The sequence below is a fragment of the Rhinopithecus roxellana genome, chromosome 21 (genome assembly GCF_007565055.1).
Source record: "Rhinopithecus roxellana isolate Shanxi Qingling chromosome 21, ASM756505v1, whole genome shotgun sequence".
NCBI classification, from domain to species: Eukaryota; Metazoa; Chordata; class Mammalia; order Primates; family Cercopithecidae; genus Rhinopithecus; species Rhinopithecus roxellana.
The window spans coordinates 48,405,273-48,475,635 of record NC_044569.1 but is presented as its reverse complement, the minus strand read 5'-3'; the positions used below and the strand labels follow the sequence as shown (position 1 = coordinate 48,475,635).

At 44.9% G+C, this 70,363-nt stretch overlaps 2 protein-coding genes, 1 long non-coding RNA gene, 3 other non-coding genes and 2 pseudogenes across 8 annotated transcripts; 2 read left to right on the top strand and 6 right to left on the bottom strand.

The window, feature by feature from the left end:
• Positions 1 to 9,471: 9,471 nt before the first annotated feature.
• Positions 9,472 to 9,909, top strand: LOC104656842 (annotated as a pseudogene).
• Positions 9,910 to 21,104: 11,195 nt separating this feature from the next.
• C21H18orf32 (chromosome 21 C18orf32 homolog) lies at positions 21,105 to 29,126 on the bottom strand. Of its 3 annotated transcripts, none has more exons than XM_010356543.2 (3): positions 28,966 to 29,126; positions 23,862 to 24,049; positions 21,105 to 22,710 (listed from the first exon to the last, which is right to left on the bottom strand). In XM_010356543.2, the coding sequence occupies exons 2-3, from the start codon at positions 24,024 to 24,026 to the stop codon at positions 22,645 to 22,647; spliced, it is 231 nt and encodes a 76-aa protein (XP_010354845.1). In that variant the 5' UTR covers positions 24,027 to 24,049; positions 28,966 to 29,126; the 3' UTR covers positions 21,105 to 22,644. The 3 variants fall into 3 exon arrangements, with proteins under 3 accessions (XP_010354845.1, XP_010354846.1, XP_010354844.1); XM_010356544.2 differs by having other exon boundaries at positions 28,802 to 28,993; XM_010356542.2 differs by lacking the exon at positions 28,966 to 29,126 and adding an exon at positions 28,706 to 28,958.
• Positions 29,127 to 30,228: 1,102 nt separating this feature from the next.
• On the bottom strand, positions 30,229 to 36,130 carry RPL17 (ribosomal protein L17). Its single transcript, XM_010356540.2, has 7 exons — positions 36,041 to 36,130; positions 35,176 to 35,228; positions 35,047 to 35,087; positions 34,151 to 34,285; positions 33,808 to 33,906; positions 32,738 to 32,929; positions 30,229 to 30,311 (listed from the first exon to the last, which is right to left on the bottom strand). The coding sequence occupies exons 2-7, from the start codon at positions 35,213 to 35,215 to the stop codon at positions 30,264 to 30,266; spliced, it is 555 nt and encodes a 184-aa protein (XP_010354842.1). The 5' UTR covers positions 35,216 to 35,228; positions 36,041 to 36,130; the 3' UTR covers positions 30,229 to 30,263.
• Positions 32,624 to 32,687, bottom strand: LOC115895561. The gene has a single exon (XR_004055754.1). It is a non-coding gene; the product is annotated as a small nucleolar RNA SNORD58 (small nucleolar RNA).
• LOC115895560 lies at positions 34,925 to 34,989 on the bottom strand. Its single transcript, XR_004055753.1, has one exon. It is a non-coding gene; the product is annotated as a small nucleolar RNA SNORD58 (small nucleolar RNA).
• Positions 35,308 to 35,373, bottom strand: LOC115895562. Its single transcript, XR_004055755.1, has one exon. It is a non-coding gene; the product is annotated as a small nucleolar RNA SNORD58 (small nucleolar RNA).
• A 2,269-nt stretch (positions 36,131 to 38,399) lies between the features above and the next one.
• LOC104656843 lies at positions 38,400 to 41,142 on the bottom strand (annotated as a pseudogene).
• Positions 41,143 to 43,273: 2,131 nt separating this feature from the next.
• On the top strand, positions 43,274 to 45,711 carry LOC104656836. The gene is made up of 2 exons (XR_747189.1): positions 43,274 to 43,308; positions 43,590 to 45,711. It is a non-coding gene; the product is annotated as an uncharacterized LOC104656836 (long non-coding RNA).
• Positions 45,712 to 70,363: the final 24,652 nt, after the last annotated feature.

Genomic DNA, 70,363 nt, shown 5'->3' with positions numbered 1-70,363 from the left:
TTTTTGAGACGGAGTCTCGCTCTGTCGCCCAGGCTGGAGTGCAGTGGCCGGATCTCAGCTCACTGCAAGCTCCGCCTGCCGGGTTCACGCCATTCTCCTGCCTCAGCCTCCCGAGTAGCTGGGACTACAGGCGCCTGCCAGGTCGCCCAGCTAGTTTTTTGTATTTTTAGTAGAGACGGGGTTTCACCATGTTAGCCAGGATGGTCTTGATCTCCTGACCTCGTGATCCGCCCGTCTCGGCCTCCCAAAGTGCTGGAATTACAGGCTTGAGCCACCGCGCCCGGCCAAAAAAAAATTTTTTTAATTGATCAGACATAGTGGCATGCATCTGTAGTCCCAGCCACTCAGGAGGCCGAAGCAGAAGGATCACCTGAGCCCAGGATTTCGAGGCAACAGTGAGCTATGATCGCACCACTACACTCCAGCCTGGGCAATAGAGCAAGACCATCTCAAAAAATTAAAATTAAAATTAAAAAATGAAAGGGGGAAATTTGGAGACCAAAACATACACACAGGGGGAATGCCATGTGCTGATGAAGGCAGAAATGGGGGACATCCTCCTATAAGCCAAGGAATGCCAAAGAGTGCCATAGGCAAGAGTCATGGAACAGATTCTCTCTTAAAGCCCTCAGAAGGGGCCGGGCACGGTGACTCAAGCCTGTAATCGCAGCACTTTGGGAGGCCAAGACGGGCGGATCACAAGGTCAGGAGATCGAGACCATCCTGCCTAACCTGGTGAAACCCTGTCTCTACTAAAAAATACAAAAAACTAGCCGAGCGAGGTGGCGGGCGCCTGTAGTCCCAGCTACTCGGGAGGCTGAGGCAGGAGAATGGCGTAAACCCGGGAGGCGGAGCTTGCAGTGAGCTGAGATCCGGCCACTGCACTCCAGCCTGGGCGACAGAGCGAGACTCCGTCTCAAAAAAAAAAAAAAGCCTTCAGAAGGAACCAACCCTGCTAACGCCTGGATTTTGTACTTTTAGCCTCCTGAACTATGAGATGATAAATGTCTGTTGTTGAAGGCACTGTTCGTAGTACTTTGTCACAGCAGCTCTATCAAACAGATACAGCAGGTAATCAATCTCCCCTATTGCCCATGTAGACAAAACTGTATACTTGGCTAAAAAATATCACCAAAGTGCCTAAATGTTCAATAAGACGGGAATAATTAAATATGTTACAGCATACCCATCCAACAGAACACGGCAGCCTTTAAAAAGAATGTTGGCGCTAGGCATGGTTGCTGATGCCTATAATCCCAGCACTTAGGAAGGCCGAGGTGGGCAGATCACTCGAGGTCAGGAGTTTGAGACCAGCCTGGCCGACATGACGAAACTCTGTCTCTACTAAAAATACAAAAATTAGCTGGGCATAGTGGCACGCACTTGTAATCCCAGCTACTCAGGAAGCTGAGGCGGAGCTTGCAGTGAGCTGAGATCCGGCCACTGCACTCCAGCCTGGGCGACAAAGCGAGACTCCGTCTCAAAAAAAAAAAAAAAGAAAAAAAGAAAAAAAGAAAGCCAAACAGTGTATATTGTATGTTCCATTTGTCTAAAAAAATAAAGATAAAAGACCAGGCACAGTGGCTTATGTCTATAATCCCAGCATATTTCGGAGGCCAAGGTAGGAGAATCATGTAAGCCCAGGAGTTCAAGACCAGCCTGGACAACAATATCAGTAGCAATGGTGAGATCCCATCTCTATAAAAAAATTAAAAATTAGCTAGGCATGGTTGCACGTGCCTGTAGTCCAAGCTTCCTGGGAGGCTAAGGTGGGAGGATCACTTGAGCCCAGGATGTTGAAGGTGCAGTGAGCTATGTTCGCTCTACTGCACTCCAGTCTGGGCAACAGAGCAGGACCGGCTCAAAAATAATAAATATAAACAAATAAAAGTAAAGTTAAATCCATACAGATATATATATTTGCTTGTGCATAAGGGAAATATCTCTGGAAGATAAAGAAGAAAGAAATTTGTAATGTTGATTGGCTTCTAGGAGGGGGAACTGGGTGCCTGAGAACCAGAGTGGGAGGGAGAAGTCTGTGTGTGCACTACTGTGCCTTGTGAATTTTGTACCTAGTGAGCATATCACCTATTCAAAAAGTAAGTATAATTTAAAAATTTAGGCTGGGCATGGTGACTCCCACCTGTAATCCCAGCATTTTGGAAGGCCGAGGCGGGCAGATCACGAGGTCAGGAGTTTGAGACCACCCTGGCCAACATGGTGAATCCCCAACTCTACTAAAAATACAAAAATTAGCTGGGCATGGTGGCGGGCGCCTGTAATCCCAGCTACTAGAGAGGCTGAGGCAGAAGAATTGTTTGAACCCAGAAGGCGGAGGTTGCAGTGAGCCGAGATCGTGCCATTGCACTGCATCCTGGCGGACAAGAGTGAAACTCCATCTCAAAAAAAAAAAAAAGAAAAAAATTTAAATGCTAAAGACTGAAAACTGAAAGAACAATGGATAGACTGTGGTTCAAAGTTAAACAATCCTAGAAGGTATTAGATGACTTTGAACTCAGTAAGTATGTCAGGCAGCTAAAGAGTTTCCTTCTACACTGGAAACTTCAGCTTAGATATAGTAAAAGAGAAAGAGCAGGGATTATTCATTTGATAGTTTGCTTATGTACTCAGGGTGACTTGCACATGAAAATGCATGAAATACACAAAACTGTGACATTAAAAACAGGAGGAAAAGAGAAATGTGGATGTAAAGTCGAGCCAAGTATCCTTCAAGCCCTGGTAGGCTGAGGTTTCTATAACTACAAGTTTGCAAGGTCTGGACTGCAAACAGACTTCATGTGTCTTTAGAGCTGAAGGGGAACTGACTTTCTTTGTAGAAGCTAAAGGGCCAGAAAGGACCCATACCTAACAGAAGGACCCTCTGCAAGCGGGACCAAGACAGTCCCCAGATTATTGTCTTGAGGCTGTTCCAAGAACAGCACTCAGGCTTCTACTTTCCCAAGAAAGAAGAGCAGACTTTGGAGTCAGACAGTTCTGGGTTGAATTCTAGCTCCCCAATTTCTGAGCTAAACGATTTGGGGAAAGCTACTTAACATCTCTGAGCCTCAGTTTTCTCCTTATGAAGGTGCTGTGAGAATGAAATTAAGTAATGCATGTACGGCCGGGCGCGGTGGCTCACGCCTGTAATCCCAGCACTTTGGGAGGCCAAGGCGGGCGGATCACAAGGTCTGGAGATCAAGACCACGGTGAAATCCCGTCTCTACTAAAAATACAAAAAATTAGCCGGGCGCAGTGGCGGGTGCCTGTAGTCCCAGCTACTCAGGAGGCTGAGGGAGGAGAATGGCGTGAAACTGGGAGGCGGAGCTTGCAGTGAACCGAGATTGCACCACTGCACTCCAGCCTGGGGGACAGAGCAAGACTTCATCTCAAAAAAAAAAAAAAAAAAAGGTAATGCATGTAGCGTGTCATTTTCAATGTTAGTTCATCTGCCTAATCCAGATGATGGACAGCTCACATGTCTTAGTTGTCAGCCCCTAGCCACTCCTCCAAGGAGAGATGAAGATCAACCAGAACCTGTCCTGGGAAGGGCAGTCGGGATGGTGAAAGATCTGGAAATTACAGCCCATGTGGAAGGGCTGAAGGAACTGAGTATGAAGAACTAGACTAAGAGGAGACTTGTGATAAATGGAACCGCCCTCAGGGGGGCATGATTAGACTTATTTTTTGTTATGCCAATGAGCCAAATTAAGACCAAGTTTTCAAAGTTACAGAATGCAGATTTCAGCTCCATATAAGAGCTCTCTGAAAACAATATCAGCAGCAATAATTATCAATTCACATTATAGGTTGTTTTCTATGAGCTAGGCACTGTTATCTTATTTAAGTCTCCAAACAACCCTATGAGAAAGGGTGCAGTAGAAAGTTATTTAATGACTTAGGAAACACTTCACCATAGGGGGTTCAGTGAAATTAAGCTTACTAGTAGTGAAATGGTCTATCTGGAAGAGAAATGAGATCCCAATCACTGCATGTGTTCAAGCAGAGGCTGGCTGAACAGGTAGTAAAATAAAGTTACAACAGCGTAGGGAATGTTAGTGATTTGAGTTCTAGGGACATGAGAGGATTCTGACAGAGATACGCAGCCAGCGAGCTGCACAAACGACTGAGCAAGCTCCTGAACTAGCGTCCTCTAAGGCCTTCTGTGGTGCTATGGTAATGAATTCCTTCGAGGCCAGCTGTTAGCGGCAAGATTCAGATACTGCTGCAGAGAGTTCAAATGCTCCAAAGGCAGTGACTCCAGCATTCCTGGGTATTGCCTGCCTGATAAGGTAAGCAGCTACACAATTCGTTCACCAGTCCCTCCTGCATGCAGGAGAGCTTAGATGCACTCTACAGAGTCCCAATTCATTCTTCCTTTTCCTGAGCCCTTAGCCTAGCCTGGGGAAAGAGGTTGAGACAGCCCATTCTCTATGGGTCCTGATGGCTTTCAGGTCATCAGAAAAGATGTCAGAGGTGCAGTACTGATGGCAGAACTTAGGGAGGGGGCACAATACGGCTGTCACTGTCTCCTTCCTGTCTGGGACTAATTAGAAAGAGTCACAAACTACTAATAGTTAACATGGGAGCTAGGTACAGTGGTTCATGCCTGCAATTCCAACACTTTCAGAGGCTGAGAAGGGAGGATCACTTGAGGTCAGGGGTTCCAGTTCAGCCTGAGCAACATAGTGAGACCCCCATCTCTACCAAAAAACTAGCTAGGCGTAATGGTGCACACCTGTAGTCCTAGCTACTTGGGAGTCTGGAGCAGGAGGATTGCTTGAGCCCAGGAGATCACAGCTGCAGTGAGCCATGATCATGCCACTGCACTCCAACCTGGGCAACTGAGACCCTGTCTCTAAAAAAAAAAAACCAAACCAGGCCTAGGCGCGGTGGCTTACACCTGTAATCCCAGCGTTTTGGGAGGCCAAGGTGGGCAGATCACGAGGTCAAGAGATCGAGACCATCCTGGCCAACATGGTGAATCCCTGTCTCTAATAAAAATACAAAAATTAGCTGGGCATGGTGGCATGCGCCTGTAGTCCCAACTACTTGGGAAGCTGAGGCAGGAGAATGGCTTGAACCTGGGAGGCAGAGGTTGCAGTGAGCCGAGATCACATCACTGCACTCCAACCTGGCAACAGAGCGAGACTGTCTCACATACACACACAAAAAAGTGAATGATATATCAGAAATACTTACCAATGGCAGGCACTGCTCTAAAATTTTACAGCCAGGTGCATTGGCTCACATCTGTAATCCCAACACTTTGGGAGGCCAAGGTGAGTGGATTGTTTGAGCCCAGGAGTTTGAGACCAGCCTGGGCAACATAGGGAGACCCCATCTGTATTTTAAAATAAACAAACACATAAAATAACATAAACGAAAATGAAAAAAAGTTTATTAAACTCACTTAATGGTCATTAGGGACCTTCAGAATAAGTATTCTATGGTTTGAATGTATGTGTCCCTTCAAAATTCATATGTTGGAACTTAACCCCCAGGGTGATGGTGTTAAGAGGTGAGACCTGGCTGGGTGCAGTGACTCACTCCTATAATCCCAGCACTTTGGGAGGCCAAGACGGGCGGATCACCTGAGGTTGGGAGTTTGAGACCAGCCTGACCAACATGGTGAAACCCCATCTCCACTAAAAATACAAAAAATTAGCCGGGCGTGGTGGCTCATGCCTGTAATCCCAGCTACTTGGGAGGCCGAGGCAGGAGAATCACTTGAACCTGGGAGAAAGAGGTTATAGTGAGCCGAGATAGTGCCATTGCACTCCAACCTGGGCAACAAGAGTGAAACTCCGTCTCAAAAAAAAAAAAAAAAAAGGAGGCAAGGCCTTTGGGGAGGTGATTGAGTGGAATGATGGCTCCTTCCTCCTCTCTAGTGGGATCACTAGCCTTATTAAGAGGGCTCAAGGCCAGCCTGACCAACATGGTGAAACCCCATCTCTACTAAATACAAAAAATTAGCCAGGCATAGTGGTGCATGCCAGTAATCCCAGCTACCTGGGAGGCTGAGGCAGGGGAATTGCTTGAACCTGGGAGGTGGAGGTTGCAGTGAGTCGAGATTGCATCATTACACTCCAGCCTGGGCAGCGAGAACGAAAACTCCATCTCAAAAAAAAAGCGGGGAGGGCTTGAGAGAACTACCCAGGCCTTTTTTCCCCTTGCCCTTCCTCCATGTGAGGACATAGCAAGAATGCTCTCACCAGACACAAAATATGCTGGTGCCTTGATTTTGGACTTCCCAGCCTCATAACTGTGAGAAATAAATTTCTGCTCTTCTTTTTTTTTTTTTTTTGACGGAGTTTTTTGGCCAGGCTGGTCTCAAACTCCTGACCTCGTGATCTGCCTGCCTCAGCCTCCCAAAGTGCTGGGATTACAGGCATGAGCCACTGTGCCCGGCCAATTTTTGCTTTTTATAAATTACCCAGTCTGTGGTATTTTGTTATAGCAGCTCAGAAGGACTAAGATGAGGTACTTACTTATTGTCCCCCATTGTACAACCCCAACAAGTTAAATACACCTCCCAACATTGCAAAGCTAGCCATTGGAGGCTCACACACCAGCAGTCTGTCTGCACAGCCCACACTGTCACTCACTGGAAAGGGCTGTCTCAGAACTCTTTTTGCCAACACTGCCAGTGTTGGAAGACTCACACTTGACTTCCTCAGAGTTAGCTTGTGTTTCCAGCTAACATGGACTGTAATATCAGACTGTAATACCTGGGTGTATTGTTTTCCTAGGGTGCCATACCAAAGTAGCACAAACAGCAGACATTTATTGTCTCATAAGCCTGGAGGCCAGAAGTCCAAAATCAGGGCATTGTTGGTTCCTTCTGAGGGCTGCGAGGAAGAAACTGTTTCATGCCTCTCCCCTACCTTCTGCTGGTCTACTGACAATTGTTGGCATTCCTTGGCTTGTAGAAGGATCACCCTTATCTCCACCTTCATCTTCACATGGCCCTCTCCGTGTGTGTGTGTGTGTGTGTGTGTGTGTGTGTGTGTACATCAAAATGTCCTCTTTCTATAAGGACGCCAGTTGTACTGGGTTTGGGCCCACCCTCGTGACTTCATTATAACCTAATTCTGTCTACAGTGTACCTGTTTCCAAATAAAACCTGTTAAATAAAATTTATAGGAGGCTATTGGCTTGGACTGAGCTCCTGCACTAGGCCCAACCAAAATGAAGTCATTAATGCTAAGGTTCCATGTCACCAAATGGAATCTAAGTTGTTTATCTGACCCTCTGGGAAATGAAGAGAATGAGGGATATAGCCAAATCCCAAAGAAACCAGTTTTAGCCAGCATGATAAGGACGTCCCCTCTGCTTCAGCCTTAACAAGGAAGTAACTCTGAAACAACCCATCTACTTTTTGTTTTCTGCTCCTGCTTTCCTTAGCCTTTTTCTCTCCATTGAACCAACTCCTCTGCTCAGCTCTTGGGAACACCCATTTTATTTTATAGGATGAGGTGTTGCTTGATTCTAGAATTGTAAATAAAAGCAGTTAAGATATTTCAACTAAATTTGTTGTAATTTTGTCTTTTGTGTGTGTGTGTGTGTGTGAGATGGAGTCTCGCTCTGTTGTCCAGGCTGGAGTGCAGTGGTGCAATCTGGGCTCACTGCAACCTCTGCCTCCCAGGTTCAATCGATTCTCATGCCTCAGCCTCCCGAGTAGCTGGTATTACAGGAATGAGCTACCGCACCTGACCCTAATTTTGTCTTTTGACAGATCACATTCTGGGGTACTAGGGGCTAGCACTTGAATAAATGAATATTGGAGGGACACAATTCAACCCATGACACGAGGCGCCAACACTACACTCTAGGAGAGATTTGAAGAACTAGAACTGACCTCAGTGGCCAAGAACAGAAGCCAGTGGCTTCTGGGAGATTTACGACCTAGGCCAGGCATGTTGGCTCACACCTATAATCCCAGCACTTTGGGAGGCCAGGGTGGGAGGATCACTTGAGCCCAGGAGTTCAAGACCAGCCTGGGCAACACAGCAAGATCCCGTCTTTACAAAAACAACAACAACAACAACAACAACAACAACAAAAACACTTATGACCTACTCTGCACTGCCCATGGTTTTGCAGAGGATGGGGGTCAGGATGTTGAGAGGAAAGAGTTCTAAATGGCAATGACTCAAACTTCCAAGCCCTCTCCTAGGTCACCAGGTGACTTAGCTGTTTGACAAGATCACTGAAATTGCCCTTTCTAGAGCTAATAAAGTGTCAGAGGAAGAGATTCGAGTCATGTGTTGATTTAGCATTATGGTACTTTCTAATTGTACTGTGTTTTTTTTTTTCTGTTTAGTTCCAAACGTTTAGCAAATGTACCCTCCAAGGCACTGTGGAAAGTGGCAAGATAAAGACAGCACTGTCTACAAGGAGCTCACCATCCTGTGAAAGACACAGCAGGTAGCCAGCTACCTGTAGTGCAAGATCACCTGGATAAGAAGTGTTGTACAGAGCTTGCAGAAACAAGGGCAAGAGAAGGGGAGGAAGGGAAGGCTTCCTAGAGGTGTGGTACTTCAATGGGGCCAACTCATCACAGGTTATTTTGCCTCCTACAGGTGGCAGTGAACCCCCAATAGCACACAGCCCTCTTCTGTTAAAGACCACCAGAATACACAACTTTTTTTTTTTTTGAGCTGGAGTCTCGCTCTGTCGCCCGGGCTGGATTGCAGTGGCCGGATCTCAGCTCACTGCAAGCTCCGCCTCCCGGGTTTACGCCATTCTCCTGCCTCAGCCTCCGGAGTAGCTGGGACTACAGGCGCCCGCCACCTCTCCCGGCTCGTTTTTTGTATTTTTTTAGTGGAGACGGGGTTTCACCGTGTTAGCCAGGATGGTCTCGATCTCCTGACCTCGTGATCCGCCTGTCTCGGCTTCCCAAAGTGCTGGGATTACAGGCTTGAGCCACCGCGCCCGGCCACAGCTTCTTAAAAAGGAAGAGCTAAATGAGAGATTCACCAAGGATAGAGGCTTTTCCCTTCACATAATCATCAGAATGGAGAGGGGGAGGGTAAGGAAGATCTTTTACCTTTTGCAATATACAGACACTTCTGAATTATCATTTTTTGAAAGAACATTTATTGTTCATTCCATAAATATTTAAGTATTGATTCTGAACCAGGCACTGCTATAGGTGCTGGGGATTCAACGTGTACTATTATTATAATAAAAATTACAATAGAAACACTGAGAATAGATGACAAATGATTAGGCTTTGAAACGGATTGCTTGAGTGTGTGACTGTCATTGATACTGATTTATTTTCCTTCAGATTGTTTAAAGTCTATCTTGAACGTCAACAGTTAAAACAGGCACCATTAAAAAATATCCAATGAGGGTCAGGAGGGATTTTTATACTATCTGTATTTTTGAAAATCTTCTACAGAGAACACACAGGTAGAACCTGGGCTTCTACAAGCCCAGGCAGTGGTGGAAAAGTGACAGGGCTGGAGGACACACCTAAACATGTGGAATCCCAATGCCAGGCAGCCAGGGCCAAATCCATATCCCCACAACGTCAGGTACCCTGGAGGTTCCAATCCTGCCCACCCACCACCTATCCATCTACCCTTTCCCCCAGGCCCCTTTCCTCCTACCCCAGGAGCTCCCCAGGGCAATCCAGCTTTCCTCCCAGGTGGACCCCCTCATCCTGTGCCACAGCCAGGGTATCCAACCCTCGGGTCCCTACCCTCCTCCATACTCACCGGCTGCCCCTGGAATGCCTCCTGCGAATCCCTTGGCTCCTGGCTTGGTTGGACCAGGAGTGACAGTGGACAAAAAGATGCAGAAAAAAATGAAGCTCATAAAAAGATGCACAAGCACCACAAGCGTGGCAAGCATTCCTCCTCCTCCTTTTCCTCTTCCTCTTCCAGCAGTGACTCTGGCTGAATACGGGCCCTGGACCCTTCCCTCAAGGCTCACCAGTTCTGCTCTCCCATCAAGCATCAGACACCACGTTGTACTGGGGGAAAGTAGCCCTTATGCTCCCCCCCGCTTCACCCCCACCTGAGCCTCACCCTGCTGTTGAGCCCTGAGTGGCTAGGGAAAATGGGAAGAGGATTGCCATGGCATGGCCATCTTCTTGCTGCTTGGACAGATCACACAGCTAATGAGTTTAGCAGGGGAGCCATTTTTTGAAGATGATGAACTAAATGTTGAAGACAAGTTAAAAAAAACCTTCTACAGTATGAATATATTAATGTATTACTTGCAGAATAAAATTTAGGAAAGATGTGTTAAGTTTTAGAGAGCTGATTATGCTGCTGTTGTTTCTTTTTATAATTGTGAAACATACCATAAATGAAAACAAATATATAACAGATGCATGATTAATTTTTTTAATTTCGATAGTTTTGGGGTTCAGGTGGTTTGGGGATACATGGATAAGTTCTTTAGTGATGATTTCTGAGATTTTAGTGCACCCATCACCTGAGTGTACCCTGCGCCCAATAGATAGTTTTTTATTCCTCACCCCCCTCCCAACCTTCCCCGCCAAGTCCCCAAAGTCCATTATATCATTCTTAGGCCTTTACAGCCTCCTAGCTTAGCTCCCACTTAAAAGTGAGAACATATGATATTTGTTTTTCCATTCCTGAGTTACTTCACTTAGAATAATGGCCTCCACCTCCATCCATGTTGCTACAAAAGACATTATTTCATTCCTTTTCATGGCTGAGTAGTATTCCATGGTGTATATATACCATGTTTTATGTACTCATTGGTTGATGGGCACATAAGTTGGTTCCATATCTTTGCAATTGTGAATTGTGCTGCAATAAACGTGGGTGTGCATGTCAGACACACAGTTTAAAGGATAATACCTTCTAACATTCTGAGGCTAAAAGCAATTACCCAACTAAGAAATAAAATAGGAACAATATCCTAGAAGCCCCCTCTGTGTTGATCCTGTGATCTTCTCTCTCTTCCCAGAGATAACCACCATCTTGACTTCTCTAATAACTCTCTAGATTTTTAGAAATTATTTTGCTACCTTTCTATATATCTCTAAATAATGTATTATTTAGCTTTGTCTGTTTTTGAACTATGTGAAAACAGAATCGTTCAGTATGTATTATTCTATGACTTTTCCTCTCAAAATTATTTTTGAGATTCACCCATGTGGATGCATGCATGCATCTAAGAATTCACTTTTTAAATTAATTTACATTTGTATTGACTTGCTTTGGTAAGCTGATGAATGTTAAGGGTATATCTAACATTTGTATGTATTTATTTGTGTAACCACCGTTGACATCAAGATAGAGAACATTTTTAGCACCCTAGAAAGCTTGCTTGTTCTTTCCAATTACTATCCCACCATTCATACTGAAGCAACAAATAACCACCATTCATACCTAAGCAACAAACATTGGTTTTGAGTTTTTTCATTTTTCACTGCTGCATAGTATTCCAGTATATGCATATTTTATATATGCATATATATATATATATATATATATTTTTTTTTTTTTTTTTTTTTTTTTTTTTTTCCTAAGCCAGAGTCTTGCTCTGTCACCCAGGCTGGAGTGCGGTGGCACAATCATGGCTCACTGCAGCCTTGAACTCCGGGGCTCAAGTGATCTCCCACCTCAGCCTTCTGAGTAGCTAGGACTCCAGGCACATACTTCCATTCCTGGCTATATTTTGTAAATTTGGATATAAAGTGATTCCTGATTGGCTCTTGGATCTCTGGATGAGGTTAGCTAAGCAAGCTTGCCCCCATTATTTTATTAACCTAAAATGACATGAGTCTACAGTTTACACATGGTATTTTTTGAAACTCACTTAAAACATCATAACAGAGATTTATTACACCAGTTTATTTAATCCTTCCTACTTTAGAAGGACTTTTTTGGGGATTTTTTTGGGGGGGGCTAACACAAACTGCTTCCAAGAATATTCTTCCAGCTGTCTCCAGGTACACAGGTATACCTCCAGGTATACAGGTACACTATTTTCACTGGGATCTACACTCTAGGAAGGAGTAGCTGGATCGCAGTGTGTGAGCATGTTTTTGTTTTTGTCTTTGAGACGAAGTCTTCCTCTGTCACCGAGACTGGAGTGCAGTGGCACTGTCTCAGCTCACTGCAATCTCTGCCTCCTTGGTTCAAGTGATTCTCCTGCCTCAGCATCCTAAGTAGCTGGGATTACAGGCACCTGCCACCACGCCTGGCTAATTTTTGTATTTTTAGTAGAGATGTGGTTTCAACATGCGGGCCAGGCTGGTCCTGAACTCCTGACCTCAATTGATTCACCCACCTCAGCCTCCCAAAGTGCTGGGATTATAGGCATGAGCCACTGCGCCCAGCCGTGCATGTTTAACTTTACCAGATAATGCTGACAAAGCAGTTGTACCAATTTGCACTCCCACCAGCAGTACACAAGAACTGCCTCTGCTCTTCATCCTCCCAACCTTTGATATTTAATTTTAACGATTCTGGTGGTTTCTCATTAGGGTTCTAATTTGCATTTTTCTGATGAAACCTGTGTCTTCATATTTATGCACCTGTCTTTTTTCCTCTCCTATGTGAAATACACTATTTCTTTAACTGTCTTCCTCATGCCCCCTCCATCTGAAATGATTTCTAGCCATCCGATTTAGGGTCAGAAAAGACTACACTGAGTGGCTCTCTAAATGACAAGATAATAAACTCTCCATAGTTTAAAGTCAATAAAGCCTAGGGGCATTAATAGACGGGAACTATGAGATTCCAATCCTCAGCGGGTTCCCAAGTAAATGAAGGACTGGAATAGTTTGTCAGGAAAGGGGCCAAATTTGGTGGGCAGACTTCTATGATAGGCCCCTAGATTCCTGGACAGTGAAGTACAGGCACTTTCTCCCAAACATCAATCAAATACTCATCTAGGCTGGGCACACTGGCTCATGCCTGTAATCCCAGCACTTTGGAAGGACAAGGCAGGTGGATCACCTGAGGTTGAGAGTTTGAGACCAGCCTGGCAAACATGGTAAAGCCCCGTCTTTACAAAAAATACAAAATTAGCAGGGCATGGTGGGGCATACCTGTAGTCCCAGCTACTCAGGAGGCTGAGGCAAGAGAATCGCTTGAACCAGGAGGCAGAGGTTGCAGTGAGCCGAGATCTTGCAACTGCACTTCAGTCTGGGTGACAGAGCAGGACTCTGTCTCAAATAAATAATTAAATAAAATAAAAAATAAAAATACAAAAATCAGTCAGGCATGGTGGCACGTGCCTGTAGTCCCAGCTACTTGGGAGGCTGAGGCAGGAGAATCACCTGAACCTGGGAGGTGGAGGTTGCAGTGAACTGAGATTGTGCCACTGCACTCAAGCCTGGGTGACAGGCTGGACAGACTCTGTCTCAGGAAAAAAAAAAAAAAAGAAGAAGAATGAAAATACTCACGTGGTCGCTGCTGTGAAGCGATTCTGCAGATACTGTATAATTAAGGTCCCAAATTAGTTGACCTTGGGAGGTTATCCAGTCACGCCTAATTTAATCACCCAGTCACGCCTAATTTAATCACCCAGTCACGCCTAATTTAATCACTCTGCCCTTTAAAAGCAGAGAATTTTCTAGCTGGTCCCAGAAGATTAGAAGGCAGAGAGATGTACTCCAGATGAGTTGGAAGAAAGGGAACATCGATGTGGGGAGCTGACCTTGGGGGACATGTGCTAAGGAACTGCGAGCAGCTTCTGGGAGCTAAGAGCAGGCCCTGGCTGACTAGGAGGAAAACAGGATTACAAGGAAATGAATTCTGCTGACAACCAGTGAGCCTGGAGGAGGAACCTGAGCCCAGATGAGAACTGTGGACCTGGACCGCATCCTGGTTTTAGCCTGGTGAAACCCTGAGCAGAGAATCCAACTAGACCATACCAGGACATCTGACCCCCCAAAATGGGAGGTAATAGATTTGGGTTGCCTTAAGGCCTTACATTTGTGGCAATTTGTTATGCAGCTATAGGAAACCAATGCACCAAGGAATTCTGGAACTAGACCTGCTGAATTATCAAGCCAGGAACAGGACCCTTGTGTAAAGTATAGACCTAGAGGAATCTTTGACATTGTTGTCAATGTGTACGGTGCCTTCTGAAATTGGGCAGCGCATGCTTAGCCCAACTGTATACAGCACCCTTGCAGGAAACTTGACTCTGCCCTGTTAGAGCATCTGGGCTACCGCTTTTAACCTTTTTAGCCCTTAGTAAAAATGAGAGGATTGGTTTGAACATACCCTAAGGTCCAGATCAGCTCAACGTTTGGAGCATTTGGTATATTTTGTGAATCGCCTACCATACGCCGGCCCTTCACAGTTTATCTATAGTTGTTACTTTCTCAATTTCACCCTCTTCCTTCACTTGAAAAATCTTAAATTTATTTACATCTTCAATTTAAACTTACCGATATTCAACTCTCTGCTCACATGCCTTCTGCTGTTTTTCTTAAAATCTTCCATGTTGTCAGTTCATAAGAACAAGTTTGCCTGTTGCCTTATTCTGTTTTCTGTTATTATAACAGTATCTGAAACTGGGTAGTTTATAAATCAAATTTATTTCTTAGAATTACAGAAGCTCAGAAGTCCCAGGTCGAGGGGCTACATCTGGTGAGGGCCCTCTTGCCGGTAAGGACCCTGCAGAGTCCCGAGGCAGTGCAGGACATCACATGGCCAAGTGTGCTAGCTCGGATATTTTCCTATTCTGTCACTCAGGCTGGACAAGAGTGCCACAATCACAGGTCATTGTAGCCTCAAACTCCTAGGCTCAAGCGATCCTCCTACTTCAGTCTCCTGAGTAGCTGGGATTACAGAAGGGTCCCACTACACCTAGATTATTTATTTATTTATTTATTTATTTATTTATTTGAGATGGAGTTTTGCTCTTGTCGGCCAGGCTGGAGTGCAATGGCGTGATCTTGGTTCACCACAGTCTCCTGAGTAGCTGGGATTACAGAAGGGTCCCACTACACCTAGATTATTTATTTATTTATTTATTTATTTATTTATTTATTTATTTATTTATTTGAGATGGAGTTTTGCTCTTGTCGGCCAGGCTGGAGTGCAATGGCGTGATCTTGGTTCACCACAACCTCCGCCTCCCTGGTTCAAGTAATTATCCTGCCTCAGCCTCTCGAGTAGCTGGGATTACAGGCATGCGCCACCACACCCAGCTAGTTTTGTATTTTTAGTAGAGACGGGTTTTTCCATGTTGCTCAGGCTAGTCTTGAACTCCCAACCGCAGGTGATCTGCTCGCCTTGGCCTCTCAAAGTGCTGGGATTACAGGCATGAGCCACCGTGCCTGGCGATAATTTATCCTTCATTTTTTGTAGAGACATGTTTTTTTGTTTGTGTTTTGAGAAGGAGTCTCACTCTATCGCCAGGCTGGAATGCAGTGGTGTGATCTCGGCTTACTGCAACCTCTGCCTCCCCAGTTCAAGCGATTCTCCTGCCTCAGCCTCCTGAGTAGCTGGGACTATAGGCGCATGCCACCACATCCAGCTAATTTTTTGTATTTTTAATACAGACGGGGTTTCACTGTGTTGGTCAGGATGGTTTCGATCTCCTGACCTCATGATCCGCCTGCCTCAGCCTCCCAAAGTGCTGGAATTACAGGTGTGAGCCACCATGCCCAGCCAAGACAGGGTCTTTTAATTTTTATATATTTTATTATTATTATTCTGAGACAGGGTTTCCCTCTGTTACCCAGGCTGAAGTGCAGTGGCGTAATCATAGCTCACTGTAGCCTCAAATTCTCAGGTTCCAGTGATCCCCCTGCCTCAGCCTTTCAAGTAGCTAGGACCACAGGCATGCACCATTATGCCAGGTTAATTGTTTCATTTTTACTTTTTGTACAGATGAGGGTCTCACTACGTTGCCCAGGCTGGTTTCAAACTCCTGGCCTCAAGCAATCCTCCTACCTTGGCCTCCCAAAGGGCTTTAATTATAGGCGTGAGCCACAGTGCCCAGCCTTTTCCTTTTTTTTTTTTTTTTTTTGAGACAGTGTTTCACTCTGTCGCCTAGGCTGGACTGTAATGGCACGATCTGGGCTCACTGCAACCTCCGCCTCCCAGGTTCAAGCAATTCTCCGGCTTCAGCCTCCCAAGTAGCTGGGACTACAGGTGCATGCCACCACGCTTGGCTAATTTTTTGTTGTTGTTGTTGTTGTTGTAGTATTTTAGTAGAGATGTGGTTTCACCGTGTTGCCCAGGCTAGTCTCGAACTCCTGAGCTCAGGCAATCCTCCTGCCTCGGCCTCCCAAAGTGCTGGGATTACAGGCGTGAGCCACCATGCCTGGCACCTTTTCCTCTTCCTATAAAAGCTTCCAGTTCCACTCCTATGATAATCTGTTAATCTGTTAACCCACTAATCCATGAATGAATTAATCTATTCATGAGGGCAGGGCTCTCATGACCCAATTATCTCTTGAAGGCTCTACCTCTCAATACTCCTACATTGGGGATTAAGTTTCAACGTGAGTTTTGGAGGGGACATCCAAACCAAAGAACCTATAGTCTTTGCTTCTTTATTAAGGAATGGTTGCCATGTCAATAAATTTAGCTTTGAGGTTAGAACAAGCAAGTAGCTCCCTGTGGAAGAAACCATAAGAAAACTTTCCTCCATTTCCTCTTTGATTGTGAGTGAACTAGGCTTAAGATCAGTCCCTCAGGCTGGGCGCAGTGGCTCACGCCTGTAATCCCAGCACTTTGGGAGGCCGAGGTGGGCGGATCACAAGGTCAGGAGATCGAGATCATCCTGGCTAACACAGTGAAACCCCGTCTCTACTAAAAATACAAAAAATTAGCCGGGCACGGTGGCGGGCGCCTGTAGTCCCAGCTACTCAGGAGGCTGAGGCACGAGAATGGCGTGAACCCGGGGGACGGAGCTTGCAGTGAGCCGAGATCGCGCCACTGCACTCCAGCCTGGGGGACAGAGCAAGACTCCGTCTCAATAAAAAAAAAAAAAAAAAAAAAAGATCAGTCCCTGGGCAGGGCGCAGTGGTTCATGCCTGTAGTCCCAGCTACTCAGGAGGCTGAGATCAGGAGGCTGAGACAAGAGGATCACTTCAGCCCAGGAGTTTGAGCCTGCAGTGAGCTATCATCGCGCCACTGCACTCCAGCCCCAGCAACAGAGTGAGACACTGTCTCCAAAAAGTAATAATGAAAAGATCAGCAGTTGGAGTTTCTTTTTAATCCAGTTATTCTGTCAACATGCCAGTTCTGAATGGTCACTTTGAGGAAGTGCTGAGTCACCTATGTTTCCTAAGAAGGCAGCCTAGTAATGAAAAAAAAAGTGACAAAACCCAAGAGTTTTAGCCTTAAACAGTTACCTGAGAAAATGAGTCTAACTCATAAAAGAGACAGGAAAAGCAGTTAACATTCACAAAGCAAAAATAAGTTGTTGAAAAGTAGGTAAATTAAAAAGTCATAATACAAGGTTAGCAAAATTAACTTTATTATATATTTTTTTGAGACAGGGTCTTGCTCTATTGCCCTGGCTGGAGTACAGTGGCATGATCTTGGCTCACTGCAACTTCCGCCTCCTGGGCTTAAGCAATCCTCTCACCTCAGCCTCCAGAAACTTTAAAACAAGTTCACAAATATTGATTAGTCTAAACTCACCCTCTCCATTTCTGCCTAATTATTCCCAATAAGGTATTACTAACAATTAAGATATTAGTAGCTGTGGCGGCCGGGTCCAGTGGCTCACACCTGTGATCCCAGCACTTTGGGAGGCCAAGGCAGGTGGATCACCGGAGGTTGGGAGTTTGAGACCAGCCTGACTAACATGGTGAAACCCCGTCTCTACTACAAGTACAAAATTAGCTGGGTGTCGTGGCACGCGCCTGTAATCCCAGCTACTTGGGAGGCCGAGGCAGGAGAAACACTTGAACCTGGGAGGCAGAGGTTGCGGTGAGCCAAGATCGCACCATTGCACTCCAGCCTGGACAACAAGAGTGAAACTCCATCTCAAAAAAAAAAAGGCATTAGTAGTTGTGATGGCTCCTTAAATAGTGTAAAAGTATGACCTTGAAATCTTAGACTTGTCATTTACATATTTAAACTCCACTATTCTTTCTTTTTTTAAGACAGGGTCTTGCTCTGTGGTCCAGGCTAGAGTGCAGTGGCTTGATCACAGCTCACTGCAGCCTTTGACCTCCTGGGTTCAAGCAATCCTCCCACCTCAGCCTCCAGAGTAGCTGGGTCCACAGGTGTACACCACCATGCCTAGCTAAAGTTTTTTATTTTTGCTGGTGAGGTCTCCCTATGTTGCCCAGGCTGGGATGCTGTTTTTCTTTCTTTTTTTTTTTTTGAGACAGTCTTGCTCTGTTGCCTAAGCTGGAGTGCAGTGGTGCGATCTCAGCTCACTGCAACCTCTGCTTCCTGGTTTCAAACGATTCTCATGTCTCAGCCTCTGGAGTAGCTGGGATTACAGGTGTGCACCACTACGCCCAACTAATTTATATATTTTTAGTAGAGACAGGGTTTCACCATGTTGGCCAGGCTGGTCTTGAACTCCTGGCCTCAAGTGATCTGCCTGCCTTGGCCTCCCAAAGTGCTGGGATTACAGGTGTGAGTCACCACCTCTGGCGGATCCTGTTTTCTTGACTATATTTCATGTTTATACAGATCAGTTAGGTTCGTGTGTGTGAAACACCCCTGCACAGTGCAGGCACAATGTGTTTAACAAATGGTAACTCTTACTAAAAAGGCAGCCCTGACCTTCACACAGACAGATGTTGATGTTTTAGGGCAAAGAAACAGTGGTATCAGACAGTGGCTACCAACTCCAGCCCATGGATAACTGATAAAAGCTTTTACCAATCAGCCTTTAAAATAAGAAAAATATGAACAAAATAATGAATTTTTCATAAAATTAACACTTTTCATAAGCTTATTCAAACTAATGGCTATTTTTATCCACTATTCCCATGTTCTTTTGGTATCAAACTGTCTTCTATGAAATACTGGTAATAAATTGTAGCTTTTTGATATACTCCTGCTTGGAAAAATCAAAAGTTGGCAATTACATACTAGCCACCCCAATCCTGCTTTTAAAATGCTGCTAGTATGAAAACTACGACTGGGAACCAGTTTTCTAGTGAGCGAGACTTGTTAGAAATGAGAAAGGCCTTAGGAGACCCGTAGCTCTCTGGAAAACGGGCTTAAATAAATTGGAATCATCCTGGGGACACTCCAAAATTATCCATACTCAACCTCCTAAAAGTATTGAATTAGAAAACTGCTGTGCTACAGAAAAAAATGAGGGATAAACCAAGAAGGAAGAGGATAGGGAATCCAGAAACAAGGCATCCAACACAGGAGGGTGGCAACAGCAAGTCTCTAGGACTGCAGTGTGCACCAGGTCTAGGCAACAGCTAGGCAAGAGAGGTGTATGGGGAGAAGGTAAACTGGTCACTCCAGAAAGACACCACCTGTATATGAAAAGGGATGCAATCACAGTGCATTAACCTGTGCAGTGAGCAATAGTGCATGCTCATTCTCCCAGGCAGTGTCCCAGCAAGCCAGATAGCACTCTTGAGAGGGAGCAGTAGCCCAGAACCAGTAACAGAAATACCACCACCCCTGGGCCCAAAAGGGCAGGATGAAGGACAGGTTAGGAAAAAGAAAGGAGTTATGAGGAGTTGGCTGCCTCGAGTGTTCCTTGAGGTGCACTGTCTTCTGGCTGAGGAACAGTTGGCTTGAAGTGACCTTGCAGAGAGAGGGCCAAGGGAATAAACATTCTGCCTTCATTCTCCTCCCTCCCTCCCTCTATATCCTGCTATGGATCCCTATTGACCAAACCCAGCAGAACCCAGAGGCATGGTAAGCCTGTTGTCTATACAGTTTCCTTGGGCTGAAAAGCAGGATGAGGGGAGCAGAGACTTGGAGGGGCAAATGAAAGACACCTGGCACACTCATGCTATGAACACTGATGACGTAAGCAAAATTTATAAAAGCACATTGGGAGGATGTGCGGGAGAAGCAGAGACAGTGTAAGATAGCTGTATCTCAACCATGACAGAAAACAATGTCTAAAGTTGATGGCTCAAAAACCAACAGTATAGCCAGGCAGTGGCTCATGCCTGTAATCCTAGCACTTTGGGAGGGTGAGGCAAGAGGATCACTTTGAGGCCAGAAGTTTGAGACTAGCTTGGGCAACAGGGCAAGACCCCATCTCTACAAAAAACACAAAAATTAGCCAGACATCGTGGCACACACCTTAGTTCTAGCAACTCAGGAGGCTGAGGTGGGAGGATTTTGAGCCCAGGAGTTGGAGGCTGTAGTGAGCTATGATCATGCCACTGCACTCCAGCCAGCCTGGGTGAGAGACCCCGTCTCAAAAAATGAAATGTTTATATGTGTTATTTATAAATATGTAGATAAATTTTAAAAATCCACAGCTCAATACGTAAAATCTCTGGGGAGCAAAGAAGTAGGGACAATTAGAAATGTTGTAATATTAATTTTTAAAAAATGATGTGTGGGGCCGGGCGCAGTGGCTCACGCCTGTAATCCCAGCACTCTGGGAGGCCAAGGTGGGCAGATCACAAGGTCAGGAGATCGAGACCATCCTGGCTAACACGCTGACACCCCATCTCTACTAAAAATACAAATGAGCCGGGCGTGGTGGCGGGCGCCTGTAGTCCCAGCTGCTCAGGAGGCTGAGGCAGGAGAATGGTGTGACGTGAACCCGAGAGGCAGAGCTTGCAGTGAGCTGAGATCACACCACTGTACTCCAGCCTGGACAACAGAGCAAGATTTCAGCTCAACAAAAAAAAAAAAAAAAAAAAGATGATGTGTGGGCCAGGTGCAGTAGCTCACGCCTGTAATCCCAGCACTTTGGGAGGCCCAAGTGGAGGATCACTTGAGACCAGGAGTTCGAGATCAGTCCAGGCAGTATGACAAAACCCTGTCTCTACAAAATAATACAAAAAACATTAGCTGGGTGTGGTAGTGTGCCGCTGTAGTCCCAGCTACTTGAGAGGCTAAGGTGAGAAGATCACTTCAGGACCAGAGGTCGAGGCTGTAGGGAGCTGTGATCATGCTGTCGCGATCCAGCTTGAGTGACAGAGTGAGACCCTGTCTCAAAAATAAATAAATAAATAAAAATGTGTGTATTTAGGAACAAATTAATTTTCAAAAAGTTGTTAGAAGGTTACACACAAAACAAACTGAGGCAGACTCTGGACGCACTGCCTATGAGTTAGCCTTGCTCCACAAGGAGAAGCAGTGTTCAGAAAAAGGCTGCTAACAAAAACAAACCATACGACGAAAAAAAACAATTGATTACCTCTGTGGAGCTGGAATAAGGGAATGAGAGTTGAGAAAAAACATTCGCTTTTCATTTAGGATGCTCTTGCATTGTTTTACTATACATACCTGTTATTTTTATAATAGCATTTATACCTTAAAAAAGTGTATTTGCTAATGAGAAATATCTTATCCCTCAGATGGCTTTGGACATAAAAGCTAAGACCTGCTGATTTATATGATTTATATCAAATAAAGTCCAAGGTAAGTCAATGACTTGACCAGACACAGAACTTAACAGAGCCTGAGTTAGGACCCGGACTCCACTGGGGACCCAAGGGCAGGAGTCCCTTTTAATCTTTCCCAGCTTCAGAGGGAACAAAAAATATAGATAAGGATGCATCTCATCCTCTTTGAATATTTATAGGTCCCTACACTGAGTTTTCAAAGCCCAAGATAAAAATCACATAGCGCCCAGGTCCAGACCCAGGCCCAGCCAGCCATATGAGTGAGCCCAGAACAGCACAGAACTGCCCAGTCAAGTCACTGCTGCTGAAAACCACTGAATTTTGGAGTGTCTTCTTAGGCAACAATGGTAACTGTTGTCCCACCACTATACAGATGCCATCACAACATCCAAATTCTGCCTTCTGACATAGTGAAAAATTTCCCTTTTGAATATTTAAATAGACTTTAAAAGAAAAAGAACTACCAGTTAAACTGAATGTTTAATACATTTGTAGGAACAGAAGAAATGCAGTAAGGATTAACATTTTATAATTACATTAGACATTTATGTAAAAGATGTTCCGTTTTTCAGAGACGTTTCCCCTTTTCCCCTATCTTTTTTTATCTTCCTTAGAGCAATAAATAGTAATTACTACATTTGTGGACAAGCTGCTCCACTGTGTTGGACAGTAATTATTGTATCTTTATGTTTCACATCATTATTACCTCCCAAGATTCTACCTGCATTTCCCTGCAGTTTCACTGGACTATTTCACAGTAAAATTGTACTCCACTCAAATTAGAAGAGCCCAAAGAAAGTAGAGAAAACAGCAGTCAAATTCCCATGAATTAGATAGAGAACCAAGTATTTTAAAGTGCTGATTTAGTAACATAATGTCTACTGGCACAAACCTTCTATTTAATCATATTATTCAAATAGCAATAACAGAAATGAAAGCTACATTAATGAAAAAGGAACTTAGGAATGAGGTCATTAAATATAACTAACTACATTATAAATACAGATATCATGTATTTCCTTATTAGTATCAGGTAAATATCTAGACTCCTATCCTGAATTCCGGTCTCAGATAAAAGGTCAGAGACAGTTACAAGGAAGATGGTTCATATTATCAGGTCCATTTTTTAAATGATGAGGTCCTTTAGGAAAACTGCTTTAGTCTTTCTTTTTATCAGAGATTTCTGTTGGTCCTTTTGTTGGTATGCCATTCATGTCTGCACCCTAAAACAAAAAAACATTTTAGAAATCATTATAACAAGCCGGGTGTGGTGGCTTATGCCAGTAACCCCAGCACTTTGGGAGGCTGAGGCAGACGGATCACCAAGTCAGGAGATCGAGACCATCCTGGCCAACATGGTGAAACCCCGTCTCTACTAAAAATACAAAAATTAGCTGGGTGTGGTGGCACGTGCCTGTAATCCCAGCTACTCAGGAGGCTGAGGCAGGATAATCACTTGAACCTGGGAGGTGGAGGTTGTGGTGAGCCGAGATTGTGCCACTGCACTCTAGCCTGGTGACAGAGCGAGACTCCATCTCAAAAACAAAACAAAACAAAAAAAGAAATTATTACAACAAAAAGATATTAAGAGACATTCTCTTTTTTTTTTTTTTGAGATGGAGTTTCATTCTTGTCACCCAGCCTGGACTGCAGTGATGCGATCTCAGCTCACTGCAACCTCCGCTGCCCAGGTTCAAGCGATTCTCCCACCTAGCCTCCTGAGTAGCTGAGATTACAGGCGCCCGCCACCGCGCCTCACTAATTTTGGTATTTTTAGTAGAAATGGGATTTCACCATGTTGGTCAGGCTGGTCTTGAACTCCTGACCTCAGGTGATCAACCCATCTTGACCTCCCAAAGTGCTGGGATTACAGGTGTCAGCTACAGCGCCAGGCTGAAGAAACATTGTCTTTAAAGACAGACAACAAGCTCCAGAGTGAAAATATTTTGTTTCCAGAAATGGGCAGGGTGGCTAATCAGTGCAGCTGAGTACAAAGTTGAATCTAAAAAAGCACCAATTCTAAAGACAACAGAGTTGTCCACTCATTTAAAAAAAATTTTTTTTAAATCTCCATGATCCTTCTAATTAAATCTCTTACCAAAGTTATCAATCAGTGAAACTGGATTGTATTAGTATAATCTCTCCTCATCCATTAGATATTTTCCATTACACTTATCAGTCAGGAAATACTGGTTATCATTTTGGCCAAAGGACAAATGCATTAATCAGAGGCCTACTTTAAAACTTTAAGCCAAATGTTAGACAAACTCTTGAAGCTTCTGGTTCTAAAACTTGTCTTTCCAAAATCTAAGTGTTTCACCCAAGTACCACCCCTGTTCACTGCTCATAATTCAAGACATGTGAATGTTCTTACCTTACAGTCCACTTTGCCTTTGTTTGGATCGTTGGATTCTTGTATTGCTTTCTTAGGCCATATACGGCTAACGAAGGGGGAAATCAGAGGGTATATGTATGGCTCCAGGAATTTTTTGTAGATCCAGAGCAGAACTGGAATGACGATACAAGGAATGCACACCATTTTCCCGAGCTTGAGCTCCTCAACTGTTGATATATATGAAGAAAAAAATCAGTTCATCACAGATTAGTAACTGAAGGAATTTATCAAAATTAAGATATCTGAAAGGGGATAGATGTGGTGGCTCACGCCTGTAATCCCAGCACTTTGGGAGGCAAGAGGATAGCTTGAGCCCAGGAGTTCAAAACCAACTTGCACAACAGAGTGAGACCCTGCCTCTACAAGATCAAAAAATTAGCTGGCCATGGTGGCATACTCCTATGGTCCAGCTACATAAGTGCTAAATAAAAAGCTGCTATCTACAAGGTAAAGAAATGGGCCAGGTGCAGTGGCTCATGCCTGTAAACCCAGCACTTTGGGAGGCCGAGGCGGGCGGATCATGGGGTCAGGAGTTTGAGACCAGCCTGGCCAACACGGTGAAACCCTGTCTCTACTAACAATACAAAAATCAACCGGGCGTAGTGGCGTGCACCTGTAATCCCAGCTACACAAGAGGCTGAGGCAGGAGAATTGCTTGAACCTGGGAGGCAGAAGCTGCAGTGAGCCGAGATCCCGACTACACTCCAGCCTGGGTGACAGAGCAAGACTCCATCTCAAAATAAAGAAATAATAGGTGGTAGGCATGGAAATAATAATGAGGTGCCTGCTTCCAAACTTCCAATCACTGCTCTCTAATCATGAATTTGATGATAAAGGAAAGACAACAACGTTTAGTAGGTGCTAGGCAGTTTACATATATCAACTCATTTAATCCTCAAATCAGTGAGGTTGGGTGCCTTTGCTACTATCTCTATTTAGAGTTTTAAAAATGGGCCGGGCACGGCAGCTCACGCCTGCAATCCCAGCACTTTGGGAGGCTGAGGCGGCCAGATCACCTGAGGTCGGGAGTTTGAGACCAGCCTAACCAATATGGTAAAACCCCGTCTCTACTAAAAATACAAAATTAGCCAGGTGTGATGGTGCATGCCTGTAATCCCAGCTACTCAGGAGGCTGAGGCAGGAGAATCACTTGAACCCGGGAGGCAGAGGTTGCAGTGAGCCAAGATTGTGCCATCACACTCCAGCCTGGGCAACAAGAGTGAAACTCTATCTCAAAAACAAAAACAAACAAACAAAAAAAAAACATTAAATTCAGTATTATGACTTATATTCCATTTCAGTGTGGAGTGGACATTGCGTGAATTAACTCCCAAGTTCTAATCTTCGGGGACTGCCAATATCAATTAGCCAAACCTACAACGCTGATGGTAAATCCTGCAATACGAAACTTAACAAGACATTACTTTGCAAGACCTCTAGGCTGCAAATCAGCTGGCCTTTCCCAGGCAACAACTCTCCTTTGATATATTTTACTTTGATATATTTTGCTTTTATTTTTAAGAACACAATTTAAGGTGTATCAAGTAATAAAAAAATTTTTATTGACTGAGTGCAGTGGCTCATGCTTGTAGTCCCAGCAGTTTGGGAGGCTGAGGTGAGCGGATCATGATGTCAGGAGTTCAAGACCAGCCTGACTAACATAGTGAAACCCTGTCTCTACTAAAAATACAAAAATTAGCAGGGCGTGGTGGTGGGCACCTGTAGTCCCAGCTACTTGGGGGGCTGAGGCAGGAGAGAATCACTTGAACCCAGGAGTTGGAGGTTGCAATGAGCCGAGATCGCGCCACTGCACTCCAGCCTGGGCGACAAAGCGAGACTCCGTCTCAAACAAAACAAAACAAATTTATTTCGTATTATCATATGTTCTAAGTAAATTATCCATTTCCAAAAGACACCCATGCTGACCTTGTTGGTACATGGCTGTAATCCTAGCTACCTGAAAGACGAAGGTGGGAAGATTGCTTCTTTGTTGTTGTTTTTTTCAAGACCCTTCTCACTCTGTTGCCCAGGCTGGACTGCAGTGGCACCATTGTGGCTTACTGCAGCCTGGGCTCAAGTGATCCTCCCACCTCAGCCTCCCGAGTTTGTTGCTTTTAAGAAGTTCCAACATAATTTCTAATCATCAAGGAAATTAATGGTGTTAATTTGTTTTGAGACAAGGTCTTGCACTGTCACCCAGGCTGGAATGCAGTAGAACAATCATCACTGCAACCCTGAACTTCTGAGCCTAAGTAATTAGCCACAATGCCTGGCTAATTTTAGAAAATTCTTTTAGAGATGGGGTCTTACTGTGTTGCCAAGGCTGGTCTCAAACTCCTGGCCTCAAGCGATCCTCCTGCCTCAGTGCTCTGGGTTGCTCAGATTACAGGTGTAAGCCACCATGCCAGGCTCAGGAGGATCACTTGAACTCAGAAGTTCAAGGCTGCAGAGAGCTACAATCATGCCACTGCACTCCAGCCTGGGCAACAGTGCAAGACTTTGTCTCAAAACTAACTAACACCACGTATTTCCTTAATGATTAGAAATCGTGTGGGAGCTTCTCAAAATCAGCAATTTCTTGAAGAACTAATACTTGTTCCATAATATATTATTACACCAAATGATCTCTTAAATTTACAAGACTTTTTAATCTCCTAGAATAGGACGGAGGGTCTTAGAAAGAAAGAAGCTTTCGAACAGTGCATAAGGCTGATAATTTACTTTACCACGTTAAGATTTCTTATTTTCAGGCTAGGAGTGGTGGCTCACGTCTGTAATCCCAGCACTTTGGTTAGCCAAGGCAGGTGGATCACTTGAGGTCAGGAGTTCGAGACCAGACTGGCCAACATGGTGAAATCCCGTCTTTACTAAAAATACAAAAATTAGCCGGGCGAGGTGGTGGGTGCCTGTAATCCCAGATACTCGGGAGGCCTAGGTGAGAGAATTGCTTGAAACCAGGAGACGGAGGTTGCAGTGAGCCAAGATCGCGCCACTGCACTCCAGCCTGGGTGACAGAGCAAAACTCCGTCTCAAAAAAAAAAAAAAAAACAGATTTTCAAAATATTGCAAATTAAGTAGTATCTGCTGGCAAATGAGTCAGCACCATCACTATGCTAAGGCATTTTAAAATTATTCACAACACAGGTAAACAGTGGTATAGATAATCCAATCTGAATGTGTCTTTGAAATGAATTACAAACAAGAGCTATAAACAGGAATGTAAATTGAGGTTAGGTGCGGTGGCTCAGGCCTGTAATCCCAGCACCTCCGGAGGCTGAGGCGGGCAGATCACCTGAGGTCAGGAGTTCAAAACCAGCCTGGCCAACATGACGAAACCCCATCTCTACTAAAAATACAAAAATTAGCCGGGTGTGATGGTGGGCGCCTGCAATCCCAGCTACTGGGGAGGCTAAGGCAGGAGAATTGCTTAAACCTGGGAGGCGGAGGTTGCAGTCAGCTGAGATCGTGCCATTGCACTCCAGCCTGTGTGAGAAGAGCAAAACTCTTGTCTCAGAAAAAAAAAAAAAAAGGCCATTGATTTTTTTTTAAGACAGGGTCTTGCTCTGTTGCTCAGGCTAAAGTACAGTGGCTCAAACATACCACTTGTGTTCAGAGTTCACAGCAGCCTTGACTTCTCGGACTCAAGCCATCCCCCTTCCTCGGCCTCCTGAGTAGGTAGGACCACAGGCCCCCGCCACCATGCCCGACTAATTTTTTAATTTTTAGTAGAGATGAGGTCTCACTGTGTTGCATATGCTGATCTTCAAGTCCTGAGCTCAAGTGATCCTCCCACTTAGGCCTCCCAAAGTGCTGGGATTACCGGATCCCGGCCTAATTTTTTTTTTTTTAAATAATTAGCCAGGAGTGGTGGCACGCGCCTGCAGTCCCAGCTACTTGGGGAGCTGAGGGAGAACCGCTAGCGCCCGGGAAAGAAGAAGTTGCCGTGAGCTATGATGGCCCACTGCACTCCAGCCTGGGCCACAGAAGCAGACCCTGTCTCAAGATTGAAAAAAAAAGTTGTAACCTGTCCAAAGTTCTCACAGAGGGTAACTGGTAACTAGAGCTGGCTAAGACCGTTATTTCCAATTCTGGTTTTCCTCAATGCTCTTGCCTTTTCTTCTTCCAAAAACACAATGGTCTTGTTTTTACCAAACTTTCCAAACCAACTAAACCCCTTCAAAACAACTGGTAATGTTACCAGTACTGGTTTAGTGACCGACAGGCCCTCCATCAAAAAGATTCATTTTCACTTCTGCAATTGTGTTTTAAGTAAGTTCGCACACAGTATGGTGTACATAAACTCTCGAGAACAAATACTACTAATCACTTATTCCACAATTATTGCTTTTAAGAGACTTTTTAGCTCTCTTCAGAATGAAGCCTATTTGTATCTTATCTTTTAATCTTCATAATTCTTCGGTAAGATATTTTACTTCACACATGTGGAAACTGGGTCAGAAAAGTCTAGAAGGTGGCTAGGAGATATTATTACTTTAATTATTCGCTCCAAGCCAACGAAGCGAGCAAAATGGATTAAAGCTGTTGCAGAGGAATCTTCTTTCACTCGACTTAAGTTCAGACAATAGAGCAGACAGTTAAAGTCTGAGGCTCCATCCGAAATAGGTCAGGCATAACAGGGAAAGCCACCTTCCTCCAAATCATCCAGTAGAGCATGTAATCTTAGTGGAGACAGAGGGAGCGGGGACAGGTTGAGTCAATGACAATGACTGAAAAGAGAGAACAGAGGCCTAATGGTGAAGGTAACAGAAGGGATGTGAAACAGATACTTGGCCACGGAAAAGAACAAAATCAGTATAAATTACCGGAGAGGCAAATGGAAGCCCCGAGGACGCCCATGGTGGACAAGGACTACAGAGGGGAGGGGAGGGCGGAGGAGCGCGCGTGCGGAAGGAAGGTACCCTGAGAGAGAAGGTGGGCACCGCGGAGGCCGGCGGGCCGCGACCGCCGAGGAGGGAGGAGGCAGGAGGCCGCGCACCGGCTAGGACTCTGAGAGCGCGGCCCGTGCTGCGCCTCCGGAGCAGCTACAAAGCCCAACCCAGGCCGCTAGCCGGGACACACTCACCCGCGACCGCCGAATCGCAGCTGACAATATCCGCACTTCCGGAGGGAGGGACGAGCCGCAGCCGAGCCAATGGGCGCCCTCCAGGGGGACGACAAAGGCGCGCCTGCGTCAGCTCCGGGACGCACGGCACGCAGCAGTGTTGTCCATGGGGACGCGGCGGGGCTTCTGGCTCTGCGGCCTGCAGGTAACGCGCAAGTCCTGCGCTTCCCAGGTGCCCAACTGAAAGCTCCGCTCCGGGAAGAAAGCCTGACCTGACTGCTCTGTGACCCAGAACGCACGATTGAAATTAAGAACGCTGCCTCGGTAAAGGATGACGCCCGTGCAAATGGCGCGGCACCCACAGGGAAGGTGGCAGCTAGACCGTTCAGAGGCAACTGAATAAGCCATTAGTTTTGCTCGCTTTTTAAATTCAAGAGCAGAGCAAACGAACATTAACTAAGGCCAACTTTACAAACATCAGTTGCTTAAAAGCAGTTATATCACTTTATAAACGGAAGTACTGACACTCACTAGGATGTCAGTACGTGTCGGCAAGGATGCGTGGAAACTGGGACCCTCATAAACCGCTGGTGGAAATGTAACATGCAGCCTTTTTGTAAATATTTGCAAGTTCTTCAGATGTTTAGTCAGGGAGCCTTATCATCAATTCCACTCTAGTATATACTCGAGAAATGAAAACACAAAAATCTGCACACAAAGGTTCACAGTAGCATCGTTTAACAGTGAAAACAAAACCCTGAGCATCAACCTATAAAACGTCAAAACCAGAGCCTGAGTGCTGTCCTGACACTCAAAGGCAATGCTCAATGGAGCCACTTCCAACGGGATGAACAACTGGTATATTCACACACTGGATTATTCTATAAAGAAACCCATTGCAAATTCCTTTTGGGATGAAGAAACATTTTTGAGACAGGGTCTTGTTCTGTCTTACCCACGTTGGAGTGCAGCAGGGCTCACCGCAGCCTCCCACTTAGCTGGGACTACCTGGAAGTGACACACTTAATTTTTGTATTATTTTTTTAAGACAGGGTTCTTGTCATGTTGCCCCGGCTGGGCTTGAACTCCTGGGCTCAAGCAGCCAGCCTCCACCTCCCAAAGTGCTGGGATTATAGAAATGAGCCACTGTGCCCAACCATGAAAATGGTTTTTAATGGTGCAGGGTAAGCAATCTGTGTTTGTAATTCTAATCCTAAAAATTGTCATTTGATTCATCTTCTAAGACACCTGAAATACGTTCACTAATAAAGACAACCAACATTCTTTTCCTTTAAATTACATTTATTTTAATGCTGAATTTACTCCCGTGCCATAAGTTTTTGTTTCTTCAGTTTCTTCTGGGATATCTGGGGAAAGAAAAATAGAGTGTTATGTTTCTTAGAGAAACCCACAGTACATCTTGGAGGGCTTTGGCTTATTCTGGAGGCAGGAAACGTAGCTGTTAAGGACTAAGGGGGAAAAAATGGTAGAAATCAACAGAAGTTCATTAGGTATAAAGAGAAGTGTACAGAATCAATCAGGTTCTTGACTTAAAAGAACTGAATGTGATCTATTACTGAAAACAAGCTTCTTGGCCGGGCGCAGTGGCTCCCACCTGTAATCCCAATACTTTGGGAGGCTGAGGCAGGTGGATCACGTGGTCAGGAGATCGAGACCATCCTGGCTAACACGGTGAAACCTCGTCTCTACTAAAAATACAAAAAGCCGGGCGCGGTGGCTCAAGCCTGTAATCCCAGCACTTTGGGAGGCCGAGACGGGCGGATCACGAGGTCAGGAGATCGAGACCATCCTGGCTAACACGGTGAAACCCCGTCTCTACTAAAAAAAAATACAAAAAATTAGCCGGTCGAGATGGCGGGCGCCTGTAGTCCCAGCTACTCGGGAGGCTGAGGCGAGAGAATGGTGTAAACCCAGGAGGCGGAGCTTGCAGTGAGCTGAGGTCCGGCCACTGCACTCCAGCCTGGGCGACAGAGCGAGCCTCCATCTCAAAAAAAAAATACAAAAAATTAGCCAGGCGGCCGGGCGCGGTGGCTCAAGCCTGTAATCCTAGCACTTTGGGAGGCCGAGGCGGGCGGATCACAAGGTCAGGAGATCGAGACCATCCTGGCTAACACGGTGAAACCTCGTCTCTACTAAAAATACAAAAAGCCGGGCGCGGTGGCTCAAGCCTGTAATCCCAGCACTTTGGGAGGCCGAGACGGGCGGATCACGAGGTCAGGAGATCGAGACCATCCTGGCTAACACGGTGAAACCCCGTCTCTACTAAAAAAAAATACAAAAAATTAGCCGGGCGAGATGGCGGGCGCCTGTAGTCCCAGCTACTGGGGAGGCTGAGGCGAGAGAATGGCGTGAACCCGGGAGGCGGAGCTTGCAGTGAGCTGAGGTCCGGCCACTGCACTCCAGCCTGGGCGACAGAGCGAGCCTCCATCTCAAAAAAAAAATACAAAAAATTAGCCAGGCGGCCGGGCGCGGTGGCTCAAGCCTGTAATCCTAGCACTTTGGGAGGCCGAGGCGGGCGGATCACAAGGTCAGGAGATCGAGACCATCCTGGCTAACACGGTGAAACCTCGTCTCTACTAAAAATACAAAAAGCCGGGCGCGGTGGCTCAAGCCTGTAATCCCAGCACTTTGGGAGGCCGAGACGGGCGGATCACGAGGTCAGGAGATCGAGACCATCCTGGCTAACACGGTGAAACCCCGTCTCTACTAAAAAAAAATACAAAAAATTAGCCGGGCGAGATGGCGGGCGCCTGTAGTCCCAGCTACTCGGGAGGCTGAGGCGAGAGAATGGCGTGAACCCGGGAGGCGGAGCTTGCAGTGAGCTGAGGTCCGGCCACTGCACTCCAGCCTGGGCGACAGAGCGAGCCTCCATCTCAAAAAAAAAATACAAAAAATTAGCCAGGCGGCCGGGCGCGGTGGCTCAAGCCTGTAATCCTAGCACTTTGGGAGGCCGAGGCGGGCGGATCACAAGGTCAGGAGATCGAGACCATCCTGGCTAACACGGTGAAACCCCGTCTCTACTAAAAAATATAAAAAACTAGCCGGGTGGCCGGGCACGGTGGCTCAAGCCTGTAATCCCAGCACTTTGGGAGGCCGAGACGGGCGGATCACGAGGTCAGGAGATCGAGACCATCCTGGCTAACACGGTGAAACCCCGTCTCTACTAAAAATACAAAAAAAAAAAAACTAGCCGGGCGAGGTGGCGGGCGCCTGTAGTCCCAGCTACTCAGGAGGCTGAGGCAGGAGAATGGCGTAAACCCGGGAGGCAGAGCTTGCAGTGAGCTGAGATCTGGCCACTGCACTCCAGTCCGGGCGACAGAGCGAGACTCCGTCTCAAAAAAAAAAAAAAAAAAAAAAAAATTAGCCAGGCGTGGTACCTGTAGTCCCAGCTGCTCAGGAGGCTGAGGCAGGAGAGTGGCGTGAACCCGGGAGGCGGAGCTTGCAGTGAGCTGAGATTGCGCCACTGCACTCCAGCCTGGGGGACAGAGCAAGACTCCATCCAAAAAAAAAAAAAAAAAGAGGCTTTGAAGTGGCTATGTACATCTAAGTGGGGCCATCAGCAGATAATCATACAGGCCTGATGTACTGAATATAAAACTACCATTTATTACTAGTCAAGAAACAAACTCACAAAAGCCAAAATAAGATAGGTGAAAGGGTTGCTCAGAATAGTTTTCTTTCATAGTTATTCCAAAGGTGTCCTAAGATAGTCATCACAGCAACCACAAATCTTTCTACTATCACAAACAAAACTGAGCAACTACTAATTTACCTTTTTCTTCTGGGCAACCTCCTCTTCTGGTTTAGGAACAATCTGTTCCTTTTCAGTAAGGATCATCTCAATGTGGCAGGGAGAGCTCATGTATGGGTTAATCCGACCATGAGCTCTGTAGGTCCGTCGGCGCATTTTAGGTGCTTTGTTCACTTGGATATGCTCGATGACCAGAGAATCTACATCTAAACCCTGGGGAAGAAAGGAAGGAGAATGAAACCAGGAACATTCTTAATTAGTAAACCACCACAAACTATCTTTGGTAAATATGAATTCCCAGCCTTGTTCCAAAGTCCTGCCTCAATGAAATCATTTCTAAAAGGCAATCCTTTTATTCTTCAAACAGCATGTTTTTAAGCAACTGTCTGCCTTCACCTTTGTGTCTAAACTGCCACCAGACTCAGTGTGCTAAATACATTGTCTATGAGTGGCCTTCCCAGAGATCGTTAGACAGTGGAGAGCTGAGGGCTAAGGTAGAACCCAATTCAAAGTCTTGATGATAAACAGAATTTCTCAGCATGGCTTACAAGGTCTTGGAGCAATACAGACCTAAACTAATTTCAGTTCTGGCCCAGACCTTCAAATGCAAAAGGCTAATGGGTAATATACAAAATGGAGAAATTTGTGTTTTGTCAACACAAGTTTGTTAAACTTGTTGAAATTTTAAACAATTTCTTTCTGAAATGTAACATGGCTCTCCTTTATGAAGGTAGGTCACAAACCACATTAATCACTGCCAAGGCAATAACTTTGATAATTAACCATACTACCAAAAAGGTGTACGGCACAAAAAAGGGTTAAAAGCCTTTGGTAAAGTACCACCAGTGTAAAAAGACAGCAGAAAAATAGAAATACTAAATGTTAGGTTTAGAGAGACCACAGAGGCATGCTTCTGGATCTTCACAGAATTCTGCCATAAAGGAACTCAAAAAAAAAAAAAAAAAAAAAAAAGGAAATAATTTAGTTCCGTGGAAACTGGAGGTAGAAATTTTAAAATCAAGGACATAGATCTGAACAGCCAACATTAATTAAACGACCCAAGTTGCACAGGGTGTTAATGGTTTGGGTACCTTAAGTTCAGCATTACTCTCTGCGTTTTTAAGCATGTGCAGCAAAAATTCAGCACTCTTTTTGGGCCATCGACCTTGTGTCCAGCCCCACTGCTTGGCCTGAAAGAAAATGGAGATTAGTCATTTTCCTTGATTTAAATTAACATTACAGCCAAGATGAATGTATTTGATCCGACATCATGGTTTCTTAGAACATGGTTTATTTCACCATCAGTCCAAGGTGTCCTCTGTCATTACAGCAACCAGAAATAGGTTTATCGGCACAGATCTTAGCCATTCTTATCCTATCCCATCACTTTTCCATTAAAATTTGTCTCTTCAAATGGCAACTAAGAATTCTCACCTGGGCACACCTGCCAACTCCACCATTGTAACGTCGGAATGGTACGCACTGTTTCTGTAAAGTGACATCTTTCAGATACTTCGTGGCTTTTCGAATATGCATACCCTTGATGGCCTGGGCAGTTTCACGAGTGTTCTAAGAGTGAATAAAGTGTTGGTTAACTAGATCAAAGCATTGTTTAATTTTTAAAGAAAATGTGAAATTTTTGGCTTTTCAAAATATCAAGCTATTTCTATTCTTTGGGGGCAAGGCAATTAAAAACAACTTGTGACTAGGCCAGGCGTGGTGGCTCACGCCTGTAATCCCAGCACTTTGGGAGGCTGAGGTGGGTGAGGTCAGGAGTTCAAGACCAGCCTGACCAATATGGTGAAATCCTGTCTCTACTAAAAATACAAAAATTAGCCAGGCGTGGTGGTGCATGCCTAGAATCCCAGCTACTCAGGAGGCTGAGAAAGAACTGCATGAACTCAGGAGATGAAGATGCAGTGAGCCGAGATCTTACCACTGCACTCCAACCTGAGTAACAAAGCAAGACTCCATCTCAAAAACAAAAAACTAACAAAAAAAGCCCTTGTGATTAAAACCCAGGGAAACTTCGCCGAAGCTAGACAAAATTAACCCCCAAACTCCATTTATTCCATCATCATGTAGTACCATTAACATTTCCCATCGTGATCTGCACACTAGGTTTTCAAATGACTTTCTGGTACTTCTAGTCAATTTCACAAACCCTACATCCTTACACCCCGATGATCAATGCCTAAATATAAGGTGGCCGCTCAGAATTTATTAATTTTCATGGTAAATCCAAAGGTGTCCTAAGAAAGTCATCACTGCAGCTACCTTTTTTGAGTGGAACATGAGGAACTGTTGGATCACAGCTATGAATCGCATACCTTAAAGTGAACACGAAGATTGGAACCTCTTGATTTGCATGCTAGAAAATAAAAAACGTTTTGGTTAATTTTTGGCATCTTGTGCCAACCCCCAAGTAGAAAATAGGTATTTATCTCCTGTACACTTACATTTCGTGGGGTTCTCCGGGTCAAGTGAATAGCGAACCATTTTCACAGATTACCTGGAGTAAAGTACAGTGTAACTGTGTCAATACGCACTTACAGTAACTCGGTATAAGTAAGTATTAGACGATTCGAACAGCTGCTCAGAGAGTAGTTGTTTTCATGATTAATCCAAAGGTGTCCTAAGAAATGCCATCATCGCAGCCATCCTTTCCTCCACCCAGGGCTTTCTTTCCCTTTTATCTGCTAGTAACTACAGCACTGCTTCCACAAAAGCAGCCACACAGACCTCACCAATCCAGTCTACCCTTTGGAAGAAAATACAGCCTGTTTCAATACAATGCTGGATCTTCCTCTACCTCCTTCCTCCCGCTCTACAGAAACCCCTTTGCTGTCAGGGCTGCAAGTAGTACCGTCTCTCCCAACACCTTCGGGCTATGACCCACGTTAGGAGCCCTCCGGTACGCAGCACTCTTGTAGAAATGTGTAAAACCTCCACCCGACTTTATTTCCCCCAAAACTTTTCCTCGTTGCGGCCACAAATGTGACGCGTATTCGGCCATCACTCACCACTGGACACTGGATCTCCGGAGTCCGCACGCACCACAGGCGGCCCCACCAGTGGAGGAGCCCGGTCGCCCCATTCCCGCCCACCACGTCCCTCTGCGGACCTCAAAGACCGACCGGCCCCGGCTCCCAAAGTCGGGCCCTCCGCCACGTCCCCCCGCATAAGAAACCACCGCCTCCAGCGAGGATTTAGTAGCTCTGGGCGTTCTCCTCCCGGGGACCTGGAGGCCGGCGCCCCCGAGGCCAGGATGGCGGTGATGGCAGGAAGATTGAGGCCCGAGAGCAACATAGGAGAAACACTCACCTCAGGCCACTTAGGGAAAGAGGAAGAGTGGTGGCTTCTGGGAGAACTCATGAGAACTTGACTTCTCGCGAGATTCGTAGCCGAAGAAACGGGATCTGAGGAGGGAGGAGAGCAGAGGTGGAAGGGAGTGTGGAATATGTTTTAAAAACGTGTGAAAACGAATTGCCTCCTTAGGGACTGTCGCAAAGTTCTCTTTTTCGTATACAGAAATAAAAATTTCAGGCTTTAAATGTCAGTCAATTAAAAACAGGGTTGTAGTTCTAGGACATCTCCGTATTATTAGATATGAAAGAAACATTTTATTTATTCGTCGGCATTAGTTAGGTTTGATTATGTGGCCCTGTACCCCTGAAAGTGGTTTGTAAATGGTCAATTAAAAAGATGAAAGGATGAGACGTAATTATGGTAATCAGGAAATTCTCAGGACGGGAATGTCATCCAATCAATTTTATTATAACCTGTGTGAAAAATGCGCTAACTGAAGGCTTTGGTTCAATACCCTCATTGTTCCCTACTGCTTCTAGATCTTCATCTGGAGGAGAAAACCTGTTGGCATTTTCTTCCCTTTTTTCCTTCCCCAGGTCACCTCTCTGGTTATTCTCTCATAGTCAGTGATGCACTTAGCTTTTGTTAGGTCTTCTATTTCATGGCACCACCACTCTAGGCAGTTCAAACTCCAGGAGAGTAGATTCCAGGCTAGGCTCACCTGCTTCCTTGACCTCAGTGTCAGAGACCTCAGCCCCAAGTCTCTCCCCTCCACTCCACTTCCATTGCTGATGCTGGATTCCCTGATGTTTCCTAGGTAATTCCCTCCCCTCACATGAGCTTTCAACTGCATGCTAACTCCCGGATAATACCCCCGCCCCACATCTTTCTCCTGAGCTAGACCCTGACAGCGAACTACTCCCTGGACATCCTTTCTGGGAGGTCCCTGAAGACCTGAGGTTATTTGAAACCTAACATGCCCTTAAACAGAACTCTTTATCTTCGCCCCCCACCCCCCGCCCGAGTTCCTCTTTTATGTTGCATGGTGACAAGAGTAACAACAATGATTCTATAAGCTTACTAGATTCCAGGCAGTATTTTCAGTGTTTCTACATGCATTTCCTCAAGTAATCCTTAGGACAACCGTTTGTAAATGATGAAGTTGATCTGGCTGCTACAATGTGTTAAAAAGAAAAAAAAAAAAAAAAAGGAACTCCCCAGCAAACCCAAGGTGCTACAGCTGGGAGTGGCAGCCCTGGGATCCAAGGCAGGCTTCTGCGACCAAACTCTGCATCCCTAGGCGACGCTGCGTTTCTCCCTTCCTTGGTTGGTGACTTCCCCATACACCTAGGATCTTAAACCAGAAAGATGAGAGACTCCCCTCTTCTTGTCTTTGCACATACAATTATTTAACAAAATCTGGATTATTCTCTTAAGTGGTCTTCTTGCCCTATTTTTTTCTGCACTTTAATATATCCTCCATATTCCTGACAGTCATTTTTCTTTTCTTTCTTTCTCTCTTTTTTTTTTTTTTTGAGACAAGGTCTCACTCTGTGGCCCCAGGCTGGAGGGCAGTGGTGTGATTTAAGCTCACTGCAACCTCCGCCTCCAGGTTCAAGTGATTCTTGTGCCTCAGCCTCCCAAGCAGCTGGGATTACAGGCACCCACCATGACGCCCAGCTAATTTTTGTATTTTTAGCAGAGATGGGATTTTGTCATGTTGGCCAGTCTGGTCTTGAACTCCTGACCTCATGTGATCCGCCCACCTCAGCCTCCCAAAGTGCTGGGATTACAGACGTGAGCCACCACGCCTGGCCCTGACAGAGTCATTTTTCTAAAATGACTGTCAGAATGATCATGTCATTTTTTGGGGTTCCTTTTTTTTTTTTCCTGTGGCCTCTGTTCCAAATATTTGGGGATGATATAAGAGCCTTCCATGATCTGGCCTTTGCCTTCCTCATCTTTTATCCCTTCTTTCTCCTTCCCATATGGACTCCAACCCTATTTTCTCTGATTTAAGGGAGAAATCAAGCCTATAATTAAAAATAGTCACACCACATTTGATTCTGTCAGCCAGCATTGGATTAGATTAGAAGACATTTAAGCCTTGTGAGATCACTTCCTTTTGAGTGAATAGTTTGTCTTTTGAACCTTCAGTGATTTTCCTATAAAACTTAAATGAACTTTTTGTTTTAGATGGAATCTCTCTCTGTTGCCCAGGCTGGAGTGTGGTGGTTCATTCATAGCGCACTGCAGCGTCTTTTTTTTTTTTCTTCTTCTTCTTGGTGTGTTACCTTTATTACATTCCTAGACTAGTTTAAAATTATATTCCTGAGACTAGTTTAAAAAACAGCCTGCAGCAAGAATATTCTCATCACCAGCTACCTTTTCCACCTTTCTTCTTTTTCTGTTGCTGTTTCTTTTTTGTTGCTGGAGCCCCTGCAGGTTTCTGTATCTTGGGAGTATGATGTTACTTGTAGAGGCAGATAGTGTGGCTGCACTGCCAGGTCTTGGGGAGGTGGGTGGGCTGCTCACAGTTTTTCTGGCATCCAGTTCTGATGAAGCTCCTGCAGTTGCTCCCTGGGTCCCTTTTCCAATCTGATCCTTATTTTTACCCTTCTTTCTTCCCTCGTAATAAGAATGTTCTTGCATTGGTAGCCATCTTTCTGGATCTGGGGTAATTTTTGCGTCATAATTCTTAGGCAATTTTCTCGTCTTTTTCTCTTTTTCAAATTTTCCCACCCTCGCCCCTTTTGTTGACCGTCTCCAGTAACTTCTCCACCCTTCTTCCAAATGTATGTAGCACCAGGAGAATTTTCAAGAGCCTTGACATCTACTTTTAGAGACATGCTGTCTGATAATGACAAGTGTTCACAAAGAGCTCTGTCTTTCTCTGGATCTACAAGTGAGTAAGCAGAAATAAGCTGTGCCAGGGTGTAAAAATCTTTTGGATTTTGTTTCCATTGCTGTTCTAGGTCACTAATTGCCTCCTTCTTCCGTTTATATTTGAGTTTGAAGTTTGCAGCTTCTTTTATCAAGGACAAATGAGCAGGAGATTGGGCCAATGGTTTTGACACCACTGAATAGTTTGTGTGAAGACCTCAATGGCAATATCAATATCTTCTTCATGGCTATATATGATCACGAATACAGACACCATGCCTGGTTTCTGCTCTAACTCCTCTATGCTTCTCAATATTACACAAGCTTAGAAATACTACCTTGAGAAATTTTCAGCTGTGCCATGATCAGCTTAATTTCAGCTGCATTTCTGGATATTGATCTGAAAATTCCTGAAGCCGCTCTATTGTTTTTGTGTGCTGCTTTCCAGGCAAACCTGGGCAGCTTGGATTAACACAGATGGGAGATGCTCCGGACTTTGGGACTATAAACTGGCGGATATTTTGTGACATTAATTGGCCTAGTTTGTGTACATAGCAAGTAAAGCATTGTTAAATTCTATAGCTTGTAGTTGTTTCTTGGAAAGCTCAAACTCCACTCTTTCTGCATTGATTAATTTCACCTTCTTCTTGGAGTCAACGACGTTTTGGTCCGTGTTAATGGTAATTATGTTATTTGCAATTACAGCTAGTAATCCCACATCTGTTGGTTTCAGTTTTATTATTTGACTGTAAAGTTGCAAAGCCTCCTCTGTTCCACCCCAAAGCTGCAGAATATAGGCCATCTGACAATGAATGATGGCCAGTCCTTCCTGTGGGTCTTCCTCAGTCCCATCAGAGTCTTCTGATAACGAACAGCGGCAGAGATCTTCAGCTTTTTGTAGGATTTTCATGGCCTGGTTCAGCTGGCCTTGTCCAATTGAAAGAGATCAAATGAAAAAAACTAAAAGGCAGAAATGAAGTCCACAGGCAAGCAGCCCGGGCGGCGCCCTCAGCCTAGTTAAAGATCGACCCCGGACCTAACCGATTAGGTTAATTAGGTTATCTATAGACTCCGGACATTGTAAGGACAAACGTTGTGAAAGTCTCTGTCCTGCTCTAATTACCGGTGTCTGCCACATATCTTAGTCCTGGACCCAGTACAAACACAATCCCCTATTTTGTCCCAACTTCCTGAGCCCAACACAAACACATCCCCCCACACATCTCAGAAACACCACCTAGAGAGCCCCTGATAAGATCACAACCGTTTGTAGTTTTACTAAAAGCGCGGGAACAAATGGAAAACTGTTAATTGTATTAACCAATTACCAGTTGTAATGCTGCAACCAAAAGAATTCCTTTGTACCTCTGTAACCTTGCATATCCTGTATGCATCGGGCTATAAAGAGCGGCCACATGCATCATTCGGGGCCCTCTTGTATGTTGTAAAACAGAGGGACCAAGTTCGAACTTGCATTAAAGATCCTTGCCGCTTGGCTTTGACTCTGGATTCTGGTGGACTTTTTCGGGGAATAAAGGGTCTGGGCATAACACAATCAGCGCACGTGCAGTGTTGTAGCACAGCTCATGTGTGCCTTCTTGGAGGCCCAACGTTCTCTGGAACTTTTCCCCAATTGCTTTGAGGAGTAACAACTGCTGAAAGGTTTGTTTTCCTTTCCTTATCATAATCATCTTGGGAGTTTCAGGTGAGATCTCTGTATACTGCTAAGCATTCATCATAGCATTCCAAACGGCATAACGCTTGTCCATAAAACTCCTTCAGTTTGTCTGTCTGCTGGTTGGCACTTTCTGTAGTCTTCAAGGCATTCTTAATTCTGTTCAGCTTGTAGTTGCAGTATGTCTTTTCTTTTTTTTTTTTGAGATGGAGTCTCACTGTGTTGCCTGGCTGAAGTGCAATGGCACTGTCTCAGCTCACTGCAACCTCCTCCTCCCGGGTTCAAGCGAAATTCTCCTGCCTCAGCCTCCGGAGTAGCTGGGATTACAGGTGCTCACCACTACGCCCAGCTATTTTTTGTATTTTTAGTAGAGACGGGGTTTTGCCATGTTGGCCAGGCTGGTCTCGAACTCCTGACCTTGTAATCCGCCTGTCTCGGCCTCCCAAAGTGCTGGGATTACAGGTGACTTACACCTGTAATCCCAGCACGGCCTATTGTTTAATGACATTTTGTTCTTTCTTTTCTTTCCTGTAGTTTCCTGACTAGCTGCCTTACCCATTATTCTCATGTTCCTGGAATTTGTGATACAAAAACAACGTATTGCCAATCAAAAGCTTATGTTTTGTTTGTTTTGAGGTGGAGTCTCACTCTGTCGCCCAGGCTGGACACACACACACACACACACAAAGTGGCGCGATCTCTGCTCACTGCAACCTCCGCCTCCCGGGTTCAAGTCATTCTCCTGCCTCAGCCTCCCAAGCTGCTGAAACTACAGGCATATGCCACCACGCCCAGCTAATTTTTTGTATTTTTAGTAGAGACGGGGTTTCACTGTGTTAGCCAGGATGGTCTCGATATCCTGACCTCATGATCTGCATGCCTCGGCCTCCCAAAGTGCTGGGATTACAGGCGTGAGCCACTGTACCCGGCTAGCTTGTGTTATTTCACTGTAAATTCTTGGTAAACAATTTAGAAACTGCCTCTTCTTTTTTCCTTTAAAAATCTACTTGTAATTGCTGCTAACCAGAGCATATATTCAAGGCAATTTGAATTTATGCTTCCAGGTTGCGATCCTCAAACTTGGCCCAAATAAACTACTTATATTATTTTTGACTCTCCTTTTGCCTTGTGTGTACATAATGTCATCTTATTGTCTCAGTTTTACTGATATTAACACTGGGCAGTTGGCCTGGCACAGTGGCTCATGCCTGTAATCACAGTTCTTTGGGAGGCCAAGGTGAGAGGATTGCTTGAGCCTTGGAGTCTGAAGCTGCAGTGAGCCATGATCATGCCATTTCACTGTAGCCTGGGTAACACAGACACCGTTTACAGAACCGAAAATTAAAAACAAAGACAAACAAACAAACAAAAAGATGGGAAATGAGTTCAGGAATTGTTGCTGTGACCCCTTCCTTATGAAGTTCCTCATCAGCTTTTCATCTAATTGCTTCAGGAGATATTAAAGTTCAGTGCCTACATTAATTATGTCATCAGGTGTTGAAAAATGATGATTTTGTAATTCTGTTATTCCATTAGCATTTTTTATATTGCACTTGTGTAAAAAAGAACTTTCTCTCTTTCAATAATTTGATTATCTTTCAATATTTTTATACCATAGAGCAGAGAATAAGTAAAAAAATTGCAATGAATAATGCACATAGGTCTTGGATCCATGTGGGACATCATTGAGGGGAACCTGCCCTTGGTGCGTCCAGCCTGCACCTAGTGCAGCTGAAGGGCACTGGGAGGGTCTTTGTTCCTTGGGTATGTTAAATAAACTGGGTTGTGCACCTGCATTTTCACTGTGTCCTGTCATGTGAAGTCAGGTATGGAATTTTCCACTTGCGGTGTTATGTTGGCTCTCAAAAAGTTTTGGATTTTGGAACATTTCGGATTTCGGATTTTCGGGTTAGGGATACTCAAGCCTATACCACATGTTGTGGCTGGATGCTTTACATTTACTATTAATAGTTCACGGGCCAGGCTTGGTGGCTCACGCCTGTAATCCCAGCATTTTGGGAGGCCGAGACGGGCAGATCATCTGAGGTCAGGAGTTCCAGACAAGCCTGGCCACCATGGTGAAACCCTGTCTTTACCAAAAAATACAAAAATTAGCCTGGAGTGGTGGCACATGCCTGTAGTTCCAGCTTCTCTGGAGGTTGAGGCATGAGAATCACTTGAACCCAGGAGGTGGAGGTTGCAGTGAGCCGAGATCGTGCCACTGCACTCCAGCCTAAGTAACAGAGTGAGACCTTGTCTCAAAACAAATGAAGAATAAACAAAAAAAAACAATAAACAAAACAAAACAAAACTAGGTTAACGGAACCTCATGATTGGATGAGATGGCTGTGGCAAGCTGGGCTGCCCAGGAAACGGACTCAGAGAGCAAACCGTGCGCCTGCGTTCCACACTGGAAGAGAGCGTCAGGAAGCCCAACTGAAGAGGGGACTGACGTCACCCCAACACTACTCCCCCACCCCAGGATTCAGTAGCTGAAGATTCCCGCAGTTGCCTCACGTTGTGGGTAGGGCTGGGCATTTGTTCCTCCCCTATTGTTCAGTCATTGGCTATGGGCGGCCCCAGGAAGAAGGTGTGACCTTGGGTGGGGCAGTCTTCTTCAGCCAATCCTCAGAGAGGACTAACCAAGCACTCTCAGCAGAGGGACACTGAATCCTTCATTCCTGGGAGGTGTCTGGGAACCATATCGCAGTGTGCACTGCAGCAGGTATTAATGTGTCATTTTACAGATAAGAAAACTGAGGTTCAGAAGGGATAGAGCCAGGATGTGAGCCTAGTTCTATTAATACCTTTGAATCCTGTGCTCTTTGCCACGGTCCTTGCTGCCAGTTCTGCACATTTGCATGCCTTCCCGGCTTCTTACCCAGGCCGCCATGTTTCCGGATGATCTTGTACTCTCTGTTCTAGTCTTGCCCTCCTGTCCTGCCCCAGGCAGTCTGTCTCTTGGTCAGCTGTCTCTCTTCGCCCCAGCTTTGGCTCTGTTCTCAGGGCTTGATCCACCACATCACGTTCCGCGTTCGCTGCTGCCTGAACTCATCAAGGTGGACCCAATGAAAACTGTGTTGAGGAGGACTATTCTGGTGCTGAGGCTGGGTACACTGGTGAGGCCAGGAACACGGGATTGAATTCTAAGCAGAGCACCAGGATAGCTGTAGCAGAAATCCAGGCAAAGGCCAAGAAGGTGGGAATGGCATAGCAAGCGCTGAATTAATTAATTAATTAATTAATTAGTTAATTTTTTAAGATGGAGTCTTGCTCTGCCGCCCAGGCTGGAGTGCAGTGGTGTAATCTTGGCTTACTGCAACCTCCCCTTCCAGGGTTCAAGCATTCTCCTGCCTCAGCCTCCCAAGTAGCTAGAATTACAGGTGCTTGCCACCATGCTCGGCTAATTTTTTGTATTGTTAGTAGAGACAAGGTTTTGCCATGTTGGCCAGGCTGGTCTGCAACTCCTGACCTCAAGCGATTAGCCGGCCTTGGGCAAGTGCTGAATTTAAACACGGCTCTCCCGAGGACTTCTGTTGGGTTCTGCCTAATGGTAACCACCGAGGCTTCGAGACTTCTCTTACTCTGCAGATCTCCTGGGAGCAGCAGGACACAAGAACCCTTAGCCTTTTCAAAGTAATAGCCATTCTCCTCACTGACCTGACAAAGACAGATGTCAAGTGGGCCCTGCAGGAGTTTGACAGTTTGTCCAAACAACTGTTTTTAGTTGAGGTTATAAATTCTTAGGAAAGGGTTTGTCAGTGTGGCACATTAAATCAGTTGGCCAGTATGGATTACTCTGACCATCTTCTTAGAAAGCAATGTCTTTGGGGATTTTCAGATGAGTGAATATTCAATGCTCTGTCTTTCAGCATTATCATCCACTTCTTCCTGCCCCTCGTAGAATTCTCTTTAGAGGATTGGCTCCTGGGCCTCCAGGAGAGCAGGCAGTAGGGTAGGGTGGTGGGGGGAGAGGAAACTCTTAATCCCTTACCAGGGATTTACTTTGTTCTTCTCATTTTGAGCCTTCCATACAATGCTGTTTTGAGCTTCACTTAGAAATTGGCCTTATTAGCTAGGAAAGGGGAATTCTTTTCGCAACAATCAGAAAATGTAATCCCTTACTCAGGCGGCTGGAGTCCTTTTATTCGCCTCTCCAGACGTTGGGCTCCTGGCTGCTCCTCTCTGCGGCCTGGCTGTCTCTCCCTTACCTCCCAGAGTTAGGGTAATAGCTGACATTTTTCTTCACTAGGCTTTCCTAAGGGATTTCATTCCGTTTGTGAGACACTTTAATTCCTCAAGCTGCAAAGTTTGCTTACTATTATTATATATATATTTTTTCTTTTTTTAGACAGAGTCTCTCTCTGTTGCCCAGGCTGGAGTGCAGTGGCACCATCTCAGCTCACTGCAACCTCTGCCTCCCAGGTTCAAGCAATTCTCCTGCCTCAACCTCCTGAGCAGCTGGGACTACAGGCACGTGCCACCACGCCTGGCTAATTTTTGTATTTTTAGTTTCATCATATTGGCCAGGCTGGTCTCAAACTCCTCACCTTGTAATCCACCCACCTCAGCCTCCCAAAGTGCTGGGATTACAGGTGTGAGCCTCCACACCCAGCTTATTCTGCATAATTTTTAAGAGGTGTGAATTGTTTTAAGATCAAATTTAAAAGTACATTTTCTTTCTCATCTTGTCATTAACTGATGTTGGATATGTGTGTGTGCTTGTGATTTCCCTGGCTGGGCCTTTGTATAACTTCAAAGAGGGCTGGTGCCCTGCCTTTGGGCTGCTGGATAGCACTCCTCCAGATCCTCCCTCTACTGAGCAGCTCTGTGGACCTGTGCAAATCTCTAACCAGCTTTGTTAGACAACAAAATACCCTGGAGAATATCAAGCCCTTTAACATACCCAGTTTGTGCTCCCAGCCATAAGATCTCTTTGGCCATGTATGTGGGATTCCCATGAAGGAGAAGCCTCATTTCCAGCAAGAATCTGGCTTCCACCTAGACTTGGGAAACATACTGAAAAGCATATTGCTGATCAACTAGACAACTGGCTTCCACTCTTGATTGCCTGTGTAATCCATCTAGAGCAGCCAGAGCAATTTATTTATTTAAAAATTTAAAATTGGCCAGACACAGTGGCTCACGCTTGTATTCCCAGCACTTTGGGAGGCCAGGGTGGGCAGATCACTTGAGGCCAGGAGTTCAAGATCAGCCCGGCCAACATGGTGAAACCCTGTCTTTACTAAAAGTAGAAAAAGTTGCTGGGCAAGGTGGCTCATGCCTGTAATCCCAGCACTTTGAGAGGCCTGGGCGGGTGGATCACGAGATCAGGAGCTCAAGACCGTCCTGGCTAACACGATGAAACCCCGTCTCTCTCTACTAAAAATACAAAAAATTAGCCAGGCGTGGTGGCACACGCCTGTAGTCCCAGCTACTTGGGAGGCTGAGGCAGGAGAATGGCTTGAACCTGGGAGGCAGAGGTTGTAGTGAGCCAAGATCGTGCCACTGCACTCCAGTCTGGGTGACAGAGCAAGACTCTGTCTCAAAAAAAAAAAAAAAAGAAAAAGAAAAAAAATTAGCCGGGCATGGTGGTATGTGCCTGTAATTCCAGGTGCTTGGGAGGCTGAGGCAGGAGAATCGCTTGAACCCAGAAGGCAGAGGTTGCAGTGAGCCAAGTTCATACCATTGCACTCCAGCCTGGGTGACAGAGTGACTCTATCACAATAAATAAATAACAAGTAAAAATTTAAAATTATTTATATGTGTTTTGTGGAAAGTCAGATATAGCAGATAAGCAGATTAAGAAAATAAAATCCTTATATTTCCAAAAGATTAACCTTCAATGTATATCCTTCTAGCATAGTGTGAGATATATACTTCATGTATGTATATACATATATACTTACCAGGTGAAATTATACTGTACATACTATTTCATAATCTGATTTTTTTCCAGTTAATCTCAATTTTACCGTGTTGGTACATTTTCATTTCTTCTAATACCTAACCTCAATTTCAGTTATCCCAGTTGTTCCCCAAATGTCCTTTCTAGTTGGTTTGTTCAAAGCAAGACCCGCCAGGCACAGTGACTCACATCTGTAATCCTAGCACTTTGGGAAGCTGAGGCAGGCAGATCACTTGAGACCAGGAGTTCAAAACTAGCGTGGCCAACATGGTGAAACCCTGTCTGTAGTAAAAATAGAAAAAATTAGCAGGGCATGGTAGCACACACCTGTGGTCCCAGCTACTCTGGAGGCTGAGGCATGTGAATTGCTTGAAGCTGGAAGACAGAGGTTGCAGTGAGCTGAGATCATGTCACTACACTCCAGCCTGGGCAACAGAGCAAGGCTCTGTCTCAACAAACAGACAAACAAAAGCAGTCACAACAAAAAAACAGAAACAAAGCAAGACCCAATCTAGGTCCCACATGACATCGGGTTGTTGTTTCTTTTTATTTCATTTTTGAGATGGGCTTGCTGTTGCCCAGGCTGGAGTGTAGTGGCGCAATCTCAGCTCACCGCAACCTCTGCCTCCAGGGTTCAAGTGATTCTCCTGCCTCAGCCTCCTGAGTACCTGGGATAACAGGTACCTGCCACATGCCCGGCTAATTTTTGTGTTTTTAGTAGAGATGGGGTTTCACCATGTTGGCCAGGCTGGTCTCGAACTCCCAACCTCAAGTGATCCACCCCCTTCAGCCTTCCAAAGTACTGGGATTACAGGTATGAGACACCACGCCAGGCCTGGTTGTTGTTTCTTGAGCCTCTTTTTTTTTTTTTTTTTTTCAGATGGAGTTTCACTCTGTCACCCAGGCTGGAGGTGCAGTGGTGCAATCACTGTTCACTGCAGCCTCGATTTCCTGGGCTCAAGCAACTCTTTCACTTCAACCTCCTGAGTAGCTGGAACTACAGGCACGTGCCACAATGCCCAGCTAATTTTTAAATTATTTGTAGAGAAGAGGTATCGCTATGTTGCCCAGACTGGTCTTGAAGCCCTGAGTTCAAGTGATCTTCTTGCCTCGGCCTCCCATAGTGCTGAGATCTCATGAGCCGCCGTGCCCGGCTCTCTTGAATCTCTTTTAATCTTCCATAGTTTCTGTTTTCATGATAGTCTTGTTGAAGATGGCAAGCCAGTGAATCTATATAATTTACCATCTTCTGGATTTGTCTAGTTGCTTCTTTGTGGTATCATAGCTTTTAACTGGGTGGATTCAAATTAGGTATTTTTGGCTGGAGTACATTATAGATGCTGTTGTCTACTCCACATTGTATCCTCCAGCAGACATACCTGGGTAACCATCCTGAGGAATGCTGAGGTTGACAACTGGGATGTGGTAATGACTGTCTGCTCTCCTTGAGACTAGACAGGGGTTAGCAAATCTTTTCTTTTTTCTTTTCTTTGAGACAGAGTCTTGCTCTTTCGCCCACACTGGAGTGCAGTGGTGTGATTTCGGCTCACTACAAGCTCCGCCTCCTGGGTTCAAGCGATTCTCCTACTTCAGCCCCCTGAGTAGCTGGGATTACAGGCTCCCACCACCACATCCGGCTAATTTTTGTATTTTTAGTAGAGATGGGGTTCCACCATGTTGGCCAGGTTGGTCTCGAACTCCTGACTTCAGGTGATCTGCCCTCCTTGGCTTCCCAAAGTGTTGGGATTACAGGCGTGAGCCACCGTGCCCGGCCAGGTTGTTCTCTTTTGTAATCAGTTATTAGAATCGGGAAATTTAACATTTACTATAATAATATTATTTAATCTAGAGACCATATTTAATTGCCGCCAATTATCCCAACAGTATCTTTTATGGAATTTTTTTTGGACGAAGAGCCAAATTCAGAATAAGACATTGTGTTTGGTTGCCAAATCTGTTTATTTTTCTTTAGTCTGAAATAGCTTGGCATTCTTTGTAAAAAGCTTTCTCTTATTAACTGGGGTGATTTGGTTTTCCTAAAATATAGTTTCTAGAACTATAATAACTATAACTAGAAAAATGTAATCTTTAAAAAATATAAACTATATAATATAACACTCCTCACTTCTCTCCAAAGCACTTCCCAGGTTAAAACCTTTGAAAGACTTCACATTTCACACCCAATAAAGTCCAAACTGCTTACTGTGCTGTGCAGGCTGATCTAGCTCCAGGCCCTCATTTCCTATCTTTTTCCTCTGCACTGACTTTGCTCCAGCCACACTGGCTTCTTGCTGCTTCAGGGAGACAGTTAACTCATTCCTGTCTTAATGCCTTTGCTTTTGCCCTTCCTTCCATGTAAGATGATTTACAGCTAGGTCTTCACATGTTGGCTTCTTCCAGTCACTGAAGCCTCAACTCCTTCCCTGACACAGTCTATGGAGCTCCTCTCTGATATATAATCTTGTTTTATTGTCCTCACAACATATCTCACTGAATGAAATTATCACATTTATTAGTTTTCTTCTTAAATTTCTATCTCTTTTTCAAAAAATGTAAGCTTCCTGAAGACATAGTTCTTTTTTTTTTTTGAGACAGAGTCTTGCTCTGTCGCCCAGGCTGGAGTGCAGTGGCGTGATCTCCACTCACTGCAACCTCCGACTCCTGGGTTTCAATGATTCTCCTGCCTCAGGCTCCCCAGTAGCTGGGATTACAGGCTCATGCCACCACGGCTAATTTTTGTATTTTTAGTAGAGAGGGGGTTGCGCCATGTTGGCCAGGCTGGTCTCGAGCTCCTGAGCTCAGGTGATCCGCCCACCTTGGCCTCCCAAAGTGCTGGGATTACAGGTGTGAGCCACCGCGCCCGGCAGAAAACATAGTTCTCGTCTTTTTTCCCTCCAGTGCCTAGAATAATTTTTTGTTTATAATAAGTTCTCAACAAATATTTATTGAATTACAACATAATACTGGAAGTCCTAGCCAGAGCAATTAGGCAAAAGAAAGAAAAAAAAGGACATTCAATTTGAAAAGAAGGAAGTAAAATTGTCCCTGTTTACAGATGACATGATTTTATATAGAGAAAAATCAGGCCGGATGAGGTGGCTCATGCCTGTAATCCCAGCACTTTGGGAGGTTGAGGAAAGTGGATCACTTGAGGTCAGGAGTTTGAGACTAGACTGGCCAACATGGCGAAACCCTGTCTCTACTAAAAATACAAAAAAATTAGCTGGGCGTGGTGACTTATCCCTGTAATCCCAGTTACTCAGGAGGCTGAGGTAGGAAAATCACTTGAACCTGGGAGGCGGGCGTTGCAGAGAGCTGAGATCACACTGCTGCACTCCAGCCTGGGCAACAGAGCAAGACTCTGTCTCAAAAAAAGAGAAAACTATAAAGACTCTACTCAATAATTATCAGAACTAATAAGTGAATTTAATAAAGTTGCAGGATACGAAATCAATATTCAAAAACAAGTAGCATTTCTAGACACAAACAAGAAAAGAAATCAAGATGGCACAATGGTGTATGTCTGTAATCCCAGCTACTTAGGAGGCTAGGGCAGGCAGATTGCTGCGCCCAGGGGTTCAGACCAGCTTAGGCAACATAGCAAGACTCCCATCTCAAAAAAAAGAAAAAAGATTTAGAAGATAATCCCATTTACCATAGTTACACCCCAATCCCGCCCCCCAAAAAACCCCAAACCCTAAGAATAATTTTTTCTTTTTTTGAGATGGAGTTTTGCTCTTGTTGCCCAGGCTGGGGTGCTGTGCTGCAATCTCTGTTCACTGCAACCTCCACCTCCTGGGTTCAAGTGATTCTCCTGCCTCAGTCTCCTGAGTAGCTGGGATTACAGGCACCTGCCACCATGCCCGGCTGATTTTTGTATTTTTAGTAGAGACAGGGTTTCACCATGTTGGCCAGGATGGTCTTGATCTCTTGACCTTGTGATTCACCTGCCTCAGCCTCCCAAAGTGCTGGGATTACAAGTGTGAGCCACTGCGCTTGACCTAATTTTTGTATTTTTTAGTAGAGATGGAGTTTCACCGTATTGGCCAGGCTGGTCTCCTGACCTCAAGTGATCCGCCCAACTTGGCCTCTCAAAGTGTTGGGATTACAGGTGTGAGCCACCAAGCCCAGCCCCTAAGAATAAATTTAACCAAGGAAGTAAGAAAGTATCTGCTAGGCAAACTAGAGAACACCAGTGAAAGAAATGGAAGAGAACACGAATTGGAAGACACCTGGTGTGGTGGCTCACACCTATAATCCCAGCACTTTGGGAGGCTGAGGAGGGTGGATCACCTGAGGTCAGGAGTTTGAGACCAGCCAGGCCAACATGGTGAAACCATCTCTACTAAAAATACAAAAAAATTAGCCGGGCATGGTGGTGCGTGCCTGTTAATCCTAGCTACTTGGGGGGCTGAGGCAAAAGAATTGCTTGAACCCGGGAGGCGGAGGTTGCAGTGAGCCAAGATTGTGCCCCTACACTCCAGCCTGGGCAATGGAGCAAGACTCTACCTCAAAAAAGAAAAATAAATAAAATAAAATAAAATAAAATATATAAATAAATAAATTGGAAGCCATCCCATGCTCACAGGTCGGAATAACTGTTGTTAAAATAACCATACTACCCAAAGCAATCTACAGATTCAACTAAATCTCTATCAAAATACCGATGACATTCTTCACAGAAATAGAAAAACAATCCTAAAATTTGTACCAAACCACAAACGACTGTATAGCCAAAGGAATCCTGAGCAAAAAGTACAAAGCTGGAGGCATGATGCTACAAGACTTTATAGTACAAAGCTATAGTAACAGCATGGTACTGACATAAAAACAGACACATAAACCAATGGAACAGAATAGAGAACCCAGAAGTAAATTCACATGACTATAGCCAACTGATTTTTGACAAAGATGCCAAGAATACTCATTGAGCAAAGGGTGATCTCTTCAATAAATGATTCTGGTTATTTTTATGCAGAAGAATTAAACTAGACCTCCACCTCTCACGCTATACAAAAACCAACTGAAAATGCATCAAAGACCTAAATGTAAGATTTAAAACTATAAGACTACTAGGAGAAGGTCAGGTGCAGTGGCTCACACTTGTAATCCTATCACTTTGGGAGGCTGAGGTGGGTGGATCACACTTGAGTTCAGGAGTTCGAGACCAGCCTGGCCAACATGGTGAAGCCCCATTTCTGCTAAAAATACAAAAAATCAGCCAGGTGTGTTGGTGGGCGCCTGTAATCCCAGCTACTCGGGAGGCTGAGGCAGGTGAATCACTTGAACCTGGGGGGCGGAGGTTGCAGTGAGCTGAGATTGCGCCACTTCACTCCAGCCTGGGCAAAAGAGCACAACTCCATCTCAAAACAAACAAAAATAAGTGAACAAAAACCAAAACTACTAGGAGAAAACATAGGACAAACACTTTAGGACATTGGCTTGGGAAAATATTTTTTGAATAAGAGCTCAAAAGCAACAAAAGCAAAAAAAGCAAAAATAAACAAATAGGATGATATCAAACTAAAAAGCTTCTGCATAGCAATGAAAACATTCAACACAGTGAAAAGACAACCTAAAGAATGGGAGAAAGTATTTTCAAACTATCTAACAGGGAATTAATATCCAGAACATGCAAGGAACTCAAACATCTCAACAGCAAAAAAAAAAAAAAAAAAAAATCCAATTTAAAAAATGGGCAAATGATCTGAATAGACATTTCTCAAAAGAAGATGTACATATGGCAAATACATATATGAAAAAATGCTCAACATCACTAATCATCAGGGAAATGCAAATTAAAACCACAATGAGGTATCATCCCTTCCCAGTTAGAACTGCTATTATCAAAAAGACAAAAGCTAACAAATGCTAGCAAGTATGTAGAGAAAAGAGAATTCTTATGCACTGCTGCTGGGAATGTAAACTAGTATGGCCACGGTGGAGAACTGTATGGAGGGTCCTTAAAAAACTACAAGTAGAACTACCATATGATCCAGCAATTCCACTACTGGGCATTTACCCAAAGGAAAGGAAATCAGTATATTGAAGATACCTCTGCATCCTCATGTTTATTGCAGCAATATTCACACTAGCCAAGGTATGGAAACAACCTAGGTATTTAACAACAGATGAATGCATAAAGAAATTATGATATAAATACACAATGGAATACTATTCAGCCATAAAAATGAATGAAATTCTGTCATTTGAGGCAACATGGATATAACTGGAGGACATTATGTTAAGTGACATAAGGCAGATGCTGGGTGCGGTGGCTCACGCCTGTAATCCCAGCACTTTGGGAGGCCAAGGCGGGCAGATCACCTGAGGTCAGGAGTTCAAGACCAGCCTGGCCAACATGTTGAAACCCCATCTCTACTAAAAATACAAAAAGTAACTGGTCATGGTGGTGGGCACCTGTAATCCCAGCTACTCAGGAGGCTGAGGCAGGAGAATTGCTTGAACCCAGGAGGGGGATGTTGCGGTGGGCTGAGATTGTACCATTGCACTCCAGCCTGGGTGACAAGAGCAAAACTCCATCTAAAAAAAAAAAAAAAAAAAGCCAGAACAGCAGGTTAAACCCTGCACATTATGTGTGGAAGCTAAAAAAAAGTTTATCTCATAGAAGTAAAAAGTAGAACAGAGGATACTAGAAGCTGGAAGGGTAGGGAAAGGGAAGGATAGGGAGAGATTTGCTAAAGGATACAAAATTACAGCTAGATAAGAGGAATAAGGTTTAATGTTCTCTACCACTGTAGGATGACATAGTTAACAATAATAGCTAGAAGGAGGATGTTGAATGTTCCCAACACAAGGAAATGATAAATGCTTGAGATGATGGGTATATGAATCACCTTGATCTGTCTGATCACTATACATACATGATGTGTATTAAAACATCATTATGTACCCCATAAATATGTACAATTATTATGTGTTAATTAAAAATTTATTTTAATAGTTAAATTAATCATACACACAAGGGAAAATTCTACAGACAAAAATTCCCAAAGTCCAGGGCTGTCTCTTGCTTGCTGTGGAGAATCTGATGCTAGTTGTTTCCTCTGTGATCCCCGCTCCCAATGGTGGTCCTCCTCCGTGACTTCAGGTCTCACTGGGCTCTAGTAGCTCCATCTTCTCCTTTCCTCCTCTATCCAAGGGGAAGTGAGCAGTCTTTGTTTGTTTCCTCCCTTAACTCTATCTATGCCTCTACTGGGAGTCCCTTCATTAGGGTTTTTTCACTTGAGCTACCCTTGGCGAATTCTGTTTCCAGCTGGGACCCTGGATGATGGACAGAGTAAGGAGCAACCACTATGCCCTGGCAATAAATGATGGTTCAGCTGCGTGAGCATTGTCTGTGTGTGCAGTCAGCTGCTTCCTCATCCTCCTCTTCACCATGTTAGTCCCATTTCTTTTCAACGTGCTAACTCCTTTATACTAACAATTATTAAAGAGTTGATTTGTTCAACATATCCAGTGACAAATACTCTTCTAAAAACTTGAAGTGGACAATGAGACTGGGATTAACATGCCTATGTAGAGTTGGCAATGCAATTAGATACAATTTGTGCCTGGATGACTTCATGTCTAAAATTCCACCAGTGACTAATTATGTTAGCGTTGCCTCCTTCCATCTTTCCTCTTGTAAAATTCATCTATTTCTGGAATGAATATTAATCTTTATTGAATGCTTTTCTTTTTTTTGAGACAGAGTCTCACTCTGTCTCCCAGTCTGGAGTGCAGTGGCAAGATCTTGGCTCGCTGCAATCTCCACCTCCCAGGTTCAAGTGATTCTAGTGCCTCAGCCTCCCAAGTAGCTGGAATTACAAAAGCACGCCAGCATGCCCGGCTAATTTGTGTGTGTGTGTGTGTGTGTGTGTGTGTGTGTGTGTATATATATATATATATATATATATTTTTTTTTTTTTTTTAGTAGAAACAGGGTTTTGCCATATTGGCCAGACTGGTTTTGAATTCCTGACTTCAAGTGATTCACCCTCCTTGTGCTGGAACCCCAAAGTGCTGGGATTACAGGCGTGAGCCACAGCTCCTGGCCTGAATGCTTGTTTTATGTGAGTTACTTTCGCATTCATTAAATCAAATAATCTTTACAACGCATTTTTTTTTTTTTTTTTTTTTTTTGGTTACAAGAAAGGTAAACTAACCCAGTAAATGGCAGAGCTGGAGCAGGACGGAACCCCAGGCCTCCTGGGGTGAATCCTTTGTGTTCCTGGGGAGAGTTATACATTCAGTCTCACACTTCTTTTTTTTTTTTTTTTTTTTTTTTTGAGGCGGAGTCTCGCTCTGTCGCCCGGACTGGAGTGCAGTGGCCGGATCTCAGCTCACTGCAAGCTCCGCCTCCCGGGTTTACGCCATTCTTCTGCCTCAGCCTCCCGATTAGCTGGGACTACAGGCGCCCGCCACTTCGCCCGGCTAGTTTTTGTATTTTTAGTAGAGACGGGGTTTCACCGTGTTAGCCAGGATGGTCTCGATCTGCTGACCTCGTGATCCGCCCGTCTCGGCCTCCCAAAGTGCTGGGATTACAGGCTTGAGCCACCGCGCCCGGCCCAGTCTCACACTTCTTAGTGTCAATGAATATTTTAGGTAATGGAAAGTAATTCTGGAGCCCAGAGAGAAGATAGGATGGAACTATGATAAAGGGGAAGACATGAAATGAAAATACAGCTAATTATTTAGCGAGCATCTACTTGTATGCTGAGCACTGGGTATGGTTCCTTCCACATATTCCCCAGAAGAGCTTTGTAAGGAGGATTGTGCTACCCACGTTTTACAGAGGATGAACTTGGGGCTCAGGGAAGTTTGGTAGTTTGCCCAAGGTCCTACAGCCAGTAAGTGGTTGGGGATGCATTATGCGTAGAGCTAGGTGAGCCTGACACCGTTTGCTTTCTTTCCATTACACCTGCCTGCCATGGGAGAGAATTTCAGAAAAGAGATACCAAAATTATGGGGAAACCTGTCTTGGATATTGCCAAGGGTCAGTCCAGAAAGAAGCCCTGAATACTACTATTCACAAAAACTTCATTTGAAGGACACATTTGTGTGGTGGAGTGGCTGAGGGACACCATGGGCCACTAGATGGCACCAGTTCAGCGTCGGAAGAAGCTTTTCCCCATTATTTTTGTGGGCAAAGGATGCATGTAGCACCCTGTCCTTGCTCCCCAGGGTGGCACAAGAGAATGAGTACCAGCAGGTGAATGCTGCAGGGGCCATCCTGGAGTCTGTCTGACATAGTGTCTCTGGGGTGGGCAATTTTTTTCTTTTAAGACAGAGTTTCACTCTGTCACCCAGGCTGAAGTGCAGCAGTGCCATCTCAGCTCTCTGCAACTGCTGCCTCCCAGGTGCAAGTGATTCTTTTGCCTTGGCCTCAATTTTTTGTGTATATATACTTTTTTTGGGGGGGGGATGGAGTCTCACTCTGTCGCACTGGCTGGAGTGCAGTGGCATGATCTCAGCTCACTAGAACCTCTGCCTCCCTGGGTTCAAGCGATTCTCCTGCCTCAATGTTCCAAGTACCTGGGATTAAAGGTGCCCGCCACCATGCTGGCTTATTTATTTATTTATTTATGAGACGAAGTCTCGCTCAGTCACCAGGCTGGAGTACAGCAGCACGATCTCGGCTCACTGCAACCTCTGCCTCCTGGGTTCAAGTGATTTTCCTGCCTCAGCCTCCCGAGAAGCTGGGACTACAGGTGTGTGCCACCACACCCAGCTAATGTTTGTATTTTTAGTAGAGACGAGGTTTCACCACGTTGGCCAGTGTGGTCTTGATCTCTTGACCTCGTGATTCACCCGCCTCAGTCTGCCAAAGTGCTGGGATTACAGGCATGAGCCACTACGCCCGATCTAATTTTTGTATTTTTTAGTAGAGATGGGGTTTCACCATGTTGGCCAGGCTGGTCTCAAATTCCTGACTTCAAATGATCTTCCCACCTTGGTCTCCCCAAGTGCTGGGATTACAGGCATGAGCCACCGTGCCCAGCCCAGTTTTTGTATTTTTTGGTAGAGAGGGGGTTTCTGCATGTTAGCCAGGTTGGTCTTGAATTCCTGACCTCAAGTGATCTGCCTGCCTCAGCCACCCGGAGAGCTGGGATTACAGGCATGAGCCACCACGCCCAGCCTGGAATGGGCATTTCTATTCCCTTTACACAGGTGAGGGAAATGGAGATAAGCAATACTGAGTAACTTGCCAAGGGTACTTAGGTATAAAGTTGTAGACAAGGGATTCCAAACCAGGCCTGTCTGATTTGCAGCTTGTAATTAGTGTATTGCTAGGTAGATTGGGAATGTTTGGCCTGGAACAGAAAAGACCCTGGGGTGGGATCCACGTTGACAGTCTTCTGGGACTTGAATCACCGCATGGATGAGGGTCAGAGCAGAACTAAATCCAATAGGTGGAAATTATCAGGAGTAGACTTTTTTTTTTTTTTTTTTTTGAGAAGGAATCTCACTCTGTCTCCCAGGCTGAAGTGCAGTGGCATGATCTCGGCTCTCTGCAACTTCCGCCTCCTGGGTTCAAGAGATTCTCTTGCCTCAGCCTCCTGAGTAGCTGGGATTATAGGCGCCTGCTACCACGCCTGGCTAGTTTTTGTATTTTTAGTAGAGACGGGGTTTCACCATGTTGGCCAAGCTGGTCTTGAACTCCTGACTGATCCACCTGCCTCAGCCTCCCAAAGCGCTGGGATTACAGACGTGAGCCACTGCGCTCAGCCGGGAGTAGATTTTTTTGAAAAGTGAATACATGATAAGATTTTGCTGGGCATGGTGGTTTATGCCTGTAACCCCAGCACTTTGGTAGGCCAAGGCAGGAGGATCGCTTAAGCCTAGGAGTTGGAGACTAGCCTGGGCAACGTAGTGAGATCCCATTATTACAAAAAATAATAATAATAAAAAAATAGCCAGGTTTGGTGGCTTATGCTTGTGGTTCCAACTACTCTGGAGGCCAAGGTGAGAGAATTGCTGAGCCTGGAAATCAAGGCTGCAGTGAGCCATGATCACACCACTGCACTCCAGCCTGGGCACCAGAGTGAGACCCTGTCTCAAAAAAAAAAGATTATATTTAACTAATTAAAGAGAAAATTGGCAAGGTGTTAAAACCGATTCAAAGGACAATCCGGGCTAGGTATGGTGGCTCATGCCTGTAATACTAGCACTTTGGGAGGCCAAGGCGGGTGGATCACTTGAGGTCAGGGGTTCAAGACCAGCCTGGCCAACATGGTGAAATCCTGTCTCTACTAAAAATACAAAATTAGCCAGGCATGGCAGCATGCACTTGTAATCGCAGTTACTCTGGAGGCTGAGGCGGGAGAATCACTTGAACCTGGGAGGCAGAGGTTGCAGTGAGCCGAGATCGTGCCACCGCAGAGTGAGACTGTGTCTCAAAAAACAATGAAAAAGAAAAAACAAAACAAAAACAAAGGACAATCCAGGCCAGGTGCGGTGACTCATGCCTGTAATTCCAGCACTTTGGGAGGCTGAGGTGGGCAGATCACCTGAGGTCAGGAGTTCAAGACCAGCCTGGCCAACATGACAAAAAAAATCCAATTTCTACTAAAAATACAAAAATTAGCCGGGTGTGGTGGTGGGCACCTGTAATCCCAGCTACTCGGGAGGCTGAGACAGGGAGAATTGCTTGAACCCAGGAGACAGAGGTTGCAGTGAGCCGAGATCATGCCACTGTACTCCAGCCTGGGCAAGAGGGAGAGTTCGTTTCAAAACTCAAAAAAAAAAAAGGACAGGGTCTGGATTTCTAGATAATATGAAGGGAGGACATTGCAAAACCCAGCAGCAGCTGAAGGAAATATCCTGGAGGAAGTTGAACTTTACCCTGCTTGGAAATCTATCCAGGTCTGAAGCCCCTCTACAGAGGTCCCCAGAATGTTCCCCCCTTTCCCCACTGAGTCTACTGGGGGGTAAAGTCCAAGATGACAGCTGCAGTTGTTTCCACGTGGCAGTGTCCCCTGAGGGATCCAAATAAACCTGGAGTTTTATTATCCTGACTGTGCCGATAAGAAGACTGGCCGACCCGGGTAGAGAAAGTGGAGGCCACTGTCCGGTATCCCTTGGTAGGTCCACTCATTCCTTTTCTGTTCACATCAGCCGGGCTTGTAACAGCTCCCAGTGATAGAGTATCTAGGCTGGTCACCTGATGATGGAGTCTTGTCCATTTCGAAGGCCCAGACCAATGAGCTGAAGTGAATAACTCACCCCACAATTTATTGCTCCTAGAACAAATTCCTTGTCCTGGTGATAATTCTCTTTTGTGTGGCTAAAACTATCAGCTCTGGGACAATGCGCATAACTTTGCATGGATGATAAAGCTCCACTTACTTATTTGGCTGAATAGAGTTATTATACTATTACTTCCTCTATAAGTTTCTGACATAAAGTCAGACAAACTCAAATGCAAGCTTATTTATTTATTTATGAGACTGAGTCTTGCTCTGTTGCCCAGGCTGGAGTGCAGTGGCATAATCTCGGCTACTGCAAGCTCCGCCTCCCAAGTTCAAGTGATTCTCCTGCCTCAGCCTACCACATAGCTGGGATTACAGATGGGCACCACCACGCTCGGTTAATTTTTGTATTTCTTAGTAGAGATGGGGCTTCGCCATGTTGGCCAGGCTGGTCTCGAACTCCTAACCTCAAGTGATTTGCCCACCCTGGTCTCCCAAAGTGCTGGGATTATGGGCATGAGCCACCATGCCCGACCTCAAATGCAAGCTTTTCTCTCATCATATTAATCCTGCTGAATGAATTTGGAGCTCGATTCATATGGGGGGCAAGGACCTAGAGGTCAAAGCTGTCCTCTTGAATCCTGGTGTAGTTGATGTGTGCATAAGGCTTTGCTTGTTCATACTCTCTCAGGCAGAAGTGTAATTTGAGGAAACGGAGCGTGCATGTGTGTGTGTGCATACATGTCCTGTGAGAATGAGAATGGGTGCCCACTTTTCTTGGCTCCTCTCCCTTGTGCCTCTGGGCCTTTCTGCCTGAATGCCCTCGCCTGGAAATCCTTGTCCATTTTTCTCATTCAATGACCAGAGCACCAACTATGGAGTTTGGAAACCTGGCTCCAGCCCTGATTCTGGCATTGACATGCTCCACAACATCGGTGAAAGCAACTGGCCTCTTTGAACATCCCTTCCTGGTGTGTGGCAGGAAACATTTGGTTTCCTTGAACTGAACCCGCCTGACAATGGGAAGATTTTTCTGAACCACCTCCCCTGCTGGGTAGCTGTAGGGATTAAATGATGTAACAGAAGGTAAAGCAGGATTATTTTTTTAACTTTTGTCTATTTTCAATGCCCTCCTATGTATCTTCAAGGCCAGAGCCTTCTGAGACACTCCAGCCCACAGTGACTGCTCTCCTATGATCTGTCACTTCTTTAGCCTTATACTGCTTTGTTTATTATGATCTATTTATGTGTTGCGCTGTATCCACTTGTCTTGTCCATAAGCTCTTTTTCTGCCCTTTTGAACCTTTTCAGTGGCTAGTGTGCTGCCTTCATCATAACTGAGTTCAGTATGTCTTTCTGGATTGACTACTTAATTGAATCTGGAATACGGGGAAGGAGACTTAGTGTAAAGGGACCACCCAATACAAGGTCTGGGATTATTTTATGCCGTATTTCATGGTGGAATAAGGAATGGATAACACAGTGTGAATGAATAATGCAGTGTATCATGAGTTGGGAAGGGAGAAAAAACAGGGTATCTGTACAAGTCATTTTCTTTTTTTTTCTTTTCTTTTTTTTTTGAGATGGAGTCTTGCTCTGTTACCCAGGCTGGAGTGCAGTGGTGTGATCTCGATTCACTGCAACCTCTGCCTCCTAGGTTCAAGCGATTCTCCTGCCTCAGTCACCCAAGTAGCTGGGATTATAGGAACATGGCACCGCACCCGGCTAATTTTTGTATTTTTAGTAGAGATGGGGTTTCACCGTGGTGGCCAGGCTGGTTTCAAACTCCTGACCTCAAATGATTCGCTTGCCTCAGCCTCCCAAAGTGCTGGGATTACAGGCATGAGCCACCACACCCAGCATATACATGCCATTTTCAATCATTTGGACTTGAATCACCTGGTTTTATTTGGTCAATGAAAGCAGAGGACAATGGTCAAACTTACTATTTGGGTCTTTGAGACAAAGTAACCAGCTGATTGACTGTCTTTTCTGCTCAGCAGAACTTGCTGGCGCTGGAAGCCATGAGGAATAACTGAACTGAGGCGAACAGCAGGCTCGTAGCCAGGGAGGAAACAGCAACATAGCAACATCTTTATTTTTGCCTTATTGGTGTAACCTTGTTCACAAAGAAGACATGGAAGGGAAAGGACTTGGAGAGCAAGAGAGGAAACAGAAAAGAAAGATTGTGAGGAAGGGCCACAAGGAAGCAAATGGAGCTTCCATTTCATGCTTGGGGAGTATTCAGAGTGTTCATGGGAGAACTGTGGGTGGGCTTGCTTCACATGCAGGGAGAGGCCTGGCCAGACCCACCTCCCTCCCAGTTCTGACCCCAGAGTGAGGTCAATATCCAGTCTCCACGTGAATGATTCTCAGACCCCAACCTTTCCCCAGCAGGTAGCAAAGGCCGCCTCACCTGAGCCTATGCACAAGCCTGGGCTCAGAGATTCTCTCAAGCCCCAGTGTCAGTTCTCTCCAGATCAAGAGAATCAACAGAGTATATATATTCTTGCCTCTGAGCAAGAAGGAATTCTTTTCTATGCAGGCTTTCAACTGATTGGATGAGGCCCAGCCATTCAATGGGTCATCTAATTTACTCAAAGCCTATTGATTTACATTTAATCTCATTTAAAAAACACCTTCGGCCAGGTGGAGTGGCTCATGCCTGTAATTGCAGCACTTTGGGAGGTAGAGGTGGGTGGATCACTTGAGGTCAGGAATTCAAGACCAGCCTGGGTGGCCGGGCGCGGTGGCTCAAGCCTGTAATCCCAGCACTTTGGGAGGCCGAGACGGGCGGATCACAAGGTCAGGAGATCGAGACCATCCTGGCTAACACAGTGAAACCCCGTCTCTACTAAAAATACAAAAACTAGCCGGGCGAGGTGGCGGGCTCCTGTAGTCCCAGCTACTCGGGAGGCTGAGGCAGGAGAATGGCGTAAACCCGAGAGGCGGAGCTTGCAGTGAGCTGAGATCCGGCCACTGCACTCCAGTCCGGGCGACAGAGCGAGACTCCGCCTCAAAAAAAAAAAAACAAAAAACAAAAAAAAAAAAAAAAAAAAAAAAAAAACAAGACCAGCCTGGGCAACATGGTGAAACCCTGTCTTTACTAAAAATGCTTAAGAAAAAAAAAAAATTAGCTGGGCGTAGTGGCACATGCCTGTTATCCCAGCTACTTGGGAGGCTGAGGCAGGAGAATTGCTTGAACATGGGAGGTGGAGGATGCAGTAAGCCAAGATTGCACCATTGCACTCCAGCCTGAGCAACAATAGTGAAATTCCATTTAAAAACAAACAAAAACAAAAACAAAACAAAACAAAAAAAAAAAACCTTCGAAGAAACATCTGGAATAATGATCAACTATCTGGGTACTGTGGCTCACCAAGTTGGCACATGAAGTTAACCATCCCAGCTGGAAAGGGAAGATGGCTCCGTGGCAGAGCTGACTTTGGAGGGAGGGCAGCAACTACCGCTTTCCACCCCCCTTCTCCTTTTTTAACATTATTCACTTATTTATACTTTCAAACAGGAATATAGGCACATAGTAAATAATTCAAGAGGTCTAGAAAGGTAGAAGGTGAAAAGTAAGTCTCCCTTTTACTCCTGATCTGTTTCTTGGGAATTCTTTCAGAGAGATAATACAAATCTATAAGCATTTTCCCTTTAAAAGCATAAAGAGTAACATATTCCACATACGTCACATGCTTTTCTATGACTTGCTTTTTTCTTAGCAAAGCAAAGAAAAAGTGGAGTTTTTTTCTATATCGGTCCACGTTGATCTACCACATTCTTTTTTTTCTTTTTCTTTTTTTATTTTTTTGAGATGGAGTCTCACTCTGTCACCCTGATCTCGGCTCACTGCAACCTCCACCTCCCAGGTTCAAGCAGTTCTCCCTGCCTCAGCCTCCCGAGTAGCTAGGACTACAGGAGCCTGCCACCACACCCGGCTAATTTTTGTATTTTTAGTAGAGACAGAGTTTTGCCATGTTGGCTAGGCTGGTCTTGAGCTCCTGACCTCAAGTGACCCGTCCACCTTGGCATCCCAAAGTGCTGGGATTACAGGCATGAGCCATGGTGAGCCACGGTGCCCGGCCTCTACCACATTCTTTTCAATGGCCACATAGTATTCCCCAGTATGTTTCAGCGGTCTCCTAGGGATGCACATGTAGGTTGCCTCCAGCCTTTTGATCCTATACACACCTTGCTGCAACAACTGTGCTTGCACATCTGTTCTTGAAGCTGCCCTTTTCTTGCTTACACCCATGACTTCCTGAATGTATTCTTCAGATGAGCTTAATAATGTTTTTCTGTCTTATCCCCCATCCCTTCTGGTCTCTTCTGCCTCCATTCATCCTTTTTAAGCTGAGTGACTGCGTCTTCTGCAGGGCAACGTGCTCCCTCCAGTAAGAAGTTAATCTCTCTCTGGTTTCCTGAGACTCTCCCGAACTGGACAGTGTCTGCTTGTGTGTCTTTATCCCACCCCAATTGTGGCTCTTTAGATTGGGCTGGAATTGCCCATTGTCAAAGAGAGCCTGTATATTTTTCTAAGCTAATTTCACAGGCAGCAGCATTCAGATTCAAATTTCCCCTGGCAATTGGCTGCAGTCAGTCAAAGTGACTAAGGAGAAGAAATTGTAGCCAGACAGGTCTCACAATCCTCTTGCCTGGTAGAGGATTTTATTGGCTGCAAATCCCATCACCAGGCAGGCAGACGTCCTCATCACTCCATGACAGGTCCTGGGGCAGGCTGTGATAGATGGTGAAGGTTGGGCCACCTCTGGGCCCTGGAAATAAGTTCTGACTCCCAAGTGCCTGGAGAGTGTAACAAAGAGAGGGGCAGCAGGAGCTGGAAGAGGTTACAGAGATCATGCCACCCAATACTGCTTTTCAACAGATGAGGACCCAGACCTAGTTTGCTAAAAACCAGTTCTAAGCTGCATCTATCAGACCAGTGGCCCTAACCCTTTAACAAACCCCTTGGAGAATCTGATGCAATGAGGCCCTTCTTCCCTGTAAACTGAATATGCATATCCATACAATATTTTGGATGCACTGTGCGTTTTGGTTGGGGTGGTGTGGGGAGAGAGTATTCTGGTTTAAGTCACAGAAGATCATGCCTGTGAAAGGTTTCCTCTCAAAGGGCTACGCAAATGCCAGGGATTAAAATTTTCTTTCCTACATTACTCAGACCAAAACATTTCCCCACTAACCTGTCTTTAGCTAAACTGGCTTTCAATTCATTGCATTTCTGGAAAGTACTGATTAGAATATGACAGCTGAGCACCCCCTTTTCTGAGAAGAAATTGGTTTTCTTAATTCAGTGAAGTGTGGACGTGCTTAAGTTTACCATAGCTGCTGAAAAGCTTCCTTCCTCTTATATTGGGTGGCATGTGTTCAGGCTGAACCAGCAGCATAGAAAGTTCTGGCCTGGCCTTTGACTGGCTGCCCCATCTGGGACCACTGCCCACTTGAGGGTGGATCCAACAGAACTGGGACCAATGGGTGCAAAATATGAAAGGATTTATCTCCCCTTTGTGAGAGGAAAAATATTTTATCTCTCACTCATCTTTTTTTTTTTTTCCTTTCTTTTGAGATGGAGTCTCAAAAGACTGTTGCCCAGGCTGGAGTGCAGTGGTACAATCTCGGCTCACTGCAACCTCCTCCTCCTGGGTTCAAGCAATTCTCCTGCCTCAGCCTCCCAAGTAGCTGGGATTACAGGTGCCTGCCAACACACCCGGCTACTTTTTTTGTATTTTTAGTAGAGATGGGGTTTTACCATGTTGGTCAGGCTGGTTTCGAACTCCTAATCTCAAGTGATTCTCTCGCCTCGGCCTCCCAAAGTGCTAGGATTACAGGTGTGAGCCACTGTGACCAGCCTTTTTTTTTTTTTTTTTTTTTTAAACAGGGTCTTTCTCTGTCATCCAGGCTGGAATGCAGTGGTGTGATCATGGCTAACTGCAGTCTTGACCTCTCAGGCTCAAGTGATCCTCCTACCTCAGCTTCCTAATAGTGGGACTATAGGCATGCAACAACCATGCCCTGTTAGTTAAATTTTTTTTTTCCATCGATACGGGGTTCCTACGATGTTGCCCTGGCTGGTCTCAAACTCCTGGGTTCAAGCGGTCCTCCCAACTTGGCCTCCCAGAGTGCTGGGGTTACAGGCATGAGCCACCACCCCTGGCTTCCCACTAATCCTAATCAATATATAATATGATCTCTTCCCACTTTACCAAGTAAATTTGTTCATTTTAGAAAATACAGACAGGCAAAAAAGAGAAAATAAAAGTTACCAGTAATTCCAACTCTCATAGTGTTAGTATTTTGGCGTGTGACCTCCCAAACACACGTGCACACTCTCACACACTCAGGGTCATTTTATACAATGTGATTATATATTGTGCTTCCTGTTTCAGATCTGATTATTTCTCTTAAAAAATATAGGAATCTTCCAACAACTAAAGCGGTCCAATAATGGAATGGGCTGCCTCAACTCTGGAAATGTCGCGCCTCAACTCTGGAAATGTTTAAGTGGAGGTTTGACAGGAGCAGCTGTGAAAGCGATTTCTGCAGTAGGGAGGCACTTAGGTCCGCAGATTTTTAGGGATTCCATGCACTAGAGGCCTTGGCAAAGTTTCCTCTGTGAATTGCAGGAACTCCTGGGCAGGTGGTTCCCTCCCTTCATATCTCACCCTCTTACTAAGCCCCACAATGCCATTTGCTTGGCTCTCCCTGGAGGGGCTCTTGGGCCAGACAAAGTGAAATCAGCATCCTTCTCTGCTCTTCTGCCAGCATTGTTACCAGCCTCAGGGGAACCATCTTACTTGCAAAGGCTGTCATTAGTGGAAGGATTTTACTTCCAAGCTGTGACCTAATTGGTTTTATTCTTAATACAAACGAGAGAGTATTCCATTTCTATTCTATTGCCATCTTACAGCAGGCACTTGGGTTTTTGGTTGTATGGCTGGTTGTTTTGTTCAGGTGTGTGTCCATGTGTGCACATGCACATGTGTAGTGTGAGATTTTTAATTGCCCAAATCATCCTAATGCAAGTGTTTCCGCATATTCGAATCTCACATTGACTAGTGTGCATCTGTAAGTGGGCAAGGCTGGCAGATTGTTATGTAGTGAGAATCTGGTTAGTCAAAGTGTGTGTGTCACAAAGGAATCCGACCTTTATTTTATCAACTTAATTTAATTTTTAGATTTCAATTACGAAATATTTCAAGAATACAAAGAAGTACAGAAAAATATAATTGACCCCCCCATCTATTGTTCATTCACTTGATTGAACAAATGTGTAATATTTGCCATATTTACTTCCTACTTCTTTTTGTAGGAAATAAAATATTAAAGGCACTGTTAAAACCCAATACACTCATCCCTTTCAGATCCCTCTCCATGGGCAAACCACTAACCTGAAGTTGCATGTTTTCATATTTTTACTATGGATATGAATGCTGCCATAAATAATACTTTGTTTTGCTTATTTTAAAGACTTACAAAATCTGGCTGGGCATGTGGTTCACTCCTATAATCCCAGCACTTTGGGAGGCTGAGGCAGGTGAATCACTTGAGGTCAGGAGTTCGAGACCAGCCTGGCCAACATGGTGAAACCCCTTCTCTACTAAAAATACAAAAAATTAGCCAGGCTTGGTGGTGCACACCTGTAGTCCCGGCTACTTGGGAGGCTGAGGCAGGAGAATCACTTGAACTCGGGAGGTGGAGGTTGTAATGAGCCAAGATCGCACCACTGTACTCTAGCCTGGGCAATAGAGCAACACTCCATCTCAGAAAAAGAGAAGATTTTCAAAATGGCATCATACTGTCAATATCATTTGCAGCCTTCATTTTTTACATAATACTGTATTTGTGAGATTTATCTGTGATTTATCCATGTTGCTTTCATAGATTCCTTTGGAATAGTATATACTATCCCATAGTATGAAATGGTACAATGTAGCCATTTTCCTAACTAGACATTTAGGTTGTCCTTTCCCCCTACCCATACCTCTTTTGTTGCTATTGCAAGTAAGACTGTGATGAAACCCACAGACTTGCTTCCGTCCCTGTATGCAAGTGTGAGAATATTCTGAAAACACAGATCTTGAAGTAGAATTGAGGATCCATAGGGTGTGGAACTTCATTTTATAAGCTGAGAATAAAGGGTATTTTAATTGTTAGTTTATTTTTAAAAATTGTGGTAAAATATATACAACAAAAATTTACCATGTTAACCATTTTTAAGTATACAGTTCGGTGGCATTAAGTACAGTCACGTTGTTGTGCAACCGCCACCACCATCCATTTCTGGAACATTTTCCTCTTCTCCAGCTGGAACTCTACACCCATTAAGCAATTAAGTCCCTAGTCAACCCTCTCCCTAGCCTCTTGTTTTTGTCCTAAACAGAAGAAGTCAATATTACTCCTTCATTAATTCCGTAAACATTTACTGAGTATCTAGCGTGTGTCAAATATATAAATAGGAAATTATATGAATAAAATTTAGTTTTTGCCATCAGGAAACTCCCACCCTAATTGTTGGAGCCCAGGAGTTTGAGGATGCATTGAGCTATGATCATGCCAGTTGCACCACTGCACTCCAGAGTGAGGAACAGAATAAGACCCTGCATCTAAAATAATAATAATAGCAATTTAAAAAATTGGCTAGAGGCCGGGCCTGGTGGCCTCCCAGTACTTTGGGAGGCCGAGGTGAGTAGATCACCTGAAGTCAGGAGTTTGAGACCAGCTTGGTTAACACGGTGAAACCCCGTCTCTACTAAAAATACAAAAATTAGCTGGGCGTGGTGGCGCGTGCCTGTAGTCCCAACTACTTGGGAGGCTGAGGTGGGAAAATTGCTTGAACCTGGGTGGTGGAGGTTGCAGTGACCTGAGATCACACTATTACACTCCAACCTGACCAACAGAGCAAGACATTGACTCAAAAATAAATAAATAAATAAATAGGCTAGGAGTGGTGGTTTATGCCTGTAATCCCAGCACTTTAGGAGGCCGAGGCGGGAGGATCACTTGAACTCAGGAGTTTGAGACCAGCCTGGACAGTATAGCAAGACCCCATCTCTACTAAAGAGTGCCTGTAGTTCCAGCTACTTGGGAGACTGAGGTGGGAGCATTGCTTGAGCCCGGGAGATCGAGACTGCAGTGAGCTATGATTGTACCACTGCACTCCAGCCTGGGTAACAGAGACAGACCCTGTCTTAAAAAAAACAACAAAGGAACTCCTATTCTAGCTGAAGAGAGACATAAAAACAATTATATGGGACATGTTTTAGAAGCCAAGTGCTAGGAGATCCCAGAGTTACAGCAATGAATTCATGGGTGGGAATAAGGTGAGATGAGGTGGGGAGTGGAAGATAAGAAAATCCTCAGAAAAAAAATAATTTTTAAGCTGAACTTTGAAGCATGAAATACAATTTTTTCCAGGCAACAATGGGGGTAGGGTATGGATTTGTGTAAGTGCCTTCAATCAATCAAGAAATATATTGGTATCAGTCAGGGCCTAACCAACATAAGAGATACCACTGTAAGTATGTGAAACAGAGGAGATTCCCAGTTACACAGGGGATGGAGGAGATGAGGAGCTGAACAGGAGCTGATGATGCCATTCAGAGAATAGCAGCAGAAAGAATACCCTACAATCCTTAGGTCAGAGTCAAGGGAAGGAGGTGGTATCACCAGAGCCAAGGGCTGGGATCACCTGAAGGAGGCTGGAATCACAGCTGGTCTGGCTGATAGCAATTGGAGCCATGCTGGAGCCATTGCCTCCCCTGGAGACAGAGAGGGAGGGGGTCAAACACCCTGGCTTTTATTCCCACCACAGTTCACTTCCCATTGTCTGAAAGAGCAAAAGTAGCACACTGAACTAATCCAGAGAGAGTAAGCACAGAAAGCAGCTACCACCCCTAGGGTGGGGGGCAGAAGGGACAAGAAGAGGTTAGGGACATCAGAATTAGAACATCAGAGGAGAGGCCACATGGAGCTGGTGTCCAGACTTCTTTTTTCTTTTCTTGTCTTGTCTTGTCTTGTCTTTTCTTCTTCTGTTAAATACAGATGGGGTCTCACTATGTTGCCCAGGCTGGTCTCAAACTTCTGGGCTCAAGTGATCCTCCAGCTTTGGCCTCCCAAAGTGATACCAATTGGGGTCACTAACCTGAGACACTGAGGTTGTAGGTTTTATAGGACGTGGTATGGGCTTTGAGTCTTGACCAAAATATGACACTGATTTCCCCATAGACATATGGGTCTGGAATCAAGGAGTAGATGCAGGAGAACCTCCATGAATTATTACCTTTGTTAAAACAAAATTATAAATGGAGATTGGGCCTAAAAAATTCCTGAGCAGGCCAGGTGCTGTGGTTCACACCTGTAGTCCCAGTGCTTTGGGAGGCTAAGCTGGGATGGTCACTTGAAGCCAGGAATTTGAAACCAGCCTGGGCAATATAGTTAGCTGTGTGTGGTGGTATGCCCTTGTAGTCCTAGCTACTAAGGAGGCTCAGGCAGGATGGCTTAAGCCCAGGAATTCGAGGTTACGGTGAGCTGTAGAGACCCCCTCTCTAAGAAAAGAAACAAAATTCCTGAGTAAATAAAACCAGTTAGGCCTTAAAATAGCCTTAACCTTGCTTAGGCTGTGAACATCAGTGAAACTTAACTTGGGTCAAAACTGTGAATATAGGTAAAACTTAACTTGAGTCATTTCTGGTGCATGCTTATGTTAGGCAGAAAACTTAACCTCAGCCAATCATAAGCAGCCAATTTACATGATTATGTAACTAAGGACTTTCCAACAAAAAAGGCAATTTTGTAATTGCAAAAATAATCAAATAATTTTTAAATTTTGCTTCTGAATTTACCCCCAAAATACTTGCCCCTGATGATTTGTCATTGGAATACTAAACCCGTTTTGGTCCAGTGTACCCAATTTATGAATTACTTCTTATTCAAATAAACAGTTAACAATTTTATTGTGCTTCAGGTTTTTCATTTGCAGTTTGGTGTCAAAATACGGATCCAAAGGTGACAACCACCCCCATCCCACTGCTATAGTTTGAATGTGTCCCCGACAGTTTGTATGTTGTGAACTTAATTCCTAAAGCAGTGGTGTTGAGAGGGAAGACCTTTAAGAGGTGATTGTTAGGTCACGAGGGCTTGCCCTCATCTATGGGGTAATGCTGTTATAGGCAGAGTGGGCTAGTTATCAGGAGAGTGGGTTCCTGAAAAAAGGATGAGTTCAGCTCAAGAAGGCCCTTGTCAGATGCAGGCCCTTTGACTTCGGACTTCCCAGCCTCCACAACTATGAGAAATAAATCTCTGTTCTTTATAAATTATTCAGTCTGTGGAATTTTGTTTTAGCAACACAAAATGGACTAAGACACCCAGCAACCCCCAGGAGCATCAAGGAAGCAGGCATGAGGTTCCTACTGAGCACACCATGCTCACTGCTTTCTCTCTGCGTCTGGAGGTCCTGAGTGAGTATCTCTTGGATTTTGATCTCCACAGTTTGTGTCCTGAGTTCTCCAAGTTTGAGTAATTTTATTTATTTTATTTTATTTTATTTTATCTGATATGGAGTCTTGCTCTGTTGCCCAGGGTGCAGTGCAGTGGTGTGATCTAGCTCACTGCAACCTCTGCCCCCTGGATGCAAGCAGTTCTTGTGTCTCAGCCTC

What these genes read in the sequence shown, in the direction of transcription:
- C21H18orf32 (XM_010356542.2), bottom strand. Translation starts at nt 28,739, where the DNA reads ATGGGCGTCCTCGGGGCTTCCATTTGCCTCTCCG. An exon ending in GGCTTCCATTTGCCTCTCCG is followed by an intron (nt 24,050 to 28,705) that starts GTAATTTATACT and finishes ATATATCAACAG; the next exon opens with TTGAGGAGCTCAAGCTCGGG. An exon ending in AAGGCAAAGTGGACTGTAAG is followed by an intron (nt 22,711 to 23,861) that starts GTAAGAACATTC and finishes TTTTTGTTTTAG; the next exon opens with GGTGCAGACATGAATGGCAT.
- RPL17 (XM_010356540.2), bottom strand. Translation starts at nt 35,215, where the DNA reads ATGGTTCGCTATTCACTTGACCCGGAGAACCCCACGAAAT. An exon ending in CCCGGAGAACCCCACGAAAT is followed by an intron (nt 35,088 to 35,175) that starts GTAAGTGTACAG and finishes TTTATTTTCTAG; the next exon opens with CATGCAAATCAAGAGGTTCC. An exon ending in AGGTTGCCCAGAAGAAAAAG is followed by an intron (nt 30,312 to 32,737) that starts GTAAATTAGTAG and finishes TTCTTTCCCCAG; the next exon opens with ATATCCCAGAAGAAACTGAA.